Source organism: Triturus cristatus, chromosome 12, assembly GCF_964204655.1.
Source record: "Triturus cristatus chromosome 12, aTriCri1.1, whole genome shotgun sequence".
NCBI lineage: Eukaryota > Metazoa > Chordata > Amphibia > Caudata > Salamandridae > Triturus > Triturus cristatus.
Window position 1 is genome coordinate 410,672,101 of NC_140595.1, and position 72,089 is coordinate 410,744,189.

Here is a 72,089-nt window from a genome sequence, read left to right on the forward strand (position 1 = left end):
GTCTAACCTGAGTACTTGGATATGCTTTCTGACCTTTAGTTATCTACTTACAGTCCTCCAACACATGCAGAACTTTGCAACCAAGAAGGCCTGCACTCTACAGAAATGTGATACTGTTCCAGAGACGCAGAAAGAATTGAATTGGTTTGTAGTTAAAATATATGGTCACCTTCAAATGTCTTTTCAGCATCAAATGTGTGTTTTATTGGCATCTCTTGCGAGCATAGATTCCTGCCCAGGGGCTCCACTTGGAAAACATAAGCCATGCTTGTCAGACAGCCCATGCCAGAAGCAACTACTTTTGGCACCTAAACCCAAGGTGGCTGAATAGCCTGCTCCACCACATAAGATGTATTGAGAATTACATGGGCTTAAGGACACTGACAGAATGTATGACGTTACAACACATACATTTACAACGCAGTTTTTACATCCCAACATCCTTTACAACGCATTCTTTTACATCACATGCCATTACATCGCATTTTTAGAAACCACCTTTACAACGCATTCCATTACATTGCATTATACCATTACAACGCATACCATTACAATGCATACCATTACAATGCATACCATTACATCGTATTTAAGGTAAGTGTTGGATAGTGTAGAGGTAATAATTACTATTCTAACTCCAGTGAGTGCAACAGTAGGGTAAGTGTTGGCTAGTGTAGGGGTAAAAATTACTATTTTAAATCCAGTGAGTGCTACAGTAGGGTAAGTGTCGAGTAGTGTAAGGGTAGTATGCGTTGTAATGGTGTGCTTTGTAATGGCTGCGTTGTATTGACATGCAATGTAAAGGATGTTGTGATGTAATGACTGCGTTGTAAAGGTAGTGCGATGTAATGACTGCGTTGTAAAGGTTGTTTCCCCACTGGCAACATGTTAGCATTGTTAAGCTGATTCCTCCCTCCCCAATTTTGAGTATCTTTATTTGAGTCCTAGGTCTTAACCTCCTAGTCACAGCCACAGGAAGCATTTAAATGTTTGTACTTTAGAAACAAATAATACATAAATAAATACATAATAATAATAACAATAATAAGGAGAAGAAGAAGAAGAAAAAGAAGAAACAGCCTGAAAAATAGAAGGAAGAAATCACCAGAGAGATGTAGTTTCACATTCTGTACAATTATTTTTATATCATTTCATAGAAGACATGCGAGGGGATATCTGAATTGTGCAAATGGTGTGTTTTCCATCGGATATGTAATTAAATGCCCTTGTTCAGAATGATTGCATGACTCACCACATGCCCTAGAGGAGTCGTTGTGACTGCACAAAGGTTTTGTCAGACTCCTTTGCAACATTGTACCTAAAGATGCCCTGTCTGTCTTTAGTGACATTAAACATGAGCTTCGGAAACCCTGAAATTCCAGAACAGAGGCCTTTGAACTAAACATGTGTTACCAATTAATGTTTTCTGTAGAAGAGCATGTCCCAAAATAAAAACGGTAAATTGCCAAGAAAGAACTGTGCACGTCAAATTGAATTATTGATGGTTTTGTCATTTGAGGTTTTTCTTTTAAATATAAAGTACTTTTAGCAGAGCCAAAATATTTCTCTTTGTTAGTAGCCATGCATTGTTGGAAGTTATTCTTGAAGAAATGAAACATTGTGTCAGCTTATGTCCCAAAATAAAAGTAGTCTGCATGGTGTTCAGATTAGCATGTGCCAGCCGTTGTTAAATTTAATTAAGTTTTACAACAAATAAGAGTTTTAGCTAACCATGTCAGTCTATGTTCAAGGACAATTATTTCAGCCAATAGGCAATAGTTTCAAAGTAAAAAATAGTTTAAAAAAACGGAATGAATGAACCAAGGGTTTTATATTGATATTGTGGTTTTGTAAATGCTGTGGGCCTCATTTAAAATATGGAAGGCAGGTTCGCTGGCAGAGGACCTTCTGCTGTATTAGGGTCTCTGTGCCTTCAGTATCATTGAAGCTTGGCCAGGCAGCCAGTGTTTCTGTTCCTTCAGTATCATTGAAGCTTGGCCAGGCAGCCAGGGTTTCTGTGCCTTCAGTATAATTGAAGCTTGGCCAGGCAGCCAGGGTGCCTGTGCCTTCAGTATCATTGAAGCTTGGCCAGGCAGCCAGGGTTTCTGTTCCTTCAGTATCATTGAAGCTTGGCCAGGCAGCCAGGGTTTCTGTGCCTTCAGTATAATTGAAGCTTGGCCAGGCAGCCAGGGTTTCTGTGCCTTCAGTATCATTGAAGCTTGGCCAGGCAGCCAGGGTTTCTGTGCCTTCAGTACCAGTGAAGCTTGGCCAGGCAGCCAGGGTTTCTGTGCCTTCAGTGTCATTGAAGCTTGGCCAGGCAGCCAGGGCTTCTGTGACTTCAGTACCAGTGAAGCATGGCCAGGCAGCCAGGGTTTCTGTGCCTCCAGTACCAGTTAAGCTTGGCCAGACAGCCAGGGTTTCTGTGTCTTCAGTACCAGTGAAGCTTGGCCAGGCAGACAGGGTATTCACTTTTCCTTTCTCCTTTGAGAAACACTTACAAATTGTTCTTCTAAATAATTTTCATTTAATAACACTCAGTTCGGCTGAATCGCAGTTGTTCATAAATACTGACTGTGCTGGAATCTTTCCCAAAATTCCTTATTCAAGATTATCGTTGATTGACTCACACACGTTGTTATGAATATTTATTCTACACAGAAAGATCTGTGAAAGAAAATAGTTCTATGAATTAGTTCCACGTGAACGCTTGTTCCCAGGATAAATTCAGTATCATTGAAGCTAGTCCCAGAAGGCAGGGTCTGCTTGCCTTCAGTATCACTGAAGGTTGGCCCGAGAGAGCAGGTCTCTGTGCCTTCAGTATCATAGAAGCTTAGCCTAGTAGGCAGAGTATCTGTACCTTCGGTATCATTAAAGCGTCTCCAGGCAGACAGGCTCTCTGTGCCATCAGAATCATTGAACCTTGGGAGACAGAGTCTCTGTGCTTTCAGTATCCCTAAAGCTTTTCACGGCAAGCATCATTGTAGCTAGTCCTGGCCTTTTAAAAAGTTGGCATTTTCCATCTTTAATAATAACAAACAATGAAAGGGGCCTTAGGGAATGAAGGGCCTTAGGGAATGAAAGACCTACCTCGGGTTCAGTCCCCAATCTCAACATATGATTTGTTCATTTTCCAGCTTTAGCCATTTGTTGCCTGCAGCACGTCTCCTAGTTGCATGACTGGGTGTAGTTGACCGGTGGGCTTTTGTAGTCCTCTTAGACAGCCACAAACAATAGGGAACTTAGGTATGCCTGGATGAGCCATGGGAGGGAGTTACTGGGCCCAGCACCACTTGCACTTGAATAGTTTGTGCCCTGCCTCCACACAAAGGACTACATACCCCCTGTAGTTAGTCTAAAGCCAGGGCCAAAAAGGCAGGGCACCTGTACACTACAAAGACGTGCCTCTAAATGCTTCTCTGCACTTCAAAGGCACAACTGGTTATTAATAGTGGGCCTCAGTCACCACCTCTTAAGTACACTTTTGGACCAGTGCATACTCTGCCAGGAAGAAGGACCACTGTGCTGCTACATTGACTGAAACTCTACTAAACTTACCTGCTGCCCTCTTGCTGGGGTGAGAAGTACTAGGCCTGCATCTCTTTAACCTAGGACCCAGAGTGACTCCAAGGGCTAGTTGGCTGGCTTCCTGATCTGAAGCCTAAGGGACACAACTGGCTTCCAACAACCTTGAACCTGCACCTGATCTCTGTTATCTTTGAGTCTACCCTGCCAAGTGGTGTCACCCCAGTACTGGACCCTTGGAAGTGGGCCTAAGGTGCTCAGCCAGCATCTGTGGATCCAGCAGAACCGACGCATCTCCTCTGTTGCACAGAGCAAACCCAAGCAGAACTGACACATCACCGCTGTTGTGTATATTGGACCTGTCGCAAAGACCCGCATCGCTTCGCTGCCCATCAGGACGGCCGCTGCTCAACACATCCTCAGTGCAGGCCTTGCATCTTTTGTCGACAGAAGCCTCAATAATAACAGACTCCGCCAAGCAGCTTTGCAGCTCCTTGGAACCTACACATCACCCCGACTGCTCAACGCATCCTCAACCTTGGCTTTGCATCGCAAGCCCTCATCGGTGGAATCCCCAACAACGCTGCAGGGCCTCAAACTACAGCCTTGCTGCTTATCAGAACCGACTCATTGCTACAGCAGCATGATGCATCTTCGACACGGATCCTTGCAACGCTCGCCAAACCAGGATTTAAGGTACTCTGTTCAGTGGTCATAACTAGGTCCCTCTAGCTGGCCCGTGCTCTATTGCGGTCAGCCCGAACTTGTGATTTTGTCCCAGGCCAGTGCGACTTGATATCCATAGCTTGCGCTTTATGCCTTTTGGCGCTATTTTTACTATTGGTCTTGTTTTATTTATTAAAGAAAGCTCTATTTGTCTAATTTGGTGTGAGGTCCCTTTAGTATGGTCTTTTCCGCTTATTGTTGTTTGAAGTGTTGCACAAATATATTACAAATTGCCTCTAAGCTAAGCCTGACTGCTCAGTGCCAAGCTATCAGAGGGTTGAGCCCAGGTTAATTTAGGGCTGGCTTGGGCCTCACCCTTAGTAGAATTGTGGTTGCTGCTTGAGATGGATTCCCCCCATAAATAAGTAACCCAATTTCTCACAAACATTGATTGTGTTGATCGTTTAATGATCCCCATTCATTATTCTAGACTGAATTGCTTTCACACTAACTTATTTGCTTCCCATCAACAAAATACTTTATTTAGGATTTTAGTTTAAATCCGTAAAAGAACACAATCATATACAGATAAATCATCTTAAAATCACATATTAAACAACCGTCTTATTTTCATGGAAGAGGATAAAAATCATGCAACAGAATAACATGTAAAATCATTATACTACAATTGTAAAAACCTCAGAGATGAGCTTGTTTAACATTTATGGCCTGGTTTTGAGTTTGGCGGTGCAGGAGCAGGTCTGCCCCATTCTGGCACCAGCAAACTCGCGGTTGAACCGCCCGCCAGATTAGGAGTTTTCTCCTGGTCTGGCGGGCATCTGTTTGGTGTGCCCACAGCAGTGCCTATGAGATAGGCACCACAATGGGAACATCCAAATCATTAAAAGCATGGCATGGACTGCTGCAGTCCATGCTGTGCAGCTACTGGGGTGGTTGCACACAGGGTGGCACTACATGTGTCTCCCTGCATGCATCCCCAGACCCAGAGGCAACCGGGGGACCGTTAGGGCCCCCTTTGTTTCCTCTCCACCACGGTTTTCCTGGAGGTGGAATTGCAATGAAAACCACAGCAGAGAGGAAACCCGTAATATGTTTGGTGGGACTGCGGCGGTTCCGCCATGTATACTGCCATGCCTCTTCCAGTGATCTCTGAATCCTGTTGGTTGCGGCGGTCCGAGGGCAGCCCAACCACCCTAGTTGTAAGAGGGAGGTCGGAAGACCATTGAACACGCGCCACAGCGAGTCTGGCAGGCCATGGATCCCCAGACTCGTAATTAGCCCCTCAGTCTCCTTAAAAGTGGAATTATAAGGTCACATAAAACATAAAAACCACAAAAACAACAACAAATGTGTGATTCTTGTGAATACACATGGTCACAGCCAGAAGGACTCAAAGTTTTTAGGCCACTCCAACCTTTAGGAACAGACAAAAGCAAATGCACTACGGTCAGCCTAAAATGCGTCAACAAAAAGCAATGATTCATATTTGTAATCAATATGAGAGAAGGCTCTACATGTGACACTGTTTGAGAGTAAGTGTGCTCTTACAGAGGGCTTTGATTGTTCTTGGGCCTCTCTTTCGGCCTAGTACTGAGCCAAAAAAGTCTTCCTGATTCAGGCCAGATAAGGTTTAGTAATTTTCTCAGGATTAATAAATAAGTTACAATGCCCCATTTGGGTAAACATTTTTTTAATATAATTCAACCAGGTCATAGGCTGGACTATGTCGAGGGAGAGGCAATTCTTCAGTGTGTTTTGGTTCAATTTAATCTCAGACCTTGACCAAATGGTTAACCATCTCAAAAGAGGGTGAAGACTAGTGTGACAGATCATTCCTGTTTACCCTATCAAAAGCCTATATCAGATCATTAAAGCCACATGGACTGAACCACATTTGGCAAGTGGGTATTTGTTGATAATGAGAAACAGGTTAAGACACTAATCAATTGTGCCCATTCCTTGTCTAAGCCCGTATCGCAAGTCTGGGAGCGTATGGTTCCCATCAGCCCAGGTGGTTAATCTGTTATGGACCACCCACCAATGACCTTCACTACAGAGTCGATATTTGAAATAGGCCTATATCACTGGGGGTCAGCTTGACTACAGTTTTTAAAAATAGGATTATAAAAGAAGATGATCATGATGAGGGCAAGCCCTCAGCGATTGCGGCATTTATGCTATGAGTGAGGAGAGGTGCCCACACCATCCCAAGATATGGTTCATTCCTGCCCTGTGCCTGCGCAAGCGCATAAACTGATGCCTAGCGCCAACACAGGCACCCTTGCACTATGGTGCAAAGTTGCCTTCATTGCAGACAGGATTGTTTTTGTGCAGGAAGGGGCACCTTCCTGCAGAAAAACAATCCTCTGAGACATTTTCCTCTTTGTACGTGTGCTGCAGAATGCAGCACACACACAGGAAGAAGAAAAAACATTGAGAAATAAAGATATTTCTCCTCATAATATCTCCCCAAGGAATGCATAGCATTTTGAATCATTTCCAGGTTTACCAGTCTTGGAAGATCTAGGAATGTGCCAAAATCTATGGGTGGATTCCTGGGAGCACCCATGCTCACCCAAGGAATGTCTCCCTGGGGCAGAGTAAAGCAAAGCAGGCAGTGACGTGTGCTGCCTTGCGTTACTCCAGAATTACCAAACCACACAGGGCCACACAAAGTGGTCTTGTGTGGTTTGGTAAATATCATTCTAGGTTTTGCGTCACCCTTGTCCTAGCTTTTCTGTACATGGCAACACTGCTATAGCAGTCAAGGTGGACTGCCCGTAACAACCAAACTCAGCCTGCAGGGCTAGCCCATGACATTTTTCTTAATCCTACATGTAACAAAGGGTCTTTAAATCTGTCACAGCTACGCACAATAGAGGGAAAGCCTACCGTACACACTACTTCACCCACATTTATCCCGGGAGGGTAGTAGAATTTCTATGACCCCAGGTGAGGCACTCATAACCATAGACATCAGTGTGCCCCAGGGAATTCCTGCTACAAGGTGCAACAACCAATGATATCATGTAAACTAATAAATTGCATTTTGTGTTCACTGATCTACAGCTGTGTGTAAGGTACCTCAAATTACATACCAGGGCATTTACAACTGGGTAAACTGCCATGCCTTCTCTCACTTTCATAACAGAAAAATATGTACAGCTTCTTTCCATCTCAATTATTGCAAGCCTTATAGTAGAAGAACCTTCTATCTTCTAACAAGGGGTTAAAGTAAAAGACCTACAGCAACACTGCTCTAAAGGTAGCTGAACTACTTCACTTAGTCTGACGACACTACCTAATCTTTAAAAACACTCCAATGCCGCAGGACATGGAGCTGCTCGTAGAGCACATTGGTCGTAAAAAGCAATTTCTGTCACTCTTAGTTAGATCAAAATACCTCAGTCTTTTCACTTCGGAGTGACAGAGACTTGATGTGACCTCAAAATAAACAAAAGCTCGGATGCTTTGAAACCTCTCACTGGATGAACATCAGCGCGGTGCACTCTGGGATCAAGACCTGCATTGGAACTGAGCGAATCATTCAACATTTTGCAGCTGGAGTTCTGGTTTATGAAATACATTCTTTATAATTATTTCGATTTCAGAAAAGGTGTTTATTTTATACTGACGCTTGTTACTAAAAGGTGTTTTGAGGTTGGTTGCCCCGATCGCTGAAACGCAGATCCAGATTATCAAAAGGGTCACTCAATGCAGCACAGCAACCAACGTTTCTTTTCTGTGCTGCATTGAGAGCAGAAAAGTAACATATCTACAGTGATATGCACTAACCTGCTCTCTCCCTTGCGCTGGCATACAATAAGGCTCCCGGGCTGGAAGGGCATGACCGGCTTTAGGGCAGTGCGGCCGCACTGGGAGCTGACCTGTGGAGGGGGCGCCGACCTCAGGGGGTCGCGCTGTATTTAGCAACAACTTGTGACTGGAGAGTTGAGGGGCACTTATGCCTGGAGGTAGTGAGGGAATCCGAGGAGGCGTGCATGTGGTGTGGGGGCACCAAAAATGATTCTCGCACCGTGCGCCACCAGCGCTAAAGCCGGCCCTGTGGAAGGGGACCCTTCCAGTACAAAATACTATGCTTAGATTAACTTTTAAACTTTTCCCACTTTGGATGTGTGAGAGCACACACACATGCAGTGGGAAAAGATAGGTGAGAGAAAAGCATTTCTTATTTTTAATGCCTTCTTTAAAGTGACATTATTTTTTGGCGCAAAACCCTGTCTACTATTATTAGTAGATACGTTTTTGCTTAAAAAAACATGGGTGATTGCATCTCAACACCCATGTACCACCCATGGAATGCCCCCTTGACACAGAGTAATGTAAAGTAACACTTTCAGGGAACTTTCTAGAACAAAACAAGTTTTGTTCTGGTAGGTAAATAAAAAAGAAATTGTGACGCAAACCCAGCTGAAAATGTGTTTTCTTCTGGGTCAGACTTTCCGAAATAATGCTCTTTATAGGGTCATTGGACTTTCCCCAGAGATAAGCACCTTAATCACTGCATCATTTAAAATGTATCAAAATGTATGTTATATTAGTAACTATTACTGAGGCATGGGCATTTCATCGAGCTTTAAAGTAAGATGTTTCTACCACGCAACTCAGTCATACCCATCCTTCTCCAATTTCAAATTGCCTTCACCACATTCTCCCAGATCAATTTGCCTGTGGGATTTTTGTAGTTACATAAATACTACAAGTGACTGATCTATTCATTCTGAAAAGGATGAGAAGCTTAGTTGTCTATTTCAATCTGCCATCTGCTGGTTACACAGAGTTATCAGCGTTAACCCCTTCAGTGCCCATGACGAGCTGGACTCGTCATGGGCTGCGGTGGCGCTGTGCCCATGACGAGTCCAGCTCGTCATGAACTCCGCCCGCTAATGGAAGGCGCGGCACTGGGCGGGGAAAGGGGCGGGCATGCAAGGGGTTAAGAGATTTACTCTCTGACCTATCACACATTGTGTCCCTCTTGTGCATTTAGGGGATCCTTATTTTCAGGGATAAAATGCCTTGGTTATAGTGCTTTGTAGTTTCACTGTGCTATAGTTGTAGTGCCATTACAGACTAATGGGGTAACCCAGAAAACATCCAAAGGACCTGGGTGCGTTACGTGACCCCCAGCTGTCCCGTCTTCCACTCACCTCACACATGAGCACTTTTCCTTGCACTTCTATTTAGAGCAACCATCTATGGATATCTTTCCATGTGTCTTCTTGAATATGTTTTTTTCATGAGTAAAAGAATATAAAAAGGCCCGTCCTTGCCCGTCGAAGCCCGGAAAAGACTGGACTGGGCTCCCTCTCTAAATCCTACTGCAGGTTTTCCTCAAGTTTGTCAGGACGCTAAAGTTTGTCTGAAAGGTATCGTGGGGTGCTAGCAGCGGGAACCTTGTAAGTCTGCTAATTGTGCCTAACGTTTAACCGATTGCATTTCACTGTGAATAATGGGCAAACGAAAATCTATGGAAGGAGGGGCCCAGCAGGCGAACACAAAGAAAGGGAAAAAATTTTAAAAATCTACCGTTGTAAGCTCTAATTGTACCCTGACTCGTGTTGAAAATCTTGTCAGCGATTGTGAGATTATTTTAGCTGACAACACAATATATCATGAGGCGTCCCCCACTCTTAATGTAGAAGAGGTAGGCCAACACAGAGGGAAGGTGATCCCAGATATGTTTAATAATAAAAAAACAACACAATCCCTACCGATTTGCTTAGTTCATACTCAACCGGGGATTAGCTCTGTGCCAGCTGTACTTGGGTCATTGGGCCCTATAGACAATGACCTTTTAATTGCAGAAAACATTAATATTGACAGGGGGACTGTACGGCTATGTTTAGGGGACATCACAATTCCATGTAGTAACAAATAGGCTGTCCTGGAAGGGGAAACAGGTGATGTGCTACAACTAATCGCTCAGGCGTCTCAGAGGGGCCCAGATGAAAATGTGTTGGATACATCTGTAGAAAGACCTGTGGGCTGCCCAAATTGTCTTGGTACCAATAAGGATATCCTGTTGAAGCTAGAGAAACTTGAACAGGAAATGGTGGATATCAGGAAATTGCTGGTGATACTATCCCAGAAAGGGAATGTACCCGTAATAAATAAAACTCTGCGTTCTGGCAGCCCCACTATAATACCTTTGCCATTACCCCATTCATCGTCTCCCGTCTCTGGGCCCTCAGCTGAGGGTGAGCGCCCAAAGATCTTATTGCCGAGTACTAAATCTTGCACCAAATCTTATGCGGATATCATGAGATCGCAGGGTGCAGATTGGCGTAACAAGCCCGATCCATCATCTCTGTTATCGGCTAGTCAGGGGAGGATGGAAAAAGATAGAATCATTAAGGGGAGGACATCTTTCTCATCTGTAATTAACTCCAAAAGAAGTCCGAATAATACAGTATATATGATGGGTGTCCCTAAAATAAACAATAAGCTGGGCTTCGAATCTAGGGAATCCCTACATAATAAAGCCATTCACTGGCTCAGACACGTTAGGGGCTGTAGATCCATCATTAGAGAAGACTTGGTAAACATCAAAAGGTTGTCCCTACACAGCTCCAACAGTGAATGTATTGAAATTCAACTAATCAACCAAACTATGGCGGACGACCTGGTGAATTTGGAATTTCGGTCCTCCCCGCCTAATCACTCTAGTATACAGATTAGGCGTCTCCCCCTTTGGTTTGCTGTAGGGGTGGATGATGATTCAGGTCTTAACAGAATAGACTGACTAATTGCTGTCAACCATAGTTTCCATCAAATCCTTGGTTCTGAGCATAACCCTGTGGTAAATATCCCCACGGCATTGAATGCTTCTCCTGGTGTTTCCAGTATGGACCCGCTAAATAAGACCATGAGTGAGGAAGGCGAGGTAAGGGGGGGCAATTCTGGAATAATCCATATACTCTCCTGCAACATTGCAGGCCTCAGGAAGAATCTGGCAATCCCTGATTGGCATGACTTTGTTAATAAATATGAGATCTGCATGTTCCAGGAGACTTGGAGCCTGGAACCCCTCTACATGTCCGGCTATTCTACCTTCTATATACCGGCCGTGACCCAGGGTGCGGGCCGCCCATCGGGGGGACTGCACATCTGGGATAAGGTAGCACTGAATTTGGATATTAAAGTCCATAATGACAACTCAGAAGACATTCTTCATTTATCCTTTAAAGGGCCATTGAATGGTACCAGAGTCGACCTTTTCAATGTGTATGCAAGAGGAGGCCCCCCTAATCAAAATTCTGTTACTATCTCCTCCTTGGAAAAGGTCCTAGCAGGTATCCCCCCTCTTTCTAATATTATTCTGGGAGGTGACCTAAACTGTACATATGAACCTCTAAGTGAGGAAGATCTTTTAGGGACCAGTGAGGATGATATAAAAAATTCCATCCCTATTTTAAATCTGAGCCCCATTAAGAGATGGACAGCGAGGGCATTGCAGATCACTGCCCTAACTATGGAATTTAACCTTCGGGCATTAAATGGAAGAACTATTTCTGACCCCCATGGGGCTATGACCTTCAATAGATTAAACGGGCCATCACGTATTGATTATATCATTCTAGAGACAAACTCATGGGGGTACGTGGTTGATATGAAGGTAGAGCAGATGCCAGACAGTGATCACAACCCACTCTGTGCAGACATCAAATGGCAAGCAAGGGAAAGTACTACAAATGCGTATTTAGTTTCAAAAGCAGTGATCCCTACAAATTGCAACAGAAGGCTTAAATGGCATAAAGTGTCATGTCATGAGGATATTTTATCTGGTACAGGTCTCCAAGTGGCCTCTAAGGCAGCAGAATTTGCCTTCCTTAATTCCATGCCGGCTGAGAAGAATTGTATAGATCTTAGTAATTCTTATAAAGAATTCATAGAAGGCATAGGCTCTCATTTTAAATCATTGGGGTCTATGGGTGGGACAAAACTCGCAGCTAAGAGAGGTAACCCATGGTTTACTGCAGAATGCAGAGCCCGGAGAAAGGCCATTTCATTATCCCTACAGAAAAAAGATCCTATAGCTGTAAGATTGGCCAGACAAGATTACAGAAAATCCATAGAAGCTGCCAAAAGGGTTTGGGAGGAGGATCATTGGCAGGAATTAAAGAAGGCAGCCTTTTTAAAAGACTCTAGTATTTTTTGGGCTTTAATAACCCAACTAACCAAAAGAGGCTCCGATCCTATCCCCAATAATATAACTGACCAGCAGTGGTTTCTGCACTTTTCAAATCTTTATTGCAGCGAGGTAGAGCCTGACTATTCCCTGACTGTCAGTCCAGACCCTAAACTAGTACCTATACAGTCCGAACCAACAGATCTTTTTACTCTTTTGGAGGTACAGACAGCTATCAAAAGTATATCACCTGGGAAGGCGGCAGGTCCAGATGGGCTGCCAGGAGATCTGATTCTTCATGACCCTATAGCATGGGCAAACCTTATTTTTAATCTGATGAATTTACTGTTAAGGGGCCATGCAGTTCCAGATTCCTGGAAGGGCGCAGAGGTAGTCACAATTTATAAGAAGGGGGCGAGAGAGGACCTTGCCAACTACAGACCGATAAGTCTAATTGATGTTACTCAAAAGGTGGTTGGTAGGGTCCTTATCTCCCGAATGGGGACCTGCCTAGAAGAGGGAAATCTTCTAACACATTTACAAGCGGGTTTTAGAAAGAAAATAGTTACTATGGACCAAGTATTTAGATTTATAGCCACTTACTGGAAGACCGTTTTAATTGGTAAGGGGTCTTTGTACTTGGCCTTTATTGACCTCAAAACCGCTTTTGATCTTGTCCCCCGGGTCAAATTGTGGCAGGTATTGTACGATATGGGACTTCCACGATATCTTTTGGAACTCATTAAAAGATTGCATGATGGCACGTATGCGAGAATCAGATGGGGGAGCGAAGGCCAACTGACTGACAGAATACCTGTGCAGAGGGGGGTCCGCCAGGGATGTGTGATGGCTCCGACCTTGTTCTCCCTCTTTATCAATGGGGTGGCAGACCATTTGAGGGAGAACCCAGCGGATGCCCCCGCCCTGGCGGGGGAAAAAATACCCACCCTCCTCTTCGCAGATGACACTCTTCTTATGTCTAAAACCCCCTATGGTCTCCAGAAACTTCTAGACAGGTTCAGTGCCTTTTGCACCAATCGGGGTCTTATTGTCAATACTACTAAAACTAAACTGATGGTTCTGTCGAGAAACAAAAAACTCAAGAAAACTAATATTGCACTAAATGGCACTTTATTGGAGGAAGTTGTTGCATTTGATTACCTAGGGGTCAGGATAAACTGCAAAATGAAATGGGATTCACACATCGCTAAGATGTTGTTAAATTTTAAGAGAGTGACAGGAGCAATTGCTAGAGACCATCGCTTGACCTCTAGTAAGCCCATCAGCCCCGCTTTACTAGTTTATGAGGGTAAGGCATTGTCCGCTGCAACTTACGGCTCTGAATTGTGGGGATCGGAAAGAGTCACTGATTTAGTTACAGCGGAACATAAATTTATGAGAGAGCTAGTGGGTCTCCCAGTCTCTACCCCCATTAAACCATTATTTCATGACCTGCGACGTCGCTCAATTAAAGATATTGTCGGGCTTCGCTCTTTACTTTTTTGGGTTCGCCTTAGAAGGACGCCGGAACTCAGTAACTATGCCGCAGTCCTTGATGAACTCATTGCTTTGAATGGTTTTGGGGTGATTCCTTGGCTGAAAAATCTAAGGGACCTGGTAATCAATTTGGGGCTAAAAGAAGAATGGCTATCACAGCAGCCCCGACAAAAGATACCATTAAGAAACTATATTGGGCAAGGATAGAAGCAAGGGACTTGGGAAATCCCAAGTGGGGCACTCTAACTGACATATTTCTGACCCATAAGCCAGTACTGAAGTTGGAACCGTTTCTCGATTTCATCTCTACACCTAGAGATAGAGCTTTGTTCCTTAAAATGAGGTTAGGCACGCTGCCCCTGAATGTTTTTACAAGTAGCTGGAAAAACTTTAAATTCCATCAACCAGTTTGCCCAGGGTGCTCTAATCCAACCGAATCACTGGGCCATTTCCTGTTTGCCTGTAAGGCATACAGGTGGCCCAGGAAAAGATGGCTAAGCCCAGTGTGTAGAAAATTGGGAACCAGGCAGTGTTTAGTGGCCCTTCGCATCCGAACAACGGATACTACATGTTTGACGGTAATCTGTGGGGTTGCTAAATATTTGGGGAAAGCGTGGCAAATACGAACTAAGCTTGTTGAATTGAGTACCGGGTAGATCGTCATAATGTGTAATTGTGCCTTTTTACGAATTAGCACCTTTCAATTGATATGTATTTGCTCTGATTATATTTCTCCGGGTTCGTTGCTCTTTTTATCCAAATGTATGAATATTATGAAATCTCTTTTTTTAAATGCTCCTTTTTAGAGTGTATTTGTATACTGTTTTTATCAATTTATATTAATCTTCTTATGAAATTGTATTTACTATATTTAATCTGATTTATTCTGTACTGTATTTACTTTTATGATACCTTGCTATCGAATAAAGTATTATACTACTACTGCAAAAGGATTCATTTCCACAGAATTTCAGTTGTTATGGCTCTTTTTCTGGTGTACTAGTGAAGAGTATTTACTCTTGTGTTTGAATGAGTATATATACATTTCTTAATGACTTAGTGGATTAACTTCATAAGTGGTTCCCTCTTTAGTTGTAGTGCCATCACACAAATGTGTGGGCCCCTTCTAGGTCTATCAGCTTAAGTTTCAGTTTGCCACAGTTTATGTACCACCTGTTTGGTAGATGCTACTGAAAGCCACCCATCTCTGTGTACTCCTTCCACTGGCCTATTAAGTGCCTCAAGGATCTCTGAACTTCACCCTGGCAGGCTAAGACGCTAATGGTGGCCCACTAATCTTAACGTAAAGTAACCTCTTTGACGGCCTATATTTCTTTCTATTACTGGCAAATGCTCTCATTGAGTTTTAACACACATGCGCACCTACAGTGAAGTCCTCCAAGATACAATGTATACACACGCGAGAATATTTACTTTTTATCTTTGTTTATTTTTCATTTTGTAAGTAAAAGTATTTTTTGTATCAAAACAGTGATTGTGAACATTTCATTTACAGTGTTTATAATTTTCAATAATTCTCAAATTTACTGAAAAACAAATTATTACAATTGGATATTTATAGAATAACCAAAACACAGAATACTTAGCCCCTCGAAAGGCTAATTAATTCCCTACATTCAGATCTTGCATACTAATCTTGCATACAGACACTCATACCACATACAACACACTAACAAAAAAAAAAAAACCACAATAAGAAAGTGTACAACTGGATGATTAAATTTGTCTAAAAACAATCAGAGAATTTTCATATTTGTCTGTACATTTTATAGTGCTGAATTTACTATACTCTTATTCTTTGTTCTGAGTATGTCCAAATAGCCTTTTTTGTCCAGTTGTAGCGATGCTGGTCTACGCACGTTTCGGTGAGCAATGGTTTAGATTCACCTTCATCAGGACCAATAAGGATTGAAAAACTTTTCTGTGCACAAACGAGGGGACAGATCTCATGCAGACTGCAAGTTTTCCACGAACTGTGGGTATGGCCAGGTCTATATATCTTCTATCCACATATAGTTGTGCGGTATTTGGGAGAACCTTCAAAAGAAGATATAATGACAAGAGTTGTTAATAATCTTCAGTATAAACTGTCGTGACGGCCTGTGTACGTGCTGATTAACAGGTCCGAATCTGTTAGTAACGATATTGTATCTTAGTTGTCAGCATCCCGCGCCATATAATCCATCGTTGTCAACAGTTCGAGGCTGGAATCCAGCCTCGAACTGTTGACGACGATGGATTATATGGCGCGGGATGCTGACAACTAAGATACAATATCGTTACTAACAGATTATTAACAACTCTTGTCATTATATCTTCTTTTGAAGGTTCTCCCAAATACCGCACAACTATATGTGGATAGAAGATATATAGACCTGGCCATACCCACAGTTCGTGGAAAACTTGCAGTCTGCATGAGATCTGTCCCCTCGTTTGTGCACAGAAAAGTTTTTCAATCCTTATTGGTCCTGATGAAGGTGAATCTAAACCATTGCTCACCGAAACGTGCGTAGACCAGCATCGCTACAACTGGACAAAAAAGGCTATTTGGACATACTCAGAACAAAGAATAAGAGTATAGTAAATTCAGCACTATAAAATGTACAGACAAATATGAAAATTCTCTGATTGTTTTTAGACAAATTTAATCATCCAGTTGTACACTTTCTTATTGTGGTTTTTTTTTTTTTGTTAGTGTGTTGTATGTGGTATGAGTGTCTGTATGCAAGATTAGTATGCAAGATCTGAATGTAGGGAATTAATTAGCCTTTCGAGGGGCTAAGTATTCTGTGTTTTGGTTATTCTATAAATATCCAATTGTAATAATTTGTTTTTCAGTAAATTTGAGAATTATTGAAAATTATAAACACTGTAAATGAAATGTTCACAATCACTGTTTTGATACAAAAAATACTTTTACTTACAAAATGAAAAATAAACAAAGATAAAAAGTAAATATTCTCGCGTGTGTATACATTGTATCTTGGAGGACTTCACTGTAGGTGCGCATGTGTGTTAAAACTCAATGAGAGCATTTGCCAGTAATAGAAAGAAATATAGGCCGTCAAAGAGGTTACTTTACGTTAATTTTTGTTCTCTTCCCCCCTCTTGAGCCTAATAATCCTGTTTTTTGGGGAAAACCTTTTCTTAGACACGGCCCACTAATCTTATCCTTGCTCTGCACCCTGCAGCATGGTGCCCTGATTCAGTGTCTAGCTGGCATCTCTGTGACCACCTGTCGAACTTGGAAAATCCTGGCAGAGTACACTGACACCCAGAAGCAGTATTGCAAAGCTTCACCCCACAGGAAGGAATTTCTCTCCCAATCTTCATAGAAAGAGGGTGGTCAAACACTTTCCACTGGGTTGGTGACTCAAACGTCGACAGTATAGAAAATTGCTAAAATGGCAATAGAAAAGCTAATAAATCTTGAACCTACTATATACCATTTTAGTTTCGCATGCCTTATATGCTGTCACCAATCTATAGCTGCTTTGGCTGAGCTTCCATAGTCCCCATTGGAAAGATGATGTCAAGAATAGGTCAGCTAGTGCTTACTTTGAGCAGGTAGTTTCCGGTGCTTATCACCAGCACTTAATCATAAACACCGGCACTTTTCAAGAGCACCTGTTAAGGACACATTCATTTATGATGGGCAAAGGGAGATTAAGTGATTGGCCTAGAATCACAGGAAATTGAGCTCTAAAGTTGGCAGCACTGGCCATTACGCCACATCCTCTCCCCACTTTCATGCTTAGTAGTTGGTTCTGTTTTAAGCGGCACTAACAAGAAAATTGGGCTGGTGCAAGCTGCCTCCTAATGAGAGCACTGGCACTTATTTTTTTACAAAGTAACCACTCAAGTCAGCAATATCAACAAGACACTGTAAGAGAAGAGAAGATGTCTCACTAAGTTGTGTAAGGAACCACTCCACTAGTTACAGTATTGCAAATACATGGGATCTCTTTTCAAAGATTCATCTACTATTCTCAGTGAGAAGTGAGGTTTATTTATAGCTCACCAAGGGGTTTTTAGTAGCATTTTTTACATATCGAATGAGCAACAGCTCGATACAGAGGCAACATGATAGTTCAGTTGAATAGGAGACTCAATTTTTAACCCTAGGCTTTTCACAGAGTGGGAGGCATGAGGGCAAGAGCAGAAGTCAGAGGTCAACCAGGAGTCATGCCAAAGGTTGGAGTTACCTCTAATAAGCAGAAGTGTTGTTTTATCTGCATTGAGTTTTATTCAGTGTTGCTCATACATGTTCTAACATCTGAAAGACAAAACTGTAGAGAACAGTCAACAGAAGATCTTCTACTCAATGGAATCATTAATTCAGTGTTGTCTTAATAGATATGATGATGATGATGAAAGCAATTTGTAGCGTGCACAGCTACTTAATGGAGTGTCCCAGCGCGAAAAGCATAGGTTGGAAGGTGAACAACAAAAGTTAGTCCTGCACAAAAAGCCACATTTTAAGATTTTTCTTGGACACTGCAACATCACTCACTGCACACAACTACAGACGTAGCTGATTCCATGCAACTGAGCCCAAATAAGTGAAAGACCTTCCACCCACTCTTGCACGCTGAGTTCTGGGGATCACCGCAAGGAGTTTGTTAGCAGATCTCAATTTTCTGGGAGGATTATAAAATCCAAATCTGGATCTGAGATAAGAAGCCTACGTATGATACATGGCACCATGCACTAGAAAAAGAGCCTTAAATACAACTCTTTTCCTAATAGGCAGGCAGTTTAAGGTACACAAATAGAGAGAGATCCATGTTCTCGCTGTCACATTTAACAGAATGCAGGCAGCCACACTTTGGACCACTTGAAGCCTATCTAGCAAATGTTCTGGCAGTCCAAGGTATAAGGCATTGCCATAATATATTCTGGAGGTTATCAAAGACTGACTGACCAATTCTTTTGCTGGAATGGTCATGATGCCAAAACCTGTCAAAGCTTTAACTTGAGGCTTAAATGACAAGCTGTTATCAAATTATACCCCACATTTCTAACTAGGCCACTCTGGGGTCCGGGGGGAGGCATCATTGGGCCAAATAATCTGCCAGAAGTCTGGTGCAATCATGCCAAAGAAGAGAATTTCTGTTTTTTTCTTCATTACATTTGAGTTGATAGGTTGATAACCAGTAAAAGACTGCTGTCAAACAGATTATGATCTGTGTGCCAATCAGCTCTTCTCCCTTACCCGATGAAAATAGCAGTTGCATATTTTCTGCATAGGAGATCACTTTGACTCCCGGGACTTCTTTAAGTTGGACCAGAGAGGTAAGGTTAATGTTAAAAAGGGTAGGACTTAGGGCAGAGCCCTGGGGGACTCCCACAGACAATTTGTGTAGATTGGTGCAACGGGGGGATCTAAACTTGTTTATTCCTATTTGCCAGAAAGGTTGCTAGCCAGTCCAAGGCCTGCCCTGTTACCCCAATGGCCCAGAGATGATCCAGTAGCTTGGATTGCGGAACAATGCTGAATGCTCCTGATAGATCTAACATAATCAATACAGCATTTTCCCCAGTATCAAGAATGCCTTTGATATGTTGTGTGACCTCCAACAATGCTGTCTCAATATGATAATGGGATCTGAAGCCTGAATGGCTAGGATGTAGCGGATTGTTGACTGCCAGATAGCTGGAGAGCTGTTTACTCACATGTTTTTCTAGTATTTTAGATGCAGCTGGCAGCAAGGAGATCGACCTGTAGTTAGATGGAAAACTAGGATCCGCTGATAGTTTTTTCACTAAAGGTAGAATCTTTGCTTGCTTCCAAGAGCTGGAAACCAGGGCAGTTCTTATTGATGCATTTAGTATCTTATTTACCACAGGGTTAATAATAGTAAGCCCTGCTGAAGCAAATTGATCGGGGGAGGCAAGGATCTACTAGAGAGCCAGATTTAATGGCCTTCAGTGCTATCAATGAGCATTCCATCGGAATGGGCTCACAATTAGCAAGCTTTCCCTTAGAAAAGTTACCCATACTGGCTTGTAGTTTATTCCGTTGATCTTCATCAAACCTTGTGCAATATGACAGGGTGACTTGAATGCTTAAAACCTTAGTATGAAAAAAACTTGCTAGTTGTTCGCACCACTCCGTCAAGGCCTAATGAGAACTAACACATGCTGATGGTGACATAAAATTCTTGACAATTGAGAAGATTTCTCTAGACATAATCCCTGCCTTTTCGATCTTCTTTTCAAAGTATACTTGTTTGGCTGTTCTTATTGCAGCATGGTGTATGATTATGCTTTCCTGCTTTCAGTTTCTATTTTTGGTCAATTCTGGTAGGATGTTTTCAGTGTTTTCAATACCTTAAAAAACAGTGATTATCAGTGGTTACACATTTTTTGAGCCATTAAAAATAACAGAAACAGCGTTCTTCCGGTGTTTATGGAATGTTTCGCTTTTAATTATTACTTGCTTTCTGCACTGATAGTGCATGTGTATAGACGGCGTCTGTACAGGGTATATGAGGTCCAAATACATTTGTACAAATCAAACTTCTTGTAGTACACCATACAATGCTTCTTTAGTGAGTCTTGGGTCATGCACGCTTGCTCTGTCCTTCCTATGTGAACGTTTATCTGTGAAAAGGCCCTCTCAACATAGGCACTTGAGACGGGCAATGCCAAAACATCCAGTACACAATGACATAGCTTTCCATGCCAATACTGATGCTCCTGAAATTTGTGATTCTGTAGGACATGTTCTGCTGCATATGCGTTGAATTGGGCGCATATGCCCTCAGTTATTGAAGCAGTCAAAAATGAAGCAGTACTTTTCAAAGCCTGGAGAAAATTTAGAAGGGATCAAGAACCTGTGCAGAGTACCTCAGTGAGGCTTCATTAACTTCAAATGCCATGCTTGGCTAAGGGACATTTCTATGCATCATTGGAAGCCATTTCCTATAGACTGTAAAATAAAATGTCCCTAATTGCTCCTCGATTGGGAAACAAGGAAACCCTACCCACAAGGAGCCTGGGTATTGTGTGCTGTAAGGAGACAATAGCTCATGTGGATTAATACTTATCAATATAGTATATAATCTAAAATAATAATCAAAAAAAAGGAAACGGGGATTGAAAAAGATGTCAGAGGAAAAGGCAAAGCCATACACGTGGGTTCTTTTTTATGAAGAATGATCTTCGTTTATATTACTAGAATATTTACACACAAAGTGCACATAAATATACAGTACAGTTTTGACATAAAACAAACAAATTACAAATTAGTGTCCCACTGAAGAAAAACCTTAAACAGACAATTAACACACCATACAACATACAAACAGGGTTTAGATTTCACTTTACAAAAGGCAATCACGTCCAATCAATAATTCCAATTAACAACACTTAATTGATATAGGTGTTGATTAGTGATTTGCCTATCGCGTCAACGGCGTTTCGACCCTGTTCCAACTTAGAGGGTCTCGTCAGGACTGTCTAATATAGGGACACCTTAACGTCCAGGAATGGTGTATATACAATGACACCGTGTTCGAAGTGAAAGGATAAAATATACTCACAGGTACCCAGCCGGGTGCCCTGTGAGAGGGAACTCACACGGAGGCAGTGGCCCACTGTGAATCGATGCAATCTTAATTATGCGTGATGTCTGGATCCTTCGATATGCCAAACCGACCGCAGTTCCAAACTTAAGTATAGCTGTCACTTCGTAGTGGCGAGTCCGATCAGCTCTATCCCTTCTATCGGGTTTCCGAGTATCCCGCGAAGTGCTGCAGCAGGCGAGCAAGGTCCTGTCTGCGAACCTCGCAGACAGGACCTTGCTCGCCTGCTGCAGCACTTCGCGGGATACTCGGAAACCCGATAGAAGGGATAGAGCTGATCGGACTCGCCACTACGAAGTGACAGCTATACTTAAGTTTGGAACTGCGGTCGGTTTGGCATATCGAAGGATCCAGACATCACGCATAATTAAGATTGCATCGATTCACAGTGGGCCACTGCCTCAGTGTGAGTTCCCTCTCACAGGGCACCCGGCTGGGTACCTGTGAGTATATTTTATCCTTTCACTTCGAACACGGTGTCATTGTATATACACCATTCCTGGACGTTAAGGTGTCCCTATATTAGACAGTCCTGACGAGACCCTCTAAGTTGGAACAGGGTCGAAACGCCGTTGACGCGATAGGCAAATCACTAATCAACACCTATATCAATTAAGTGTTGTTAATTGGAATTATTGATTGGACGTGATTGCCTTTTGTAAAGTGAAATCTAAACCTTGTTTGTATGTTGTATGGTGTGTTAATTGTCTGTTTAAGGTTTTTCTTCAGTGGGACACTAATTTGTAATTTGTTTGTTTTATGTCAAAACTGTACTGTATATTTATGTGCACTTTGTGTGTAAATATTCTAGTAATATAAACGAAGATCATTCTTCATAAAAAAGAACCCACGTGTATGGCTTTGCCTTTTCCTCTGACATCTTTTTCAATCCCCGTTTCCTTTTTTTTTATTATTATTTTAGATTATATACTATATTGATAAGTATTAATCCGCATGAGCTATTGTCTCCTTACAGCACCTAATTGCTCCTCAACATTTCTTTGCTTACCAAGTGGCAAGATTTCTAGCATGTTGCAGTGCCAAAGTCACTAAAAGCATCACCCAGCCTACTCTCAAGGAGATGTTTCACATCTACACCAATTACACTGGTAGACAAGGGTGATTTCAGACTCTAGTATTTTGATTATGTCCACGACAGCAGTCATGCTTTCCTGTAAAAACCTAAGCATGCATTAGACTGTACTTTTTCACATCACTATCAATATGTGACCAAAGATCATCACATTTCTCGCCTTTGGCATCGTCACAAAGCAAACATTATGTAAATGGTCGCCACATTGATAATATAGCATTCACAGCCTCTAGGACTGAGAACCACTGGCTAAATGACACAGTTAGGATGACTCTCTCTTTGATGCCACACAAAGCTCAAAATGAGAAATATTTGCAATTAAGTTCCTGGGCATTACGAAACAGTGCACCAGAATGGACAACAAAGTCAATAGCATTCTTCATTAGCTCTGAAGATTGTAAAGGTACTTTCAGCATACCATCTAGCAATTGATAAGGATCTCTTAAAGGGAAACACTTCAGCTCAGGTATCGCTTTTGACAGGTCATCAAACAACTTTTTCATATTAGTAGCTAAATTACTGCAAATACAAACAATATCACTCCAAACTTTATTGAACTTGGTAGGAACATTTTCAGCAGCATTCCAAGTGACACTGCGTTCCATGTTTACCAAACATCTGGTGTCATGTTTTCACCACTATCTCAGATGCTTGGTGGCAACACTCTTTTCACATATACCTGTTACTACACCTTGCATTGAATGTTTAAAGCCTGGGATGTATGGCAATTCACCTACAATCAACAATGATTCACTAGAAAAGGTGGTGGATGTATCAAAGGATTTCACCCATTCTCTGTCCGTGGGTAAATGTGATGGTACACATTGGGAAAGATAATTATGAAACCAGCCATTTTACCTATTAGGGAAATCAAATGTAGCCAAAATATCAAATATGATTTTGATATTTCCTGATTCTTTACAGTTTATTAAATAACTAAATAAGACCCAAAACATGCTTCTAAACAGTGCATCTTTAGACCAAACACCACAAAACTGAAAAAAACAGAACAAAGAAGAAACAATAATTTAGTGACATCCCCAAACAACAAAACTCAAGCAGAATGTTAGCCCAGTCTTTCTTGCTGCTGCCTTGCATAACAAAGTTACATTGTATTGGCCCCTTCAGGAAGAAATAAAAATGACTCTTTCACTCAGCTTTTCCTTTGTTTGAATGGCTCTTAGTTTGGGGTTGTGGAGTTTTCTTTTCAGTGTTTATATGTTTAATATGGTGATGGCTATTTTCCTTTTGGTGGGGTTTTATCAGTTATTATAGGTCTAAACCTAAAACCATATAGCATATATATAACTGACAATTGAGTGAATAAGGGAGGCAAGAGATCTAAGGTGATAACTGAACAAGTATGGGATAGGGCAGAGTCCTGTGGGACACGGCAAGTAATTCTATGAGGGGGCAAAAGAAAAGGGTATAGAGACACCTTAAAATAACTCTCATGTAAAAGGAAGGATGTTAATCAGTTCAACACAGTCCCTTCAGTCTACTTCTCACCAGTTGTAGGAACAACGGTTGAGGCCTGGGATTTGTTGTCGCCAATAAAGGCTTTTCGTCTTACCCCTCCCTCCTGACGCCCATCATTGGCAATCCTGACTTTCCACTGGCTCTATTTACTGGTGAGTTCCACAACTGGCAAGAGGTCAATTGCAAATTAATTGGTGACCTATTTGATTGTGCATGCTTCATGGATTTCCCTCGCCTCCAATTTGATTATGGAATCCCGACAGTGGAACATTGGTGGTACATAGCTGTCAAGCAATGGGTTGCCCAGCCCATGAACTAATCACATGCCAGCAGACAACTAACAGTATTTGAGAAATGGCTGATCACCAAAAAGGACGCCAAGGGCCTGCTGTCGGACATATATTGGTTCCTCAATAAGGCCAATGACACTGGGAACTTCTTGACTCAGAGGCTATGGCATGCAGAGCTAGACCGCCACTTCACCACCAACGAATGGTCTGACATCCTTTACAGAGCACGCACTTCCTCATTCTGTGCCTCTGGTAAAGAAGCAATGCTCAATATAACACACTATTGGTACTACACCATGGCGAGACTGTCGAGATGGAAAGCTTACAGCTCAGATTGCTGCTAGGATAATGTGGCCACCCTGGCACCCTCATTCATCTCCTATGGCCTTGTCCTAAACTGGGAGAATGTAAGATATCAGTTAAATCTTTGACACAGATGGTCCGTCCCTTTCCAGCAGCGTGCTTATTGGGGATCCCCAACACACTGACCTACCCTCCAAGCAGGTTCTCACAGACAAATGGGGAACTGATACACTGCTGATACGTCAGTTTGACGACATAAACTGTGGCAACATATAGGGATGGAAAAACTCACAATCTTCCTGGAGAACAAGTTACTGCAATTCATCAAAATGTGAGTACCCTGCATTCACTTCCTGGCATGACACTTACCTACAAATACTCAGGCTCACAGGAGGCCAAGTTACGTGTGACCCATAGGGTACAGATTGATCAAAGTGGGAGCGATTTCCTATGGTGCTCAACTCACATTATGTTGAACTAGAGTTAGCACTGGTGAGGGAGGCCAGGCTCTCTTAGTAAAACCTCTACACCCTCTTACCTCACCTCCTACCTTGCCCTCGCTGCCCACCTAATTGTATCCCACCCCATTTTCCTTTCTCCTCTTCCTGTATCTCCACTGTTTTGTCTCACTGTTTTACCTCATCAGTCTTTAGATGTAGGTGGGAATACTAAATAAAAAGTTTTAAACCATAAAGTGATTGGACAGGACATCTCTAGACTAATCCAGTTCTCTCCATGAGGATCTTGTTCCAAGAGAGAGAATTTTTTCTTGTGTATGATAACTATTGCCCTGGGGTAGAAATAATTTGATACATGAAGAGAACATGCCATCTAGATGATGAGGTAATAGAATGTCCCAAGGAAAAAAGATCAGTTTGCCACCTAAGTGGCCTTGTAGCAAAGACCATTACTTACCTTAAAGTCATCCAAATGGAATCAGAAGTTTTACCTTTACAGGAAAAACTACAGATAGTAGAGGACATATGTAGCAGACCAAATTATTTCTTGAAAAGCCTAGAGCAATAAATAGATAGGTACTCACGGGGCCCGGAGTGAGGGTAGGATCCAAGCAAGTTGCTCTGTAGACCTACCATCAGAGTAGTGCTCTGCCACCCCCGTCAACCTTTAGCCCTATACTGTTAGGGTCTTTTACCTCGGGTTCCTCTAACCCGGGGCAATTATTTGCACCTGGTTACCATTTGGCAATTTCCAAACCAGTTTTGCTATAGTGCCAGAGTACCTATCTATTTACCTTGGTCCTGATGAAGTGCCACTAGATCCGTTAGCGGCTACTAGGCATGAAACATGTCGACCTTATGCAACACACCAACCCTATAGGATCATTATATCCAGTTAGGGCCCTGTTTTTTAGTTAGGCTAGTGCCCCTTGATAATAAATACAATATGTTAGGGTCACCTTAAACCTATTTTATCTTTCACACTCACTGCATTACCTAGCCCACACAGCCGCACTCACCCTACGACTTCATCACCAAAAGATCTCCGCCAAAGAGCCCCTTCGCGGGTGCCTGTTGGGCATTGCAGAGCCGGCCCGACAAGGAGCAAGCCCAATCATGAAGCATGACATCCTTCGGGGTGTGTGAGGGCACTCTTGGAAAATACTTCCCCCTCCCCTCCCCTAGGAACTGCATGCACCTGTGATTAACTCAGTTACCTTGGAGCACGGGTGCAGGACCTGTTTAAAAATAGCTCATGGTTCCCCTTGTTTAAAAAAAACTTAAAACAACATGAGCATTCCAAAACACCAGAAAAGACATCTATCAACAGTCACATAAATAAGTAAACTAAGCACAATTAGTCACCAGTGAGAATACTCACTTTCGATAAACAGACAGAACTTATGTCATCCTTAAGCTGAGGGCTGTCTGACCCACTCACTCCGAGTATTGCTCCCTTGATTTCTCGTCAAAGTAATAACATGTCAGAGAGGAACCAATCTTGGTAAACCAGATCTATTCTTAGCTAAGTTAAAGTCATGGCCTTTATGTCAGACGCTTTCCTTATACTGGTTGTATGTCAGCATATCCAGTGCAAACATATTGTGACATATAAATATTGGAGGCAGAATATTGACTACCAAACCATAATGACGGTAAGTATATATAGGTAATAAGAGATTTACTGTATATATATATATATATATATATATATATATATATATATATATATGCACATAACGATTTCAACAATTGATTGTAGAAAAGACGAGCCACTCCAGTTCTGTGTTCTCAATGTTGCGGGTTTATTTGGCAGACAAACGACGCGTTTCGATCTCAGCCGAGATCTTAGTCACATGACCTTTGGTGAGTTTCACTTGTATTTAAAGGTGCAGTATACATACACGACGCAGCGTGTAGAGTGAACATAAAAGAAATACTTATACACAGCCATAAGTGTTTGTTCAGTTGAAATGATAAATAAAGTTTGAAAAAAACATTTAGTTACTTGATTAGTTTCATTCAATGTATTTAAACGTCATTCCCTAGCATAAGTGGAGGAAGTGATTTATAAAATTATAATCTAATTGTGCAATTACGAAAAAAGGGGTCAGAGTATAGTACTCAATCCTAATTTATTGGTTGCCATTGAGAATTAATTGTGTGGATCTATTCCCAACTAATGGGACAGGAAGTGATGGTGAGAGTAAAAGGTATAGTACCTTATATCTAATGTTACTCAATAGTTCTATACATTGTCATTATCCAATGCATCATGTACTGATATTATTTGGGATATTGACAGGTGGTAGATTTGTGACATACACTATCAAATAATAGTGGTGATGTTGTAGAGACGACAGTTCAGCTGAAATTACTGACTCTCATGTGCTCTTAACCAAATGTCAGTGGCTATCCTCCTCGCATTGTCAATCTGTCAAAAATAAAAAGTATAGCATTAGAATTAAGGTATATAACATATCACTTCTATAAATCATTACATCAATGTATAAATTCGTAATACAAAGTATAACAATTAAATGATTCTCATCCTGCAGATAATAACAGATATTCCACCCACTATAAAATTGATTTAAGAGGGAAACAGACGAAAACTAGAACAACACACAGGTACAGTGAGTGAATTAAAATGTATCAATCAGCTAGAATGATACCAATTAGAAACTCATAACTTGGTTGCGGGAAGCGTCCAATAAGTTTACAAATGCACATATAGCTCTTCATCATTATTCATGCCGATTGGGAACATACTACCGGCAAGCAGGATCAACCGTGACTCGTGGTGACGTAAAGTTTGAATACGATTCCCTCCTCTGGGGTGCTTGGGAACAGTTGCTAGACCAATGTATTTACCTTTGGTCCAATCACCCCCATGTACTTCATTGAAGTGCCTAGCTGTACTATAGCTAAGGTCACGATTTGTGATGGCTCGCCAGTGTTCCAGAATTCTTTTTTTAACTGGAAATGTGGTTGACCCTACATACCATTTGTCACACAGGCAAATGATTGCATAAACCACAAAATCAGTACCACATGAGATAGGTTTGTTAATCTTCCATTTGTTTTTCAATCTGCGTAGTGTAACTTCTTTTATATTTACACTATGACTGCAGGCTTTGCATTTGCTGCATTTATGGAAGCCAACCCTCTGTTCTAGCCAGGTTTTTTTCTTTTCAGTCTGTAAATGGCTATTCACTAGTTTGTCTTTTAGTAATGCGGTCTTCCTATATGTGATGGCTGGTGTCTTTCCTAGCTTGGTTAGAAGAAGAGGGTCTTGTGTAAGAATATGCCATCTCTTCTTCATGATTTTTCTCAGTTCATCTGCCTGTGTACTGAAAGTGGTGATAAATCTAACTGGTGTGTTAGTATTATCTGTCCTGTTGGATTTTTTTGGAGGCGAGAAGAGAGCATCATTATGGCTGATAAGGTCTGCTTTCCTGGCACCTCTCTGTAGCATTTTGTTAGGGTATCCCCTGTTCTTAAATCTAGTTATCATGCTTTGTTTGTTTTTCTCATACAATGCTTCAGTGCTACAGTTTCTTTTTGCTCTCAAAAACTCACTGTATGGTACACTCCATCTGAAGTTAGGCGGGTGGCAACTAGCTGAATGGAGAATGGAATTACCTGTCGTCTTTTTTCTGTATAGGTCTGTGGTTAGCGTGCCATTCTCTATTGTCAATTTGATCTCAAGGACGACAATGCTCCGCTGACTGTATTGCATAGTAAATTTCAGATTAAAGGTGTTACAGTTCAAATGGTTCACAAATTCAAGAAGACCACATTCATTGCCCTCCCACACAAAGAAAATGTCATCAATGAATCTGAGACATAGTCCGATGTTATTCGACCATGGCTCAGTATCCTCACTCCAGAGTACCTGCTTCTCCCACCAGCCCACCACAAGGTTGGCGTAGCTTGGGGCGAAGCAGGTACCCATCGAAGTGCCTTGTAGTTGTTTATACCACCTTTCGTTAAACATAACCACATTTTCAGTCAGACAAATCTCGATCATTTGCAGGAGCATACGTGTATGTTCCAGAAATTCAATGTTTCTTGCTTTTAGAAAATATTGGCATGCCTTCGACCATCTGTATGTCTGATGCTTGTATACAAGCTTTCTACGTCTAAGCAGACCATCCAGTATTCTTTCTCCCAATGGAGGTTTTGAATTTTTTGTAGGAAGTCTGTTGTATCTCTAAGATATGAGTTGAGATCTTTAACATAAGGAAACAAAAAATGGTCGATGTATTCAGATGTCTTTTCTAGTAGACTATTTTTCGAGGACACAATGGGGCGACCAGGGGGGTTGACAGGATCTTTATGTACCTTGGGTAACAGATAAAAAGTGGGCGTGGTGGGGGTCTCATTCAATAGGTATTTTCTTTCATCCCAGCTCAATAGTTTCTGATCAAACCATTCATTAAGATAACCATGGTACCTAGTCAGAAGTGTATCTAAATATGATTTGTCTACTCTCTCGTAGCAGATGTGGTTGTTAAGTTGTCTCAAAGCCTCTTGTACATATTTATCCCTATCCATTACCACACTATTCCCACCTTTGTCTGATGACTTGATAACTATTGTGTTATCTTTCTGTAAATTAGAGACTGCTTCCCAGTGATCTTTAGTCATATTCCTGGGTTTAGGATGTGTACCAATGATTTTAAGTAAATCCTGACTAACAGTTTCATGAAACAGATCAACATTATCTTTCGGTGTCTGTGGTACATATTTAGATGGTGCTCTAAAATTGGTCAGACCAGGAGCACTTGTTTCAATTCCCAATGTTTGTAAGTTAATGTCATTACTGTTGGGATCTAATGGTTTTTGTGTGTTCATGACAGTGTCGTTTAAATTCTGTAAATGCTGCATGGTCAAAAGTGCTACAACAAACAATTGATGGACGGAATGCTGACAATGCAGACATTCTCCCCCAGTCAAGAGATCTGGGTTAAATCCATTGTTCTTTTGCCCACTACGCCACCCCAGTTTAGACATGGCCATATGCAAATCAGTCTTGACCCTGTGCCTCATGGGAACAGTCCAGCCCGAACTGCCAAGCCATGTCTTCCCTGGACCGGAATCAAGCATCCTAGGACCGGTTTCTGGCTATCAGCCGTCATCAGCCAGGATAGCTTGACTCCAGTGGCGTAGTGAGCACGGGTCCCACGTCTGGGAATACCCATCCCACTTAGGGCGAAAAGCGTTACAACAAACAATTGATGGACGGAATGCTGACAATGCAGACATTCTCCCCCAGTCAAGAGATCTGGGTTAAATCCATCGTTCTTTTGCCCACTACGCCACCCCAGTTTAGACATGGCCATATGCAAATCAGTCTTGACCCTGTGCCTCATGGGAACAGTCCAGCCCGAACTGCCAAGCCATGTCTTCCCTGGACCGGAATCAAGCATCCTAGGACCGGTTTCTGGCTATCAGCCGTCATCAGCCTGGGGGAGAATGTCTGCATTGTCAGCATTCCGTCCATCATTTGTTTGTTGTAACGCTTTTCGCCCTAAGTGGGATGGGTATTCCCAGACGTGGGACCCGTGCTCACTACGCCACTGGAGTCAAGCTATCCTGGCTGATGACGGCTGATAGCCAGAAACCGGTCCTAGGATGCTTGATTCCGGTCCAGGGAAGACATGACTTGGCAGTTCGGGCTGGACTGTTCCCATGAGGCACAGGGTCAAGACTGATTTGCATATGGCCATGTCTAAACTGGGGTGGTGTAGTGGGCAAAAGAACGATGGATTTAACCCAGATCTCTTGACTGGGGGAGAATGTCTGCATTGTCAGCATTCCGTCCATCATTTGTTTGTTGTAACGCTTTTCGCCCTAAGTGGGATGGGTATTCCCAGACGTGGGACCCGTGCTCACTACGCCACTGGAGTCAAGCTATCCTGGCTGATGACGGCTGATAGCCAGAAACCGGTCCTAGGATGCTTGATTCCGGTCCAGGGAAGACATGGCTTGGCAGTTCGGGCTGGACTGTTCCCATGAGGCACAGGGTCAAGACTGATTTGCATATGGTCATGTCTAAACTGGGGTGGTGTAGTGGGCAAAAGAACGATGGATTTAACCCAGATCTCTTGACTGGGGGAGAATGTATGCATTGTCAGCATTCCGTCCATCATTTGTTTGTTGTAACGCTGGTCAAAAGTGCTGGAATATCAGCTATGGTTAATGCTTGAGTGCTAATGGAGTTAACTTCCTGTAAATTAGTAGCCGTGTTTGTGACATTACCCCGTAGTGTGTGTAATTTAAACAACATGATTTTCCTTACAAAATGATAGAGATCGATTCTAGTTTGAGCATAGTCTATATGGTTATCGGGACAGAAAGATAATCCCAATTTTAACACCTGTTCTTCAAAAACTGTTATAGGTCTAATCGACAGATTCATTACCGTTAGTTGTTTAGTGGTGTCTTCCATTATTTCTTCTTGTTGTCCTGGCTTCTTGTTCCCATACCAGTATTGTTTTTCCTTTGTTCTCCTGCACCGTCTTTTCTTGCTCTTATGTTGGCGCCTCTTCCTCTTCCCCCCGGTTTTCCTCTGTAGGACTGTTCGTGGTTTCTCTGTATGAGGCGCACATCCTCGGAAAAAGACGATGATTTCCCATGGTTAGATGCACCACTGTCGACCGATTCTTGATCAGAGCTCAGGTCTGTAATTGAGCCATCCGTGCCTTTGTCAATCACTCCCAATGCCTTATCTTTTGCCATAGCTGCTCTAATTTTATCAAATTTTCTTGCAAAAGTTAGTATTCTCCCAAGTCTATAGTCCCTTTCGTCACGTTGGAATTTTCTTTCTTTTCTTTCCATCACTCCCTTTTCAAACGATTTAATTCTTTCATCCACTGATTTTAGGACATTTTTGACTTCATTCTGATGCGGATTTTTTTCTAGTTCAACCATTAACGCCTCAATTTGTTGTGTCAATTCTTTATGTTCTTCCCATGCATTTTTTATCAACATGTGTAACATATTTTTTGAAAATGTGTTGGTATTTTCAGTCCAGTCTTTAAGTAATTGTGGCTTTGGGCAGTTCAATGTGGGAATAATGAAGATTCTCAGGCCTCGTGGGATTCTATCGACCTCTACATAATTCTGTAACAAAGTCGCCTCCCACCATCTACTTGTTTCCTTTTTGCGAAGTCTCTCAACCTGGTTCCCCAGTTGCTTGATTGTTGAGCCCTCGGGCAATGCTGTTCCTTGTGTGCCGGTATTGTCCCTGGTTTCGGCATTTTTTCTTTTAAAGATTAAGTTGGCAGACGCTTCCCGCCCTTTTAACCAATCCTCTGCCATTCCTAACTCCGCTGTTGATCCGGTCACATAGACCTCAACAGAACACTTCTGAACTGCGCTTAAGTGAAACGTTCACTCACGGACTCTAGCGCAACCTGATAGCCATTCGTGCCTGGTGTTCAAGTGCGAATGGGTAGATATCAGCCGGGGCGCTTACATACTAGTGAGCAAATGTCGGGCGATTCAGGGTAGATGTTCAATCTGTTCTCCTCTCACCTGCTTTCTCGCTAGTTAGCCGTTGGCTCCCCGCGTTCAAGACTTGGGATTCCGAGCCGCAGCTCTTTGATGTTAAATGTCCTTGGTTGCACCGGCGGGCGTGTTTATTTCGAGTTCAAAAAGTCGGGTTGGCGGTAACAGGCACACCCCTTCCTTGCGAGTCGGGGCTCGTTAAGCGGACGTCGCCGCTGAATATGCATATTACGATTTCAACAATTGATTGTAGAAAAGACGAGCCACTCCAGTTCTGTGTTCTCAATGTTGCGGGTTTATTTGGCAGACAAACGACGCGTTTCGATCTCAGCCGAGATCTTGGTCACATGACCTTTGGTGAGTTTCACTTGTATTTAAAGGTGCAGTATACATACACGACGCAGCGTGTAGAGTGAACATAAAAGAAATACTTATACACAGCCATAAGTGTTTGTTCAGTTGAAATGATAAATAAAGTTTGAAAAAAACATTTAGTTACTTGATTAGTTTCATTCAATGTATTTAAACGTCATTCCCTAGCATAAGTGGAGGAAGTGATTTATAAAATTATAATCTAATTGTGCAATTACGAAAAAAGGGGTCAGAGTATAGTACTCAATCCTAATTTATTGGTTGCCATTGAGAATTAATTGTGAGGATCTATTCCCAACTAATGGGACAGGAAGTGATGTATATATATATATATGTGTATATTATCTACTGGCGGTCTCCAGTAGATATTTATAGTTAGGACCGAGTTCCCATAGGAAATCTGAAAATTCTATTTTTAATAACTTTGGCGCCGGTTGACTAATCTTCGTGAAATTTTCAAAACTAATGGGGCGCTCCGCTCAGCTCCTACCCTGAAAGTCTCGGGGTGATTCGTCAAGTGGGGGCTGAGAAAAAAGGGGGGTCCCAAAACGCGTTTTCCCCATGCATTTTTCCATAGGACCTTAAGTCGAAGGTACAGCCTGAACGGCTGAACAGAATTACTTGAAATTTGGCTAAGAGGTAGTCCTCAGGTCAGGGATGTGCCTTTTGCATATATGGTGTCAATCTGTTCAGTAGTTCCTGAGAAAATTGCAGTTAAAAGTACATAAATATATATATGTGCGCACCATGCGCGCACCGTGCGCGCACCGTGCCGTGCGCGAGCGTAATTCTGATTGGTGGTTAGATGTCAGTCAACATTCGAATCGGTCGAAATCAGGAAGTGTCGGACGCCATTTTGTGTGTGGCAGTGAAAAACAAAGGTGGAGAACGTGAAAAGGGGGCAGGGTAGAGAGTTCCTGACCCCCTAGCATTTGTCATGGGGTCCCTGAAGGACCCCGAAGGGTGAAAAAAACCTTTTATTTTTTTTTCAAAAAATCCTGGGGTCCGCGCACGGTGCACGCACGGTGAAAAACCCTTAAAAAAAAAAAACATTTTAAACGAGCCATTCCATATTACAGGAGACAGTCAATCTATGACTATATACATAGGTAGTTTATTGTAAAATAAATATATAAAAAATATAATAATACATAAATTTAAAAAACCTTACAAATTCACTTAAAAAACCATAGGTTTCACACACGTTATAGTTAGGAATTAACATTTTAAAAACCTTGCAAATTCACTGAAAAAAACATAGGTTTCACACATGTTATAGTTAGCTGGACATTTCACTCGTAAAAACATACAACCAGCATAAGGAAAGCGTCTGACATAAAGGCCATGACTTTAACTTAGCGAAGAACAGATCTGGTTTACCAAGATTGGGCCCTCTCTGACATGTTAGTACCTTGACGAGAAATCAAGTGAGCAATACTCGGAGTGAGTGGGTCAGACAGCCCTCAGCTTAATTAAGTAAATAAAATGAACTTTTAAAATTTGTGGAATATGTATATATATATATATATATATATATATATATATATTCACTGAAAAAACCATGGGTTTCACACACGTTATAGTTAGGAATTAGCATTTAAAAAACCTTAGAAATTCACTGAAAAAACCATAGGTTTCACACACGTTATAGTTAGGAATTAGCATTTAAAAAACCTTAGAAATTTAGTGAAAAAACCATAGGTTTCACACATGTTATAGTTAGCTGGACATTTTACTCGTAAAAAACCAATGAAATTGCCCCGTTATAGTTAGTTCAGCTAACTATAACTCGCGCGCCCGCAATGCACTGCTGATGACGTCACATATTACATCACTCATGACATGGTCAGTGACATCACTCATGACATCACTGATGACATCTCAAATGACATCACTGATGACCTCACTGATGACATCATCCTTGTGATAGAGTGGCAGACCTCCTCTCACCTTAATATAAGCTTTGATACACACATTCAAAAATAGAGACTAAAAATTTCAAAACAATGGACATACCAATACCAGTTACAACAATCTCTTCAGTAATTCTAAGATCCACATACACATCCACTCATTCACCAACAGTCCTATACAGTCACTCATACATGTACTCACTCATCATATGTACTCATACATCTATACATCCTGTTACACAATGCCACTCATCCATAGAGTTACTCACACACATAGTCACTCATGCTAATAAAGAATCAAACATACATTTACTTGCATATACAGTTATACACACACCACCACACTTACTTCTACGGAAACTTACACATACTTAGTCTTTTAAACAATCACTTATAGAAACACATACTTATTCATACAGGAACTCTTTCAATCTCTCACTCTCACATATACTCACATATATACACCAATAGTCACATATACTAGTTTAAAACATATGTAGTCACTCATAAAGACACTATTGAGACAGTCATTCACTCACTAACACACCCATACACACACTCATCCACCCATGCAGTCCTGCACACATGCTCTGTTCAACACATACAAACAGTGAGTCACTCATTCATGCACCGATGCACTACGTAATACCCCCCACCGAACCATGCAGACACTCAGACTGATACTCAAAAAAACAACTAATAACCTATATAGACACCCATGTAGCTACTCACCAACCCATGCAGCCACTTATACACAAAGTGAGAGACTGATACAGATATTTACATATTTAAACATTACTCACTAAGCCATGTATTCACTATGATACACTTAATCAGTCAGTTACACAATCAATTTTTCAAAAACAAATCATCCATTTAGACAGTAATATACCCATTTATTCTTCCATCAACCTTGAGATATACATATATAAAACATATTTAATTTTCAGAAAAACACACATTCACTGGATGATGTCATCAGTGAGGTCATCAGTGATGTCATTTGAGATGTCATCAGTGATGTCATGAGTGATGTCACTGACCATGTCATGAGTGATGTAATATGTGACGTCATCAGCAGTGCATTGCGGGCGCGCGAGTTATAGTTAGCTGAACTAACTATAACGGGGCAATTTCATTGGTTTTTTACGAGTAAAATGTCCAGCTAACTATAACATGTGTGAAACCTATGGTTTTTTCACTAAATTTCTAAGGTTTTTTAAATGCTAATTCCTAACTATAACGTGTGTGAAACCTATGGTTTTTTCAGTGAATTTCTAAGGTTTTTTAAATGCTAATTCCTAACTATAACGTGTGTGAAACCCATGGTTTTTTCAGTGAATTTGCAAGGTTTTTTAAATGCTAATTCCTAACTATAACGTGTGTGAAACCCATGGTTTTTTCAGTGAATTTGCAAGGTTTTTAAAATGCTTTTTTTTTTTTATATTCTTCATTTTTTTCAAACATATTTTTATTTTAATTTTCTTATCTTTTATAAAGACTATGCTTTAATTTTTAAAATCCTTAAATATTTTTTTTATATATATTTTTTAAAATAAACATGTAAAATTTATTTCCAGATTTTTTTTTTTTTTTTTTTTTTTTTTATAGTACGCGTACCGTAAGCTCACGGTAAGCGTACGGTTTACGCAACGTCCGTAATCTATCTACGCTGCTTGCGTATAGTTACGCACTTTGCGTAGCCGCGCGTACTGCGCGTGGGACGCGTGCGCGCTTACGCAACACGCGCACGTTACGCGGAAGTGCCGGGAAATGACTTTTATGCGCATGTGCGCAAGCGCGTGTCTTTTTTACGCGCACGCGTACTTTTTGCCGTAAGCGCACCGTAAGCGTACCGTAAGCGTACGGTAGGTCATGTGATCTTGAAACACAACTTTTGATTGGTTGAAACTACTTTCAGTTCTAGAACTCTCCTACACCACACCCATTCCCCTCATTTCTGCTTGTGATCCCTTAGGAGAAGGAGCTGGTTTGTCTTTGGGATACGATGGCAGAACAGCAGAGCCCTTCTGAGAGTGAGGCTAGCACCAGCAGCACTGTCTTGAGGCAGAGAGCGAGGAAAGTAAAGCCTTCTTATGTTTGGGATTTTTTTACTTTTCCAGAAGGCCAGCAAAAGGTGAATGCACCCTTAGTTACTTGCATTCTGTGTAAGCGTGTACTTTCTAGAGGTAATCCTGACAGGAAGTATTCCTTTGGGAATCACACCATGATGAGGCACCTCAAAGAAGTACACAGAAGGACACATGGTCATCTTTTTGGAGGTAACTCTTCAGAAAGACGAGCCAGTACATCCACAGCAGCTCAGCCTGGACCATCATCTGCAGGGCAGACTCCTTCTTCTGCAGGTCAGGTGAGCCCTTCATCTGTGGGGGGAGAATCTCCTTTTGCTGGCCCTCTGGAAATTAACCCTCGGTTTGCGAGGGTTGAAGTACGGTGCGCCACTTGTCACGATCTAATTACTTATAGGGAGACCAGTGTTTCCCTGGTGAACAGTAAAATAGATCAGCACACTTGTCGTACCGTCTAATATTCCCAATCTTTCTTTCCTCTGTCCCTGCATGAACACAACGGTTCTTTTAAGAGCCAACCTTATCTTTCATCTTTTTTTTTCTTTTTTTTTAAAAACTTTTTTTTTTTTTTTTTACCGTACGCGTACGGTAAGCGTACCTTTTTTTTTATTTTTTAAAAAAAACACTAAAAATCATTTTTCACATTACAAGGTCCTTGAAAGACTACAATTATTACTATTGACTTACCATACTCACTGAAAAAAATATTTATTCATTTGTTTTTTTAAAAAATAGTTTTTAAAATGGTTGTAGTTTACGAAAATTTTCTATATCGATCTGAAAAAAAAGAAAAAAGTATTAATATTTTTAAAACATTTTATAATACAGTACACATATTTACATTTTTTTCCAAAAAATATTTTTGCCTTATTTTTGCTGTTTTCAGAATATATTGCATTTCACTATAAATTGTGAAAGCAATTGCATTCATCATTTTACAGCGGGCAAAAAAAAATAACAATCTCAAAGATTGTATTAAAAAAGCCCAGAATCTCTTCTCACTTAAACTTATCATTACAGAAATGCATATTATTCTTAAAAAATGTCATCTAAAAACAATACTTTTTTCTTTAAAATACCGTCTGATATTTTTGTACATTCACAATAATATATCTCAAATAACTCCAAAATACATCTGATTTTATTTCCTTTAGGCCAAATAGTATTTTTTATTCTTTCCCTGGAATAAATTTCCAAGGGAAAACCATTAAAATTCTAAAGTTTAATCTGTCCAGATCTCACCGATTCTCTGTAACATTTTGGTTCACGAAAATTTTTCGAATAATTTATTTAGTCCACAATAGAATTGCTTACTTTTCCACATGGCCAAATAGTAATTTTTGAAATCATTTTTGAAAAAATTTCCAGTGGCAGTCCAATAACATTCCAAAATTTAAAATGTGCAGAAGTTACCGATAATCTCTAAATTATTGGTTTTTCAAAATTGCATTAAAAATTTAAAAAGTCCACATTACAATTGGTTATCTTTCCTTTAGGCCAAATGATAATTTTAAAAATCTTTTTTCTACAAAATTGCAATGGTAATCCTGTAAAATGGTAAAATTATTTTGTCCAGATCTTGCCAAGTCTCTCTAAAATTTAGGTTTCAGGAAGATTAGATAGGAATTTGCTAAATCAAAAGGCAAACGTTGTTTGAAAATCAATTGGGAATCATTACACAGTGTCCATCCTTTTTCACATTTTAGATAAACTGTGTAATGTCCAGAAGTAACAGTAGGTCCATCATGGAAAATTATTGCAACAGTTACAAAAGTTTTTCCTGAAATTGATAATTGCTGTCCTGTAAACTTCTTTATTAAAGTATCCAATTTTGATCCATCAGCTCTACATCGTTGCATCATTAAAATTACATACTGTCCGTATTCCCTTAAAATTAATGTTGATAACATGTCAGAATTACACTCACCACATTTCATGCTATGATTAGCATCTTTAACTAAGTTTGCAAAAGTGACTGTTTTACTCTCTGGCAATGTCAAATAAATAAACCTTTCATTATCAACAATAGAACCACTTATATTATAACAATTATCACAACTATGTTCCCATTTATAAGAGAGACCAAAAAAAATGTCAATGGGAACTCCTTCTTCTTCCACTACCTGAAGAAAATACATCAAAAATTCGTGAGCATCTTGCTGTTCATTTTGAGAAAACTGTGTTCGTCCTGAACATACATCTAAAAGTTTTCTAATATCAGTAGCACTTTCTATTTGAGTTTTATCTTTACTCAGCTTTTGAAAAAGGAGACTGAGCTCTGAACAGAATCTTTTTCCCTGATTTATTATTATCTGCTCTTGCAAACTTTCCAGATAAAAAGCAACATTCAGCACTACATTTGCGTAGCAGTTGACACCAGAGCTATTTTCAAAATGACATCCTACAACCTGTTCTTCATTTTCCTTATTCTTTTTGCTTGCAATTACATCACTCCTCTTTTTTTTCCTCTTCTCTACATCTTCATTACAGATATTCTCATTTCTCCTTTTACGAGAAACTACACGTTTCTCCAACACAGGATACTGACCTAAATGAGGAGCATAGCTTCTTCTTAATCTATTATACTCCTTTACACAGTTTGTATCAGCACTAACTTTTGAGTCATCGAAGTCTATCATGAATAAACCTGATAATGTTTTGACTCGTGACAAAGCAACATATGCCATACCTTCTTTGAACACACTAGATCCAATGTTCACAAATGCACAATCTACAGTCAATCCTTGAGACTTGTGAATAGTTACAGCATATGCTAGAGAAAACGGAAACTGCTTCCTACGTACATATAAGTCTTTCACAAGCATGAAACGAACTGAACAACGACAAATGTCTTTAACTTCCTCTATCTGATCAAATTTTATTTTTAACCATTCAATTCCATCTTTTTTCTGATAATTAATAAAACCCACAACTCTTCCCATCGCTCCATTTACTAAGCCTTTTTCAACATCCAAATTTCTCCTTAAAAACACTCTACAGTTCATGCAAACATATAGATTTTTTTCTAATCCTGCTGTTTTGGAGATGTTCTTCTCTAGTGAGTCCAATTTATTTTTCAGTTTGCCTGTTACTGTGACAGTAATTCTTCCATCCTCAATTTTGTCCACTGCTTCCAATTTCCTGATCTCTTCCTTTTCCAATTTCAAAAGCTCCTCATTGAATATTGAGCATTCACGTAGAGTTGGCATTAAGCAGATGACACTTTTGTTTTCTGCAATGTTCTTGTATATCTTCTCTGCAACTATTTCTTCCTTTGGAAATAAATTATGTAGCAGCCGAGTCTGTAATGCTTTTTTGCCAGCTTCTGTGAGTAGTCCAATCCTGATATCTTTCAGAATACTTCCATATTCTTCATCGTTTGCTTGCCTCATATTAGTTGTAAGTTCCTTGTACTCAAAGAAGGACCAAATATTTGTATTACCGATGCTTCCCAATGACTTCTTCGTGTCTTCATGTGTCACAGTATTAAACACTGGTTGTCCTTTAACCGGAGTAAGTTGCAAAAGATCCCCAAAAACTATGACGTGTTTTCCACCAAATAACACGTCATAGTCTGTCTTCAAAATTTGCTGCATTCTTAAATGCACAAAGGCAAGCATTAAGTTTGATACCATGCTCACCTCATCAATAATGAGAACTTGCATCTTCTTCAATACTCTTGAAACTTCCAAGCATGCTTCTCCAGTTAGCTTGTTGAATTGTATTTTGTTCTCATGCTCCACTGGTAACATTAGCAAACGATGTAAGGTGATTCCTTTTATGTTATATGCTGCTAACCCAGTTGGAGCAGTAACCACACAAGACAAAGTAGAATCTGTTTTTTGCTTTAGGTAGCTTCTGATGACTTTAATTAGGAAACTTTTTCCAGTGCCAGCTTGTCCGCTTACATACATCCTGATTGGATGAAATGATGTGCATGAGCACTCTTTTTTTTCATGTAGAAATCCGTGATCAATTTTGTTTTTGATCTCTTCATAAATTTGTTGCTGCTCTTGATTCAGTTGTCTTTCCAAATTTTCTAAGTCTATAAATTCTTCTTGAGCTTGATTCATAGCCGTTTCCACTTCATTCATGGCTATTGATGCTTCATTTTCAACGATTGGTTGTCCTAGGGGATCTTGACTGTATGTTCCTGAACTTTGGCTGTCCTGAGAACTGTCTCTAGCAATTTCTGCTGCAATTGTAGTTTCCTGTTCAATTTCTTCATTTAACATTTGCAGATAAGTTGAGAATGTACTGCATTGTATGCTGTCTTTGCAAGCATTAAAAGAATCTTCATAGCTCTGGAATTCTCCCAGTAGTTCATCCTCTGAACGCCATGGTTTAAACAACTGTAAAAGAGCCAAGTAGTAAAATTCTTTCTTGTCGGTAGTGTCGCAACTCAGCTTCCGGTGATTTATCAAACTTCCTTTGGTTTGCTTCACCAAACATCCTTCTTCACCAACGACTTTATATTTTCCATTATTGATGTCTTCTGCAGCTTTCCGTGAATAAATGTAGTTCTGCAGCACTTCATAGAGACACATGTTCTCCAGATGATGACTTCTCTTGGGATAATATGTGTCCAACATGTTTGTTTTCAATATATCTGTACTTTCAGGTTCGAACTGTGCCAAATATTCAATTTCTCCAACAGATTTCAGTACCCGATTTCTCATTGCTGCAAGGCCTAAACTTGCCCAAATTATTCTTCTTGACTTCGAGTAGAGACTTGCAGAAGATAATCTATCTGAACATTCGTAGGATCCAATTTCTCGATGCGATAACATCTTCAAACTGAAACTGTACAGCTTCTTACTGACAGTCTTCTCGTGAGAAATCTCTTCCCACATTTCCTTCAATTCTGTTTTTTCTGATTTCGTAATGTAAGACGTTACATATCGAGCAACAGCAATGGAATTGTCAGCAACATACTGTATATCCATGTTAGCGTTCCACATGGATAAAATGACTGGGTTGTAGTCATTTATATTTTTTGATTCTTCTTTTCTTTTAAGGTTGTAGGTATTCTTAGGTGATTTTCTTGTGATAGTATGTCTCACAGCTGACATAAAACTGTTGACTCTTCCATTTGTAAGAACAGGTCTAGGAAATCCAAATCGACATTTAGTGTAGTATTTTTCTTTGCTCTTGTATTTCCGTCGACAGTATTTTCCACACCGATGACTTTGGAAACGTAGAACTTGCTCCTTTAACTTGTACTCTTCTGTGCTTTTAGGTATAGCACATGTTGCATATTCTTCAATGTAAGATAACACTGCTTCATCAGTATCTGTTCCAAACTTTGGGGCATCCTTGATCCACAGCAGCATATGAATATGAGGAGCACCTCTTGCCTGGTACTCTTTTCTCCAAAAGAAATCCACTACTTCTCCAAGGGGTGGATTTTTTTTATTGCAGATGAAGGACATCATAGCCTCAAATCTATGATTGAAATATCTGCAAACATTAACCGGATCCAATGAGCACAGTTCTCCTGCTGTCTTGTATTCGATGTTTTCAATGTTTGAATTGGCCTCTCGTAGAAAATCCAGTAAATCATCCCAAGCGTACTCGGCGCAGCTTAGGGTAAGGAACCATGTTGGTGTTCCTAAATTGCGTAACATGCATTTTAGTTCACCATGGCGTCGGTACCAATATTCATTTGTCCCACGCTGACAAGCCATCAGATTGATCAGTTGTGTTTCCAAATGATCATCTCGGTGCTGCACTTTCTCCATAAAATCCTTAGCAGACACATTTTGTAAATGTACTCCACTTTTTAAAATGTGATTTACTGCATAAGACAGTGCAGACAAGTCGCTTTCAAATAAAAGATGGAACAAATAAGGGATACTTTGTCGAAATCTGGGATCTTCAGCATATAGTCTTGTAGTCCGATACTCAGAAGCTGGAATCTGTTCCGGACGTTCATCGTATCGTCCTCCTTTTCCTTTAGGAAACAGCTGAGGAAAACATCGAGCTTCCAAGCTCTCCTCCCATACACTCACGGGATTTCCTTTTGCTTTCTTCATCTGAAAGAGATCAATATTGTCTCCCATAACTTCTTTCGAATGGAGAGGATGTATGCTAAAATGTTCATAAATTTCTTCTTCCTTTGACTTGTCCACTTTTTCAATTTGTCCACTTGGTGTTTCTGTATCTCCTTGTAAATCTTCTTCTTCTTCTTCTTCTACTATATAAATTGATTCATACCATTTGTTATTTTTTTTCAAATACAAATTTGCTCTTTGTACTTTCCGCACATCTACCAGCTCCTGCCAAATCTTCTTATTCTTTGTAGGTACACCATTAACCAGAATAATTAATGGTTCAGTTTCCAAAGTATCCGCATCAATAGTTTCCATATTTTTTTTCAAATCCAAGGGCAAATACACCACTCTACCTTTTAAACCTCTCAGTAAATCTGAAGGAGGTAATTTACCAGTTTTGGGCTCCATACGTACTATGGTCTGGAACGGATGAACACATTGAATGAGTATAGACTCATATGTATTTAATTCAGAAAGTTCAGCAGGAATAGCATCCAATTCTAAATTATTATGTACAGCTCTGGTCGGCATTCTATTTTCCTCTAACTTGTTGTAGCAGTATTTACAAATACGCTGATCTTCACCCAATTCAAAACAATTTTCAAGAAATATATATGTTGCAAAATCCATCCACTTATAATTATCTTCATTTTCACTCTTTCTGTAGAGATCAACATTCCTAGTTTGTTTTCTATAATGAGTTCTGCGGCAACAAATACAAGTAACATTTGGTCTTTCATTAGAGACTATTGCAAATTTTGTTATGTGATCATTAAATGTCTTACTTACACAAGGTTCTACATTCTCTTCCACTTCTGCCTCATTTACTGTGTCCTTCTCTGCACTGTTTTGTTCAGGACCAAAGTAACAAAACTGAATTTCATCAACAACCTTCTCTACATCTGATACCGTTCCTCGGAACAGAGCCCTATTCAATTCATTTAACTTTATTGCTGGACTTTTGGCAAAATACAACCGTCTCACAAACTTTCTCATTTCAGTATGATGAACAGCCAGCATCCTAAAATGATGGAAAACACTATTGCACACTTTTCTAGATAGACAAGCAAGAGAATGACCCTGCAAACCAGTATTCTCTCTCACTCTGCATGGATCCAGACTTTGAAGCACCTTAATCTTTTGTTTTACACTTTTTTTACTATATTCTCTTAGAAACTCTCGAAATCTGTCAATAGATTCCTGACGCACAGTGCAAATACTACTACAATTCCAAGTGTACACTGGGGCTTTAGGACGTCTCCCCATTGCCTCATCTGCCATCACTTGTACCTCATCTCTTGGAACCATTATCTCCTTCTCCATTATGCAACCATTTTTTACTTCGTATGAACGACCTCTGGTGTCAACTGCATGCAGCAAACTATTACTTTGAAAATAGCTCTCTTCATTAAAAAAAGGTTCACTACTTGAGCTATGCATCCACTTTCCTAAAAACACTTTACAAAAATTTGTTCTGTTCACTACTCTTTTGCTTTTGCTTTGTGATTTCAGTACATTAACCATTTTATCTAATGTACGCATCCTATTCAAAATTAATATGAATAGTTTCCTTTTTAATTCTAATGCCTTTGCTGCAATGGCTTCAATTTCTTTTTTTCTCTTATAATATTTAGCCTTTTGCTTATATTTCTTTATATCCTTTATCAAATTGGACATAACTCTTCTCTGAAACATTTTTCTACGTATCTCTTTAAATGCTGTTTTTCTGTTTATGTTAAACTTTTCAATTGCAGAAGGTATATTTGCATTAACTAAATCCTCAATTTTTTGCTGTTCTGTAGGTTTTGTTACATTTTTCCGAGAACAGACATTTTGTACATTTTTGTTTGTTTTCAATATTTTGTTTAGGAATTGTCTTTTTTGCTTACCAGAAGATTTTTTCTTTTTCCCAACATCAGCATCTTCTACTAACTTTGGTCCTCCAGTTGTCCTCAAATATAGTTTTTTTTTTAGCGTTTTTTGAACTCGAGATGTTGTAGGCATCTTAAATTTTGTTCACTGTTCTTCAGCAATACCTGCAAAAAAACTAAAAAAAAAATTCTTTATTGTATTTAAATATATTACTACATTTCTTTTCACAATAGTCACAAAACGAAATTTCTTTGCCAATTTGAATGCACACAAACTCCTCTTTTTTTTTGGGCAAGTGAAAATCTGTATAACAAACTGTCACATTATGAAACCAAGCTGTTTTTTTTTCAGACCACCACCGTGTGTATTCTCTGTGACTGCCTACACTCCAGCAGGGGCAACCAGCCTTAGTGATGCTGAATGTATTTGCATTACAGACTTAAACCTGAAAACCCCACTCGCTTCTAATTACTGTGCATGACTATACATGGCAAGCACATGGGTGTGTGCTAAACCTCTGCTTCTTCCCCCAAAAATTCGCTCCTCTTTTCCATCTACTGCAACTGTGAAATCACCAGAGCAAGACGCAATACATTTCTGCCTATAATTCTTCTATGCACACAGAGTCATGTTTTCACATTAGTGCCAAAACGAAATTTCTTTGCCAATTTGAAAGCACACTTACTGCTCTTTTTTTTTCGGGCCAAGTGAAAATCTCTTTTTACACTTTGAAATCACTTTTACAGACTGACACATTCTGAAACCTTTTTTTTTAAATTTATTTAAATGCACATGTCCAAGCTGTTTTTTTTTCAGACCACCACCGTGTGTATTCTCTGTGACTGCCTACACTCCAGCAGGGGCAACCAGCCTTAGTGATGCTGAATGTATTTGCATTACAGACTTAAACCTGAAAACCCCACTCGCTTCTAATTACTGTGCATGACTATACATGGCAAGCACATGGGTGTGTGCTAAACCTCTGCTTCTTCCCCCAAAAATTCGCTCCTCTTTTCCATCTACTGCAACTGTGAAATCACCAGAGCAAGACGCAATACATTTCTGCCTATAATTCTTCTATGCACACAGAGTCATGTTTTCACATTAGTGCCAAAACGAAATTTCTTTGCCAATTTGAAAGCACACTTACTGCTCTTTTTTTTTCGGGGCCAAGTGAAAATCTCTTTTTACACTTTGAAATCACTTTTACAGACTGACACATTCTGAAACCTTTTTTTTTAAATTTATTTAAATGCACATGTCCAAGCTGTTTTTTTTTCAGACCACCACCGTGTGTATTCTCTGTGACTGCCTACACTCCAGCAGGGGCAACCAGCCTTAGTGATGCTGAATGTTTTTGCATTACAGACTTAAACCTGAAAACCCCACTCGCTTCTAATTACTGTGCATGACTATACATGGCAAGCACATGGGTGTGTGCTAAACCTCTGCTTCTTCCCCCAAAAATTCGCTCCTCTTTTCCATCTACTGCAACTGTGAAATCACCAGAGCAAGACGCAATACATTTCTGCCTATAATTCTTCTATGCACACAGAGTCATGTTTTCACATTAGTGCCAAAACGAAATTTCTTTGCCAATTTGAAAGCACACTTACTGCTCTTTTTTTTTCGGGCCAAGTGAAAATCTCTTTTTACACTTTGAAATCACTTTTACAGACTGACACATTCTGAAACCTTTTTTTTTAAATTTATTTAAATGCACATGTCCAAGCTGTTTTTTTTTCAGACCACCACCGTGTGTATTCTCTGTGACTGCCTACACTCCAGCAGGGGCAACCAGCCTTAGTGATGCTGAATGTTTTTGCATTACAGACTTAAACCTGAAAACCCCACTCGCTTCTAATTACTGTGCATGACTATACATGGCAAGCACATGGGTGTGTGCTAAACCTCTGCTTCTTCCCCCAAAAATTCGCTCCTCTTTTCCATCTACTGCAACTGTGAAATCACCAGAGCAAGACGCAATACATTTCTGCCTATAATTCTTCTATGCACACACAGTCATGTTTTCACATTAGTGCCAAAACGAAATTTCTTTGCCAATTTGAAAGCACACTTACTGCTCTTTTTTTTTCGGGGGCAAGTGAAAATCTCTTTTTACACTTTGAAATCACTTTTACAGACTGACACATTCTGAAACCTTTTTTTTTAAATTTATTTAAATGCACATGTCCAAGCTGTTTTTTTTTCAGACCACCACCGTGTGTATTCTCTGTGACTGCCTACACTCCAGCAGGGGCAACCAGCCTTAGTGATGCTGAATGTTTTTGCATTACAGACTTAAACCTGAAAACCCCACTCGCTTCTAATTACTGTGCATGACTATACATGGCAAGCACATGGGTGTGTGCTAAACCTCTGCTTCATCCCCCAAAAATTCGCTCCTCTTTTCCATCTACTGCAACTGTGAAATCCCCAGAGCAAGACGCAATACATTTCTGCCTATAATTCTTCTATGCACACAGAGTCATGTTTTCACATTAGTGCCAAAACGAAATTTCTTTGCCAATTTGAAAGCACACTTACTGCTCTTTTTTTTTCGGGGGCAAGTGTATATCTCTTTTTTCAATTTGAAATCACTTTTACAGACTGACACATTCTGAAACCTTTTTTTTAAATTTATTTAAATGCACATGTCCAAGCAGTTTTTTTTTCAGACCACCACCGTGTGTATTCTCTGTGACTGCCTACACTCCAGCAGGGGCAACCAGCCTTAGTGATGCTGAATGTATTTGCATTACAGACTTAAACCTGAAAACCCCACTCGCTTCTAATTACTGTGCATGACTATACATGGCAAGCACATGGGTGTGTGCTAAACCTCTGCTTCTTCCCCCAAAAATTCGCTCCTCTTTTCCATCTACTGCAACTGTGAAATCACCAGAGCAAGACGCAATACATTTCTGCCTATAATTCTTCTATGCACACACAGTCATGTTTTCACATTAGTGCCAAAACGAAATTTCTTTGCCAATTTGAAAGCACACTTACTGCTCTTTTTTTTTCGGGCCAAGTGAAAATCTCTTTTACAGACTGACACATTATGAATCCACCATGTGTAACTACAACAAAAACAATTCCCATTTCTATTATTCATTTCTTAAGTTACCACATACATCCCCTCTCAAACTGTAAACTCACCTTTAGAATTAGTTAGTTGTGAAAGAAATGTGTCACTCAAACAGCAGATTATCAGAGCCAGGATCTCTGTTCTGTACACCTCTCTCCTCTCAGCAGAACCAGATAATGGCAAACTTTCCCTCTATTTTTCCACACATATACATGTAAGTTTCAAATCTCAGTGCTTCCCCCTTTTTTTCAAATGTAATGACACATTTCTATTGGTTGAAAACCAACCCTTTTCCAAAAGTACCCTGCCCCCAACTTGACTTCTGCCTAGTACCCTTCCCCCAACTTGACTTCTGCCTGCTACCATAGCAACAGCTCATGGAACACTGCTGTGTGCAGTTAGGTCAGAAGTTCGACACACAATGTTTCAATTCCACAGAGCAAGAGTGCTTGACTTTTCAAACCTAACTGCAAATCCATAGTACTGTTCTTTGGTTACACATTTTTTTGTACCAATACAAAACATGCTTCTATTAATTTTCACATACAGCCTAGTTTTTTTTCTAGAATGGTATGAAACAGCCAATCAGTTCTTTTTGTTTTGTAAAAAATATGTATGCCTCCATTTCCAAACTGTCTTTCTTTTCATATTGCCATTCTACTGAAAGACACCTCCTGAGTGCATCCAGTTCTCCTTTGAAGATGTTCACAGTGTGGATTGTAGGGCACAGCTATGTCTTCTGGAGTGAAAAGTTTGCAGAGAAAACAGATATGGTGAGAGACCTTGCTTTGCCAAATGTAGACATTAAATGGATTGGTCAGAGAGGGTTAAAGTGGCACCAATTGATGCCATTGGTGAAATCCTTCATGCAAATCCAACACCCTGACCTCATAATAGTGCACTGTGGTGGCAATGACCTAGGCACTTTGACTGGGGTAGGTCTGGAAATGCTTATGAAGGACACCTTTGCACAACTGTTTACACTTTTCCCTAAAACTGCCTTTGTGTTTTCCAACATATGCCAAAGGCAAAAATGGAACTGGTCCAATCATTTCTGTCCACAGATTGACAAAGCAAGAAAGCACGTCAACAAATCTGTTTCTGCTTTCCTCCGTGACTATGGTATGGGTGCCATTTACCACAACAACTTGCGTTACGACATGCAAGACATTTATAGAGGAGATGGTGTGCACTTCAATGATGAAGGGAACAGAGTCTTCCTCTTGAACCTTAGACTCTGCATCGGTACTTACTTGTAGGTACCACTAAAAAAATGACTCCATAAACACAACAGCTCTTTTTAGAGCTCCCTAATTTCTAAACTCTTAAATCTGATTTTCATTTATTTTTTTTTTTTTTTTTTACCGTACGCTTACCGTGAGCTTACCGTACGCGTACCCCGTGATTTTTTTTAAAATCAATAAATGTTTTTTTTGTACTTTTCTGTCCTTCTTTGACCCCCTTACAATTGTTAGGGGGTCTGTAACTCTCCTCATTGCCCCCTTTCCTTGTTTTCACTCTTTTTTTTCAGAGTGAAATACACAAAATGGCGGCCGCCGCTTCCTGGTTTCGGCCGATTCGAATGTTTACTAAGATCTAAGAGCCAATCAGAATCGCGCTCGCGCACGCCACCGTACGCTTACCGTAAGCGTACGGTAAGCGTACCGTAAGCTGGCTCAGATATATATATTGATTTAAAGGCTATTTTCTCAAAATCTACTGAACTGATTTACACCAAACCTACAAAAGGCACTTCCTTGACCTACGGACTACCTCTCTGCCAAATTTCTAGTAATTCTGTTCAGCCGTTCGGGCTGTAGGTCGTTCTAAAGGTCCTATGGAAAAATGCATGGGAAAAACGCGTTTTGGGACCCCCCTTTTATCTCAGCCCCCGCTTGACGGATCCCCCCGAGACTTTCAGGGTAGGAGCGGAGCGTAGCGCCCCACCTATTTTGAGAAATTCGCGAGGATTCGTCGACCGGCGCCAAAGTTATTCAAAATAGAATGTTGAGGTTTTCCTATGGAAACGTGGTCCTAACTATAACTACCTACTGGCGACCGCCAGTAGGTAATATATATATATATATGTATATATATATATTTATATATATATATATATACACACACACACACACACATATATATATAATTCACTGAAAAAACCATAGGTTTCACACATGTTATAGTTAGCTGGACATTTCACTCGTAAAAAACCATTGAAATTCCCCCGTTATAGTTAGTTCAGTTAGTTTGCGACCGCAATCCACTGCTGATGACGTCACATATTACATCACTCATGACATGGTCAGTGACATCACTCATGACATCACTGATGACATCTCAAATGACATCACTGATGACATCACTGATGACATCATCCAGTGAATATGTGTCTTTCTAAAAAATAAATATGTTTTTATATATGTACATCTAAAGGTTAATGGAAGAATAAATGGGTAAATAAGTGTCTAAATGGATGTTTTTTTTTGTAAAATGAATTGTATAACTGACTTATTAACAGTATCTTAGTGAATACAGTGACGTAATATGTGACATCATCAGCAGTGGATTGCGGTCGCGTGAGTTATATTTAGCTGAACTAACTATAACGGGGGAATTTCAATGTTTTTTTACGAGTGAAATGTCTAGCTAACTATAACATGTGTGAAACCTATGGTTTTTTCTGTGAATTAGATATATATATATATATATGTGTGTGTGTATATATATATATATATTCAATGAAAAAACCAAAGGTTTCACACATGTTATAGTTAGCTGGACATTTCACTCGTAAAAAACCAATGAAATTTCCCCGTTATAGTTAGTTCAGCTAACTATAACTTGCGCGCCCGCAATGCACTACTGATGACGTCACATATTACATCACTCATGACATGGTCACTGACATCACTCATGACATCACTGATGACATCTCAAATGACATCACTGATGACATCACTGATGACATCATCCAGTGAATGTGTGTTTTTCTGAAAATTAAATAGGTTTTATATAAGTATATCTCAAGCTCGATGGAAGATTAAATGGGTATATAAGTGTCTAAATGGATGATTTTTTTTGAAAAATGTATTGTGTAACTGATTGTTAAAATGTATCATAGTGAATACATGGCTTAGTGAGTAATGTTTAAATATGTAAATATCTGTATCAGTCTCTCACTTTGTGTATAAGTGGCTGCATGGGTTGGTGAGTAGCTACATGGGAGTCAATATAGGTTATTAGTTGGTTTTTTGAGTATCAGTCTGAGTGTCTGCATGGTTCGGTGGGGGGTATTACGTAGTGCATAGGTGCATGAATGAGTGACTCACTGTATGTGTTGAAGACAGCATGTGTGCATGACTATATGGGTGGATGAGTATGTGTAAAGGTGTGTTAGTGAGTGAAAGACTGTCTCAATAGTGTCTCCATGAGTAACTACATATGTTTTTAACTGTTATATGTGTCTTTTGGTGTATATAACTGAGTATATGTGAGAGTAAGAGATAGAAAGAGTTCCTGTATGAATAAGTATGTTTTTCTATAAGTGATTGTTTAAAAGACTAAGTATGTGTAAGTTTCTGTAGAAGTAGGTGTGGTGGTGTGTGTATAACTGTATATGCAAGTAAATGGATGTTTGATTCTTTATTAGCATGAGTGACTTTGTGTGTGAGTAACTCTATGGATGAGTGGCGTTGTGTAACAGGATGTACAGGTGTATGAATACATATGATGAGTGACTACATGTATGAGTGACTGTATAGGACTGTTGGTGAATGAGTGGATGTGTATGTGGATCTTAGAATTACTGAATAGGTTGTTGTAACTGATATTGATATGTTCATTATTTCGAACATTTTAGTTTCATTTTTTTAAATGTGTGTATTAAAGGTTATATTAGGGGAAGAAGAGGTCTGCTACTATTTCACAAGGATGATGTCATCAGTGATGTCATCAGTGATGTCATTTGAGATGTCATCAGTGATGTCATGAGTGATGTCAGTGACCATGTCATGAGTGATGTAATATGTGACGTCATCAGTAGTGCATTGCGGGCGCGCAAGTTATAGTTAGCTGAACTAACTATAACGGGGAAATTTCATTGGTTTTTTACGAGTGAAAGGTCCAGCTAACTATAACATGTGTGAAACCTTTGGTTTTTTCATTGAATTTCTAAGGTTTTTTAAATGCTAATTCCTAACTATAACGTGTGTGAAACCTATGTTTTTTTTTGTGAATTTGCAAGGTTTTTAAATGCTAATCCCTAACTATAACATGTGTGAAACCCATGTTTTTTTCAGTGAATTTGCAAGGTTTTTAAAATGCTAATTTCTAACTATAACGTGTGTGATACCCATGTTTTTTTCAGTGAATTTGTACGGTTTTTTAAATGCACATTTTTTTTTGTCATTTTTTGTAACCCTTTGTATAAAATAATATATGTACTATATCCTGCATTATGGAAAGGTTTTTTTTTTTATTTATGCATTTTTTCCCGTGCGCGTACGGTAAGCTGACGGTACGCGCTTCGTACGTCATAAGTACGGTGCGCATACGTGAGTGACGTACGCGTACACCCGGAAGCAACGTCGCGGGTACGCAGGGGCGTGAAATGCGCATGCGCGATACGCAATACGTGCGTGACGTACGCGTACACCCGGAAGCAACGTCGCGGTTACGCAGGGGCGTGTAATGCGCATGCGCGAGTGTGACATACGCGCTGCGTAAGCGCACCGTAAGCGTCACGTGCGCGCACGGCAGGTCATGTGACTTACAAAGAACACTTTTTATTGGTTGAAATTACTTTCACTTCCAGAAACTTCCCAAACCACACCCATTCCCCTCATTACTGCTTGAAAGAACACTTTTCATTGGTTGAAACTACTTTCAGTTCCAGATTCTTCCCACACCACACCCATTCCCCTCATTTCTGCTTGTGATTCTCTAGGAGCAGGAGCTGGATTGACATTGGGATACAATGGCAGAACAGCAGACCTCTTCTGAGAGTGAAGCCAGCAGCACCACCATGATCCAGAGAAGGAGGAAACAAAAGACTTCTTTTGTATGGGAGTATTTCACTTTTCCAGAGGGGGAGAAAAAGGTGAATGCTCCATTGGTCACTTGCAAACTTTGTGGTCGTGTTTTATCAAGAGGAAATCCAAGGAGGAAATACTCCTTTGGAAATCACTCTATGAAGAGACACCTCCAGGACAGACACCCAAGGACCTTTGCTCGACATGCTGAAGAAAACCCTTCAGTAAGTCACCAGAGCCCAGCCTCAGATGCTCAGCCGAGTACATCATCGGCAGCTCAGCTGAGCCCTTCCTCTGATGTGGGAGCATCACCTTTTTCTTCTCCTGTGGACATCAACCCTCGATTTGGGAGCGTTGAAATGAGGTGTACAAAATGTGGTGGTCTTATTGTTTTTGGGGAGATCAGTCTTACCCTTATTAACAATAAGATAGACCAGCATGTTTGTAGACGCTTATAATACTCCAATTCTTTCTTTCCTCCATCCCTGTATGAACCCAACGGCTCTTATAAGAGCCAACCTTACCTCTCAACTTTTTTTTATTTTTTCTTTGAAACTTTTTTTTATTTTTTTTTACCGTACGCGTACGGTAAGCGTATTTTTTTTTTTTTTTTTTTTAAAAACACTAAAAATCAATTACCACATCTCAAGATCCTTGAGAAATTAATAACTAATTTTTTTAAATCTTTTAGAGATAAAGTGGACCAGACCACAAAGTATGCAAGTGACCAATTGAGCATTCACCTTTTTCTCCCCCTCTGGAAAAGAAAAATACATTATGAATCCACTTTTCAGATTCTGAAAACAGCACATGTCCAAACTGCTTTTTCAGACCACCACCATGTGTAACCTGGGTGGCTGCCTACATTCCAGCAAGGGCAACCAGCCTTAGTGATGCTGAATGTATTTGCATTACTGGCTGAAACCTCAAACCCCACTCGCTTGTAAATACTGTGCATGATTCCACATGGTAAGCAGCTGGGTGTGTGCTAAGAGTCTGCTTCTGCACCAAAAAACGGCTCCCCCTTTCCATCTAATGCAACTGTGAAATCACCAGAGCAATACGCAATAAATCTCTGCCTATAATTCCTCTTTGCACACAGAGTCATGTTTTCACATTAGTCACAAAACGAAATTTCTTTGCCAATTTGAAAGCACATTTACTGCTCATTTTTTTGGCAAGTGATAATCACTTTTACAGACTGACACATTATGAATCCACTTTTCAGATTCTTAAAAAACCACATGTCCAAACTGCTTTTTCAGACCACCACCATGTGTATCATGGGTGACTCCCTACATACCAGCAAGGGCAACCAGCCTTAGTGATGCTGAATGTATTTGCATTACAGACTGAAACCTCAAACCCCACTCGCTTGTAAATACTGGGCATGATTCTACATGGTAAGCAGCTGGGTGTGTGCTAAGAGTCTGCTTCTGCACCAAAAAATGGCTCCCCCTTTTTCCTACTAATGCAACTATGAAATCACCAGAGTAGTACACAATAAATCTCTGCCTGTAATTCCTATATGCACACAGAGTCATATTTTCACATTAGTCACAAAACGAAATTTCTTTGCCAATTTGAAAGCACACTTACTGCTCTTTTTTTTGACAAGTGATAATCACTTTTACAGACTGACACATTATGAATCCACTTTTCAGATTTTTTTAATTGCACATGTCCAAACTGCTTTTTCAGACCACCACCATGTGTAACCTGGGTGACTGCCTACATTCCAGCAAGGGCAACCAGCCTTAGTGATGCTGAATGTATTTGCATTACTGAGTCCAACCTCAAACCCTTAAACTATTCTTTTTTTATACCAGTACACCTTAATTTATCGTGAAAACATAGTCCATATTATTTTAAATGTTCCTCACATTTAAATTTCTCCCAAAACAGAACATGATAAACACAACTTCAACAAAAGGAATTCCATTTCTATTATTCATTTCTTAATTTACCATATACATCCCCTCTCAAACTCTAAACTCACCTTTAAAATTAGTTAGCTGTGAAAGAAATGTGGCACTCAAACAGCAGATTATCAGAGCCAGGATCTCTTTTCTTTACACCTCTCTCCTATTCTCTTTCTATTGGTTGAAAACCAACCCTTTTCCAAAAGTACCCTTCCCCCAACTTGACTTCTGCCTAGTACCCTTCCCCCAACTTGACTTCTGCCTGCTACCATAGCAACAGCTCATGGAACACTGCTGTGTGGAGTTAGGTCAGAAGTTCGCCAAACAATGTTTCAATTCCACAGAGCAAGAGTGCTTGACTTTTCAAACCTAACAGCAAATCCAAAGTACTGTTCTTTGGTAACACATTTTTCTGTACCAATACAAAACATGCTTCTATTAATTTACACATGCAGCCTAGTTTTTATTCTAGAATGGTATGAAACAGCCAATCAGTTCTTTTTTTTATGAAAAAAATATGTATGCCTCCATTTCCAAACTGTCTTTCATTTCTTTTTACCATTCTACTGAATTACACCTCCTGAGTGCATCCAGATCTCCTTGGAAGATGTTCACAGTGTGGATTGTAGGGCACAGCTATGTCTTCTGGAGTGAAAAGTATGCAGAGAAAACAGGTATGGTGAGAGACCTTGCTTTGCCAAATGTAGACATTAAATGGATTGGTCAGAGAGGGTTAAAGTGGCACCAATTGATGCCATTGGTGAAATCCTTCATGCAAATCCAACACCCTGACCTCATAATAGTGCACTGTGGTGGCAATGACCTAGGCACTTTGACTGGGGTAGGTCTGGAAATGCTTATGAAGGACACCTTTGCACAACTGTTTTCACTTTTCCCTAAAACTGCCTTTGTGTTTTCTAACATATGCCAAAGGCAAAAATGGAACTGGTCCAATCATTTCTGTCCGCAGATTGACAAAGCAAGAAAGCACGTCAACAAATCTGTTTCTGCTTTCCTCCGTGACTATGGTATGGGTTCCATTTACCACAACAACTTGCGTTACGACATGCAAGACATTTATAGAGGAGATGGTGTACACTTCAATGATGAAGGGAACAGAGTCTTCCTCTTGAACCTTAGACTCTGCATCGGTACTTACTTGTAGGTACCACTAAAAAATCACTTCATAAACACAACGGCTCTTTTTAGAGCCCCCTAATATCTAAACACTTAAATCTGAATTTTATTTCTCTTTTTATTTTTTTTTTCTACCGTACGCGTACGGTAAGCTTACCGTAAGCTTACCGTACGCGTACCCCGCGATTTTTTTTTAAAATTAACAAATGTTTTTTTTGTACTTTTCTGTCCTTCTTTGACCCCCTTTCAAATGTTAGGGGGTCTGTAACTCTCCACCTTGCCCCCTTTTCAAGATATCACTCTTTTTTTTCTGAGTGAAAAACACGAAATGGCGGCCGCCGCTTCCTGGTTTCGACCGATTCGAATGTTTACTAAGATCTAAGAGCCAATCAGAATCGCGCTCGCGCACGCCACCGTACGCGTACGGTAAGCGCACCGTAAGCGCACGGTAAGCTGCCACAGATATATCTATTGATTAAAAGGCTATTTTCTCAGATTTTACTGAACAGATTTACACCAAACCTACAAAAGGCACTTCCTTGACCTAGGGACTACCTCTCTGCCAAATTTCAAGTAATTCTGTTCAGCCGTTCGGGCTGTAGCCCTGTCTAAAGGTCCTATGGAAAAATGCATGAGAAAAACGCGTTTTGGGACCCCCCTTTTATCTCAGCCCCCGCTTGACGAATCCCCCCGAGACTTTCAAGGAAGGAGCGGAGCGTAGCGCCCCACCTATTTTGAAAAATTCGCGAGGATTCGTCCACCGGCGCCAAAGTTATTCAAAATAGAATGTTGCGGATTTCCTATGGAAACGTGGTCCTAACTATAACTACCTACTGGCGACCGCCAGTAGGTAATATATATATATATATATATATATATATATATATATATATATATATATATATATATATATATATATATATACATATTCCACAAATTTTAAAAGTTCATTTTATTTACTTAATTCAGGAAATAATTCATCTATGCATTTCAGCTCCCTCTCACTGCCTTGTTCATGATGAAACACACCACTTGTCTGCTACATTTTATGTTCGTTGTGTTTCAACAACATCAAAGCCAGAAAAAGAATACTTTAAAGTTCAAGCCCAAAATGAATGTTCAGTTCAGCACCATCTTTGAAAGTACAAATGCGGCAGTAGTTGAAATTACTTACTAAAACACCAATGTTACAATTAATTCAATATTACTCTCCTTTTTTTGATTTTTCATAGAATTTAACAACATACACAACATAACTAGTCATGAAATTAATTAAAAAAAGTTTTGTTCAATATTACTACTTCTATTGCAATTCAATTTGCTCAAGTTAAATTTCTGAAACGTGTTATCATATGGCAAGTGTCACTGTGACAAAGTGCTAATTGCTATATACAATATATTGTATCAGCCTTAATTCTAAACTTAATGTTATAGTTTGAAAAGGAGGAATAATTTCTTTCTTTGTTTTTTTTCATAAGTCCTCCACAACACTTTGGGTTATTCAGAATATTCTTATAGCATTGTAGACTATATTACCCACACATAATTGTAAAGATTCCACAAATAGGATATAACATTATATGTAGGCTGTCCTGTTTTCAGTTTCTATTTTTGGTAAGTTCTGGTGTTTTTCCAGTGTTTTCAAGTTATTTCAATACCTTAAAAAACACAGCGGTTATTAGTGGTTACACATATTTGCGCCAATAAAAACAACAGAAACTGTTTTTTTCTGGTGTTTATGGAACTTTGTGATTTTATTATTGCTTGCTTTCTGCACTGATAGTGCATGATATATAGACAGTGTACGTACAGTGTATATGAGGTCCAAATACATTTTTAGGAATCAAACTTATCATAGTACACCATACAATACTTCTTCAGTGAGTCTTTGGTTATGCACCTTTTCTCTTTCCTTCCAATGTAAACTTTATCCATGAAAAAGCCCTCTCAACATTGGCATTTGAGACAGGCAACGCCAAAATAGCCAGTACACAATTTGCTAACTCTGGCCACTGACATAGCTTTCCATGCCAGCACTGGTGCACCTGAAGCTTGTGCTTCTCTGCGACAGGTTCTGCAACATATGCGGTGAACTGGGCACATATGCCCTCAGAGTTACTGAAACGGTCAAAAATGAGGCAACACTTTTGAAACTCCGTAGAAAACTTCCCTTTACTGAAGGGAACTATAACTTGTGCAGAGAACCACAATGAAGCTTCATTTACCTGGTTGGTCAAGGGCTATTTCTCATACATTGTAAAACAAAAGTTCTTGAATTTCCCCTAAACATTTCTTAGCTTACCAAGTGGTAAGCACCCTAACATGGAACATGTTGCAGTGCCAAAGTCACTAAAATTGTTGCCCAGCCTATTCTCAAGGGGATGTTTCACATCAACACCAATTATGCTGAACACTTGGTAGACAAGGGTGTTTTCAGAGTCTAGTTTTTTTTATTATGTCCACTACAGCAGTCTTGCTTTCCTGTAAAAATCTAAGAATGCAGTAGAGGGTACTTTTTTTTCAAAACACTATCAATAGGTGACCAAAGATCCTCACAATTCTTGCCTTTGGCATCATCACTTAGCAAAACTTCTGTAAACGGTTGCCACATGGATAATATAGCATTCGTGGTCGCTAGGACTGAGAACCACCAGCTAAGTGACACAGTTGGGATGACTCTTTCTTTGGTGCCACACAAAGCACAAAATGAGAAATACTTGTGTTTTAGTTTCTGCGCATTACAAAACAGTGCACCAGAATGAACTATAAAGTCAATAGCATTCTTCATTAGCTCTGAAGAGTGTAAAGATGTTTTCAGCATACCATCTAACAAGTGGCAAGGATCTCTTACAGGGAAGTACTTCAGCTCAGGTATTGATTTTGACACGTCAACACACAACGTTTTCATATACGTAGCTGAATCACTTCAAATACAAACAATATCACTCCAATCTTTGTTGAACTTTGTGAGAACTTTTTGCAGCAGCATTCCAAGTGACACTGCATTCCATGTTTTCCAAAAGTCTGGTGTCATGTTTTCACCAGTATCCCAGATGCTTTGTGACTGCACTCTTTTCACATATAACTGTCACCATACCTTGCTTTGAACATTTAAAGTCTGGGTGTTTGCCAATTCACCTACTATCAATACTGACTCACTAGTAAAAGGGGCTGGTGTTCAAGGGTTTTTACCCATTCTCTGTGAATAAATGTGATGGTACATATTGGGAAAGATTCTTATGAAACCTTTATTTTTCTTATCAGTGAAAGATTCGAACGTAGCCAAACAATCAAATATGATTTTGATATTTCCTGATTCTCCACAGCTTATAAAATAAATAAACAACACCTAAAACATGCTTCTAACCCCTGTATCTTGAGACCAAAGACCACCACAAAACTAAAAAAAGGAAGAAGAAACAATATTTTAGTGGCATCCCTAAACAACAATTTCAAGCAGAATAATGTTAGCCCAGTCTTTCTTACTGCTACCTTATATAACAAAGTTACATTGTATTGGCCCCTTCGGAAACAAAAATGACTCCTTCACTCTCCTTTTTGTTTCTTTGAATGGCATTTAGTTTGTGGTTGTGCAGGTTTTTTTTTCAGTGTTTATATGTTTACACTGGTGAGGACTATTTCCCTTCTGGTGGGGTTTTATCAGTTTTTATAGTTTTAAACTTAAAGCCGGACAGCCTAATTATATACTTGACAAGTGTCTAAAATCGACGACATTGGGTCATGTATATGGCTTTACTTTTCTTCCAGAACAACTCTTTCATACTTAAATGCCCAGATGTTGAAAAGGATTGGAGAGTGTATGAAAGTGGAATATTATGTGGTATGGCTGGGTGGCCTTACCATGTAAAATTATCACAATACCCTAAAGAGGGTCCTTGAAATCACACTAATAAATCCTTAGCTCAGTCCTGTTCGAGTAGCAAAGAGCAGCCAGGGTTTTCTAGAGGAACATGTGCTAAGCAATTCAGAGTACCAACATGGACAACAAGTAATTGACATGACTCGAGAGAAATCCGACACCGATTTATAGAAATAGAATGCATATTTTTCTTAATTTAGAGACCAAAATGAATGGGATATCATACATATAACCAGAGTTATAGATATTTGATGCAATATTCAATCAATGCAGTAAAATACATAGACAAGATAATATTGGGTTCAATGGCAAAATCCACTAGTCAGGTGTTGAGGGCTTATATCAATCATCGGAATGGTACCCATTCTCCACTGCATTTTTGCTCTGCCAGAGTAGTAAGGCTCTTGGGCTGAAGAGACCTTACTGACTCCGACAATGATTTAACTTCTGGGGATGGAGAATGGGCTTGCGGACCTTTTCTGTGCCCCTACCCCTCCTCACCCCTCCTAAGTCTGTCTCCCCACATGTTTCCGGAAGTTACACAGAGTTTTGGCACTCCATTGGTTGACCTTTTTGTATCTCCTAAAAATGCTCTTCTTCCCAATTTCTGCTCCCTTCTCCCATCTCAGAAGGCATGTGCAGTGGATGCAATGAGTGTAAGGTGGCCTCTGGGTCCCTTGCATGCCTTTCCCCAGATGGGCAAGGTCCTCATGAAGATCTTTCATGAGGGGGTCGAAGTTCTTCTGGTGGTTCCCCATTGGAAGAGGCGCCTATAGTTCCCTTGATTGGGCCTTCTGGCAGTTTAGCCCCCTTAGATATTCCTGCTGGCCCCTCTCCCATAAAAAACCCCAATCTTCCAAAGTCATCTCTGCGGCACCTGTGCCTGGGGGTTTGGAGGTTGAAAGGCAGTGGCTTATCTCCTTAGTTTGTTCCCCGGAGGTTGCAGTCTTTATTCAGCATTTTCCAGAAGAGTAGTACCCTTAGAGTATATGAGAGGCATTGTTGAAATTTTTCTTCCTGGTGTTTAGCTAGCGGTTGTCATCTAGTAACATGTGAAATGGGGAGTATTCTAGAATTCCTGCGGGATGGTTTCTTGTTGGGACTCTAAGTGTTTACCCTCTGTAGCCAAAAGGTGGCTATTAGAGCCTTTAGAGGTCTTTCTCTGTTGCAGGTGGATCCCTTGGTTTCCCGTCTTTATGGCACTTCCACTTAAAGATGCCAGTGATTCCTTCTCCAGTACCTCACTGGGACCTCCCTTTAATGCTGACTTCCCTTTAGAGTCCTCCCTTTGATCCTCTCCCTTCTGTCTCTCAAAAATGTCTAGTGTTGAAAGTGTTCTTCCTGGTGGCTGTTATGTCAGGCTGGGAGAGGTTTTTCATACCTCTCAGGGCTTGGTTCTTCCTGCTTTGTTCCCCTTTCCTTCATCAGACCAAGAAATGAAGTGGCATACTCTGGATTTAGTCAGGGCCTTGACTATTTATTTCGAAAGGACTGCTTCTTTCTGAAAATCAGACTTTTTATTTGTTTCCTGTGGAATTGGTAACAAGGGTCAGCGGTCTTCAGTGTCCACCGTAAGCCGCTGAGTTAAGACGATTATTATCCTGGCCTATCAAACAGTAGGCACTGCCCTTACTGAGGGTATATAGGGTTGGTCTTGGGCTGCCTTCAAAGGGGCTTCTCTCAAAGACAATTGTGCTGCTGCTACATGGACTAATCCTAAAACATTAATTTCTCATTATCAATTAAGTATGGGTGATTTGTTTTCTTCCTCTTTTGGTACAGCAGTCCTATCAGAGGGATAATAATGTCTGTTATTACATCGCAGTACTATTACAACATGGCCATTGCAACGACCGCATTGTAAGGAAACAATTGCTGAGTACCCCTGAGGGAAGGTATACACTCCAAGGATACTGTGCCTTTAAAGAAGAGTGTATGCCTGGGTGGTTGATTGTACACTTCTTTATCGATAAGGGCCAAAAAGAAAACAAGTACAAGCTTCTGCCTTGGGGAAAGTGTTTCTGTCCTAGGGTGCTTCTGGGAAGGCTTGCTGGTGCTCAGGGAGGGGTCCGTTTTCCTCAGTGCCGTCAGGAAACGTCCCAAAACAAAAAAAAGGAAAACAAAGAAACCACTGATCAGTGGAAGACTCTGTGGGCCAATACTTTTATAGGAAGGAAAGTGCGAGGGATCACCGAGCGCCTGCCACCACGTGTAACCTGTAACAGACAGCGGTGCCCTTCCTCAAAGCTCTACCCATTCCCTTCCAGTGATTTTGAGCGCCCCTGTAGATGCCGATGTACCTGTTCCTTTTCTCGTCTGCTTCACTCCTGGCTCCTCCGGCTTGCGCGCTTCCGTGTCCGTCTTCTTCCCCTTTCTGCTCAGCATGATCCTCTGATAGGAAGGCAGAGGCTGACGTCTCTCCTTCTGGCTCCTCCTCCCGCTGGTTCCAGGGAGAATTAAAGCGGCTTTCCCAGTCGTGCACACGGAGCAGTAAAGTGTCATTATCGGCACAGGTCCACGGGTCCCACTCCCCAGGGATCCCTGACACGCCCTCCCCCCAGGATTTTCCCGATCAGGAGAAACAGGGTAGCGAGACAGAAAGTCAGCGTTCCCCTGTTCCGAACCTTTGCGGTGATGGACTCCGAACCGAAAGGGCTGAGGGCTGAGGGCCAAGAACCAATGAAGCACTCAGTCGTTACAGTCCTTGTTCCGCTGGAGCCAGGTCAGAGGGGCATGGTCTGTATACAGAACAAAGGGCCTACCCTTAAGATAGTACCGCGGCTTTTCGATCACCCACTTTACGGCTAGGCACCCATTCTCTATCGTGGGATAGATCCTTTCTCTAGAAAACAGTTTTCTACTGATGTAGAGTACAGGTTCTTCAGAACCCTTGCTGTCTACCGGGGATAGTACTGCTCCTATACCCACCCCAGATGCATCTGTTTGAAGGATAAATGGCTTCTGGAAGTCCATTGTCACTAACACAGGGGAAGTGGTTTGGGCGTTCTTTAGCATCTGGAAGGCCATGCTCTCAGGGGCCATAGGAGAGTGTAGACGTGAAGAGGAGTTTGTCTTTTTCAAAAGATCTGTGAGGGGGGCAGCAATGTTGGAGAACTGGGGGATGAAGCGCCTGAAGTTCCCTACTAACCCCAAAAAAGCTCTCAAATCCCGTTTAGTGGTGGGGAATGGTGTATCCTGTATAGCTTCCACGTTTTCTGTCTGGGGTTCTATCAGACCCTCTCCCAAAACATACCCCAGATATTTAACTTTTTGCAAGGCGAATCTGGACTTTTTCGTGTTAATGTGCAACCGAGCGGCTCTGTGCTCGGTAAGGATGGCACCAAGATGCGTCAGATGCTCTTCCCATGTTTTGCTGTACACGACAATATCATCTAAGTAGGCAGAGGAGTAGGATAGGTGGGGTGCTGGTTGTGTATCCGTCTCTGAAAACTGGTGGGAGCCCCGTGTAACCCGAAAGGAAGGACCGTGAAGTGGTATAGGCCATCGGGTGTGGCAAAGGCCGTCTTCTCTTGATCACCGGAGTTTAGGGGGATTTGCCAGTAGTCTTTGGTGAGGTCGATCGTGGAGATGTAACGGGCCTCACCTGGCATTCAATCAACTCATCAACCCTGGGAAGGGGATAGCCATCCTGTTTTGCTATCCGGTTTAACGGAATGTGTGGAGGAACATAGGGGTTTCTCTTTTGACAGATCTGGCATTCTTGACAGTATTTCCTTACCTGGGCGTGGACCCCTGGCCAGAAGAAGCTCTGCAATATGGACTGTGACATTTTCTCTGCTCCACAATGCTCCACAAGTAGATGGGCATGAGCAAATAAAAGGACTTGGTCCCTGAACCCGGTTGGCACCAACAACTGGGGCTCCTCACCTTTCTTGGCCACCCGATACCAAGAGGCCGTTTTGCTCTATGAAGGAAGGATATGTTTGTTGTGGGGAACCTTGCGTCTCTTTGGCACTCTGACACGTGTTACTAAGACTACTGTCGTTCAATTGGGCAGTCCTAAAGTGCTTGTCAATGGCCCAGGGTTCGGAGGTCATTAAATCGTTATGGGATTTCCCAGCTTTGGGGTTTTTATTCAAGTTCTCTAACATAAGGGAAGAAAAACAGGGGCTATCTATTCCTATTATAAGGGGCTCAGGAAGGTAAGGCAGGACCCCTACGTCTGTCAGGGTTTCTATACCTAGCTCGGTTCTAAGGCTGACCCTAGCTACTGGATAGTCCCTTAAGTCCCCATGTACACACCTAATGCTAACCGTCCTCCCAGGAAGCAGGTAAGCATGGGGAATGAGTTCCTCTCTGACTACCGAATGCCTACAATCCGAGTCTAAGAGAGCGGTTACTGTTTGTCCATTCATGTTCAGACTCACATAGAAGACTGGACCAGTCTCTTGGGCGTAGAGAATAGACTGGGGCAGATAGCTCACGTCCATCGCTCTTCATCTGTTTTCTCCCTTTTCCTTCCACAAAACTTGGCGATGTGTCCCCACTCACCGCATTCAAAACACTGGGAACCGACTGAAAAGGGAGTGTCTGGTTTCCCGAATCTTGGTTTTAGGGGCTCAACTGGAGGCATAAGTGATTTTTTTCTGTTTTACCTGGTTGGGGTGTCTTTGGTTTTTTCTCGGGTTCCTTTGTCATGGTTCGGTTCTGTGCTCTGGCGAAAGAAGTGGCAATCTCTATGGCATGTTCCAGAGTCAGACCCGCATGTTGGCGCAACCACCTTTGTGTCCCATAAGGTAGCGCGTCGAGGTATTGGGCTTTAGCCAATGATTGGCGGCGTCCTTTAAGTTGTAAAACAGTGTTTTCGGGGTGTCGCCTGGTGCACCCCGTTCTTGTCGGAATTTCAGGCGGTGTGCCTCGTTGTCGACGCCCAAACGGTCCAATATGAACAGTTTTACATGGCCGTAGGCAGCGGTACCGTCCCTGTTGGCCATTTGATATGCCGTCTGAGCCTCTCCCATGAGTAGGGGAGCTAAATAGAATGGCCATCGGTCTGCGGGGCAAGCCCTGGGCCTGGCGGCCCTTTCAAAGTTCAGATAGAAGGAGACCGGGTCGTCTCCTGATACATACTTCTGCAGGGGGACCACTGTGCTGGGCAGAATAGTCACTCTCCCTTGTCCCAATGCCACCAGCAGCTGGGACTGTCCTTCAGCCAGTTTGGTTAGGTGTTCAGCCTAAGCCTGGATCGCGGAGGTGAACACAGCCTTATCCATTTCTGCTTGGCTAGCGTTCTTCTCTACGGCCCATTCCAATTTGCTTTGTCCCTCTCTCATTTGGGTGATTAGATTTTCCAACTTGCATCAGACGGAGTTTGCCTGCATTCTCCACCAATTTGTCGAGTGCCCCTGAGAGAAGGTATACACTCCGAGGGTACTGCGCCTTTAAAGAAGAGTGTAAGCCTGGGTGGTTGATTGTACACTTTTTTAGGTGTCCGTTTTCCTCAGTGCCATAATGGAACATCCCAAAACAAAGAAAAGGAAATGAAAGAAACCTCTGGTCAGTGGAAGGCTCTGTGGGCCGATACTTTTATAGGAGGGGGAGTGAGAGGGATCACCGAGCGCCTGCCACCATGTGTAACCTGTAACAGAGAGTGGTGCCCACCCTCAAAGCTCTACCCGTTCCCTCCCAGTGATTTTGAGAGCCTCTGTAGACGCCGACGTACCTGTTCCAGCCACACTCCTCCTGGAGAGTAGCGGGGTGACGCGTGGGGTCGTTGGCCTCCTGGCGCAGTCTGCTTCCCAGCTCTTCTGGCTGGGCTCCAGGACCTTCGGTTTCTCGGGGATCACCCTACTGCTCCTCTGATCGCCTCCTTTTCTCGTCGGCTTCACTCTTGGCTCCTCCGGCTTTCGCGCTTCCGTATCAGTCTTCTTCCCCTTTCTGCTCGGCGTGATCCTCTGATAGGAGGGCAGAAGCTGACGTCACTCCTTCTGGCTCCTCCTCCCGCTGGTTCCAGAGAGAATTAAAGGTGCCTTCCCAGTCCTGCACACAGAGCTGCAAAGTGTCATTATCGGGACAGGTCCGCGGGTCCCACACTCCAGGGATCCCCTAACAGCAATGCATTTACAACGCAAGTCATTACAACGACTTGCTTAAGGGGCGCTGAGGTATTGGAAATGAATTCCAACACCTTACCTACTGTTGCGCAAACTGGAGTAGGAATAGTGAAAAATACTATTCCTAAATCCAGCACGCCCCCTACTGCTAGGCGTTGTAATGACTTGCGATGTAAATGCATTGTGTACTAACAACGTGGTTGTTGTAACGACCATGTTGTAAAAGCACGCGATGTAATACATCGCGTTGTAATGTATTATATTCTTCTTAAACTCAAGGCTGCATCATATTTACAAGAATGTGGTGCAGCCCTGCATTTCCCCCTGCGATGGCGCTAAGTTTAGCAACTTAGCACCAATGCAGGCACCCTTGCACCAGGGTGCAACAGTGTCTGCGTGCAGGGGAGGGTTGTTTATGTAAAGGAAGGTGTCCCTTACTGCACATAAACAGTCCTAGAAATGCCATTCTGTCACTTTCATGTGTGCTGCTTCATGCACCACACATGAAAGTGACCAAATTGAATTTTTTTTAAAGTTTGTTTATGTACAAGAAGGGACACCTTTATGTACATAAACAAACCATGTCATTTTGCTTTTTACATGGGTGCCAAGGCAGCACACATAGAAAAAGCAAAAACGAGGAGAAATAATGCATTTCTCCGCGTTTCGCCTACTTAAGTCTTACCTGATCTTAATTTTGGAGCTGCTTCCTATGTTTACCACCCTTGTACATAGAGGGCAGCGTCAAAATGAGTGGGTGTTGCAGTGGAACACCCACTGCAACACCCACTGCCCACCCCTTTCACGCTAACCATAGAATGAAAGGGGGCCTTATGTACAAGGCAGCGTTAAGCCATGTTAAGTGGCTTAATGCTGCTTTGTACATAAGGCTCGGCCCCTATCGCCATCACAACGTCAATATAGGTGAGGTTGTGGTGGCAATAGGGGCTTGTACATATGCCCCTTGGTTTTGGAACACACTCATTCCGTTAGGACTGTGGCGAGGAAGGCGGGCGAGGTAGGTAATGCCTCGATTAATTACGGTAATGTTCATTAATCCATTCCTCCGAGTCATAGTCTTCCTGGCCACATTCCTAACTCTAGGTAATGAAGGTTACCGGTTAGTAACCAAGTCAAATATGGGAAACATCCATTACCACTCGGGCATTGCATCGCAATGCCTTTACATCGGCGGCTAATACAACGCAAGTGGTTACAACGACTTGCGCTGGATGGCGCTCTAACCTTAGGAAGAGTATGATTTACTATTGCAACACCTTCCCTACTGTACGTAGACTGGTGTTGGAATAGTAAATCATACTATTCCTAAGTCCATCGCCCTCCAACGCAAGTCGTTGTAACGTTCCACAATCATTTTGATAGCGTTGTAACGTCACATATTCGTCAAATATACATGCCGCTGCACAAAACTCTATTACAGTGAGAATTAACAAAGTCAGTAAAATGGAGGTGAGTGAAAACAGTTAACGGGATGTGACTGTGAAACAAAATGGTTTGACACTGCTTTGATTTTCAAAGAAAGTAGCCGCTCTATTAAGATTTCTTTGATAATGTATACACGCGGGAGAAGGGCTTTTTAGGAAGTATATGCATTTGCGGATTGGAGCCCACAATTTCACTCAGTTTCTGTATCATCCTGTTCAGGATTTATTTCCACTCTGTTACCAGCATCTGAGCCCCACTCGCAAAAGAATCGAAAATTAAACAATGAACCACAAATCTTTGAAAAATTCACTTCTTCTCAGAAAGGAGAGATAGATGAATCGTAATAATGGGGGCACATGAGTAGGTGCCGATTAGAATATAGCCATGCCTACACAATCTCGAGGAGAAAGGAACTGTGGAGAAGAGAGCCAGTGATTCTGCACTTAAAAGAAACGCCAGCGCGAAACAGAAGACTGAGTGACAACTGAGAGCTGAAAGGTCATTAGAGTTCATTTCCTATGACATCTTCTTTCCGCTGCAGGCATGACTAGTAAGTGTTGATTGCTTTTTTTACTTTAATTTCCTTTTCCTTCTCTCTTCGCTGGTGACCTTAATGTGTCTCGAGCAGTATCAGGTTTTCGTTCTGGTTTATCTTTCAATAGGTGTCTTTCTATGCACTTGTGCACTGATTGACACTTGGAGCGACTGAAAAATCAGCCACAATGTTGCTTTCTCTACTATGTGCTACTTAAGTTTGAAAGAGATGAGTGGAGCTCGGGAGAGTCGCTTCATGAGGCTGTGGCATCTTCTGATGGCTATCACAACAGATGGTGCTGGGTTTTTTACACAGATGGCACCGAACTGGTTCAGCAAATGTTCTTGCTTGTTGCAGTTCTTCCAGACGAAATGAATGTTTTAGTGAAAAGTTATGAAATATACGTCCATGGGGGTTGAAGGACCTTTTGCCAAATTGTGCGATTATCCTTGGGGTTCTGGTGACCGGGCTCGTGAATGTTGCATTTGCAGAGGCAGCTTCTCTCACCTGAAGTTGACACGTTTTTGATGGTTTTCTGCCTGCTCAAGATCAACCCGCAGCCGACAGTGTACCTTGGTCTGTTACCTTGCCGGGTCAGTAGCCAAAGGCCCGATCATGAATAGACACTTGAGTCAATAGTACTGTAACCTCACATACTATTTGAAATGACCTCACATCTTTGACCTACCCAACCTTAGTTGCAATCTACCTATTTCTCAAGATGTTGTTGTCTATTTTTCTTTGTTTGTAATCTGCTTCTACTCTTTATACGTAGGTTTCGCTTATGCTTTCCTGCTCAAGTTTAGCCAGTGGGCGATGATGTACAGCGCTCTGATACCCAGCCGTGTCATGTTTGCGCTTTATAAAACTTTTCGAATAAATAAAACTGAAGTGGTATGACAGTATATTTAGGTAAATAATAATGAATGACAATATATATCTCAATTAGTACATTGCCATCTCTACATTGTCATGGTAAGTATAATCTTTACATTGTGTACCTAACCCAAACAACTATTGTAGTCATCCATCACACATAGCAAATTTGCCTTGCAATGTAGTAGCAGTATGAGGATGTCATGGATCGGTTACAATTGTCATGCCAGAATATGCATGCGGTATAGAGGGTGTATAACAAATGGATGTATCAGCACTCATTTTATTTAACATAATAAAGAATATTGTGTCTTCAGATCGCAATCGCCTGATCCATGATATGGGAAGAATAGCACAAAAAGATCATATTTTCACATCAATGCATGAACTGTGTTAACACTGTTAAACAGCATTTTGTTTTTAGGTCTTGCCTTTGACACATCTACAGCTATCTCACCAGACAATTGCTTTTCTAAAACATTCATACACAACATGCTAACATAGAGAGACCTAGAGTCGGCAGGCTTCATCCATTGGTATGTTAATTTGTCATTCACTTTTTGCTTCCAGTCACCACAGCATAGAGCAGAGGGCAATGTGTCAGCCCCTTTACCCATTGGCTCCTTTCACTTTGAGGGCCTGCATAAAACCTATGCACATTGTTCACATACAAGTAAGAATAGTTCATTTCTCTTCTGTGAGAAACCTGCTTTCAAGAGTGATATTTCATGTTAGTTGTTTTTATATGACCTTTGAATAGTGGTCATCTATTTTGTCTTCACTTTGGGTATCCAGATAGATGGTGATTTAATTTCTATCACCTTTTGAGAAAGTATTTAGGTGACATTGGAACATTGTAGCTACTGGTGAGATGAGTGTGTTGTTAGCTTGTGATTTATTATTGTCTCTTTCACAAATAATGATAAAACGCTTGGCATAACTGAAGGGTTGTTATATAATAACATCAATATTAACACTGCCACATCAGTGGAAACATTTTCTTTTTTTAATGTCAACATATGGTGGCCAGGTGTAGGTGGCCACATATTTTCTAGGCCGAGGTGACATTTGTTTTACGCTGGCATAAGTAGGTTAATTTCAGAAATTTGCTATTACTCGTGTTATGTGAAATTCACAAAATTATACTATTACACACATCGCTTACTTACTTACCATTAGTAGTGAACATCTACAGGGAACGTAAGGGCACAACATGAATAACAGTGGCTGTTGTTTGTGTTGTGCTTTCTGTTTGTTGCACTATCTTTTTAGCATGAAATGCACACCCACATTTAAAGTGAACACAGGAAGTATTTCACACTACAAGAGAGTGCCAAATGCCGGTTTTGTATTTCACATAATTATATGTCATTTAGTGTAATTCTTGTAATTAAGCAACATCAAACTACGCAAATTTCGCACACCACTGAGTATTGTCTTTTTCTTCTTGTGACACATTCTTGGAATAACAATTTTTTAAAAAAAAATAAGCAGTGCACCAGTCTGCTAAGGCCAGAGCTATTGCCTTTACCAATGCTTGTTTAAAGGACGGGTCCAATCTTATTCTGCCAGAGCTCCACAAAACTGGGCTAGCCCTTCCTAGAATAATGATGACATAGAGAAAATGTTGTCCAGTTGAGGTCAGATTATTGTAGAGGCGAAGCAAGGATGCCATGAACCTAATCCAGGCTAAGAAAATGGGTCCCATTATCCACCAGTTTGTAAGTAAAAGGCCGCCATAAGGGGATATGATGGGTCCCGCACACTCCTAGGCCCCGCATTACTGTAACTGCTGCACTAATGATAGTAGTGCCCCTGAAATGTTGAAAAGTGTCATAGTGCTGCTGCAGCTTTTCGAACATTTTTTCTACAGGAGGTCCCTCTTTTACAGTCTCAAGAGTGGTACTAATATTGGCCAGGCAAGTCCACCTCTGTCTATCGGAGGCCACCATTTTCCTTTTGAGAGTAATCATCTTTGATGTTGAGATCTTTCGGTGATAGCACCACAGTGTGCCTATGTCCTCATTCCAAACTCCAAGGTACATAGAGTCGGGCACAAACTATGCTTGCACACATTATCAGATTTTGAGAAGTGAAAATGACCACCCTTCTGGTTTGGTCCCCACAGAAAAAGCTCCATATTTTACCTGAAAAAAGCTGTGCCGTGAACAGAGGTCAGAAATAGAGAAAAAGAAATTCCCAGTAACACCGATTTCCCAGGGTATGCCTCATACTGACCTTTGAAATTCAGAACCGGTTGGAAATGCAACCTCGGGGGGTATTTTTACTTCCCCACGCAGTATTATCTCCAGGATGTTTTCTATCACAATATCAACTTTTGATTATCACCCTAAAACATATCATCCACAATATTGACCAGCATAAACCATGAAGGTAAGGTATATCTGAGCAAGTATAGATCTACTATTCTTCTTTTCACATCTATATATATGATGAAGATATGTGTGTCCATAGAAATGTACAAATATTTCATGTCTGCCTGCCAAGCATATATGAATATATTTGATAGACAACACGTGCTAGACACATTTTCCTAAGCTCTTTGGATCGCCCAGCCTTGCCAAATTAAAGTGTCCTCGTTGTAACACGAACTGAATATATTTTTGTTCTGCTGTCTTTACTATAGCCAGTATGCATATTCACCAGAACAATGGAAATTGCTTTCCTATTCTTAAACTAAAAAAACCACATACTGTGGCTTTCACCTGACAAACAACCGGTGGATCATTCTATTACTCAGTGGTTGCTGGATCTGGGTGCTGGCGGTATGGTTTATCTTCCTTTTTTTCTGAGGTGGGTTATGGGTCTCTAAGCCCGGGTACATCCAGGCTAAGCAAAAGCTCCCCACATCTTTGTTCTAACTCCCCTTTCAACCCAGTCTGCCTCAATATTGGCAATTCCCACCACGGTCCACTCACCATGAACAAAAAGATGTGAACCCAGAACAGTTAACCGAAACATCAATTATTTACTCCAATCACAAACCTCTAGAGGTCACCCACCATGTCAGCCTGACAACAGTGCATCCTCGCTACAGTCCATCCTAGCACATTTTACTTTCTTTACAGTTAGCTACCCAATAGCTTGTCAAAGAACACTTCATCACTAAACACTATGGACCATAAACACCTGCATCCTCTTAGAACCACCAATGAATCCTGACCTGTT

The 72,089-nt window shown here is 40.9% G+C and overlaps 1 protein-coding gene across 1 annotated transcript; it reads right to left on the reverse strand.

Annotated features, from left to right (window-relative positions):
- Positions 1 to 1,866: 1,866 nt before the first annotated feature.
- Positions 1,867 to 48,178, reverse strand: LOC146776036 (uncharacterized). The gene is made up of 4 exons (XM_085637097.1): positions 48,069 to 48,178; positions 39,871 to 45,081; positions 28,987 to 29,074; positions 1,867 to 2,481 (listed from the first exon to the last, which is right to left on the reverse strand). The coding sequence occupies exons 2-4, from the start codon at positions 45,036 to 45,038 to the stop codon at positions 1,867 to 1,869; spliced, it is 5,871 nt and encodes a 1,956-aa protein (XP_085493223.1). The 5' UTR covers positions 45,039 to 45,081; positions 48,069 to 48,178.
- Positions 48,179 to 72,089: the final 23,911 nt, after the last annotated feature.

Bases quoted from the DNA above. Each gene is read 5' to 3' on its own strand.
- LOC146776036 (XM_085637097.1), bottom strand. From the start codon at position 45,038: ATGCCTACAACATCTCGAGTTCAAAAAACGCTAAAAAAAAAACTATAT. The intron at 29,075-39,870 runs GTTAAAAATAAA...GTTTAACGAAAG, and splicing joins AAAAAAGATGGAATTGAATG to GTGGTATAAACAACTACAAG. The intron at 2,482-28,986 runs GTACTCTGGAGT...TGTTTCTCAAAG, and splicing joins TGGGCTGGTGGGAGAAGCAG to GAGAAAGGAAAAGTGAATAC.